The 72,089-nt window shown below is 33.0% G+C and overlaps 1 protein-coding gene, 1 long non-coding RNA gene and 1 pseudogene across 13 annotated transcripts; 2 read left to right on the top strand and 1 right to left on the bottom strand.

Annotated features, from left to right (window-relative positions):
* Window positions 1-3,127: 3,127 nt before the first annotated feature.
* On the bottom strand, window positions 3,128-9,140 carry LOC141678354 (ubiquitin-like modifier-activating enzyme atg7). Of its 3 annotated transcripts, none has more exons than XM_074484648.1 (16): window positions 9,035-9,140; window positions 8,351-8,487; window positions 8,047-8,264; window positions 7,658-7,849; window positions 7,479-7,533; window positions 7,060-7,154; window positions 6,726-6,918; window positions 6,515-6,629; window positions 6,277-6,421; window positions 6,047-6,205; window positions 5,767-5,955; window positions 5,031-5,222; window positions 4,839-4,954; window positions 4,523-4,682; window positions 3,519-3,746; window positions 3,128-3,335 (listed from the first exon to the last, which is right to left on the bottom strand). In XM_074484648.1, exons 2-15 carry the CDS (start codon window positions 8,484-8,486, stop codon window positions 3,582-3,584), a joined length of 2,130 nt encoding a protein of 709 aa, XP_074340749.1. In that variant the 5' UTR covers window position 8,487; window positions 9,035-9,140; the 3' UTR covers window positions 3,128-3,335; window positions 3,519-3,581. The 3 variants fall into 3 exon arrangements, with proteins under 3 accessions (XP_074340749.1, XP_074340751.1, XP_074340750.1); XM_074484650.1 differs by having other exon boundaries at window positions 6,726-6,915; XM_074484649.1 differs by having other exon boundaries at window positions 8,351-8,508; window positions 9,035-9,124.
* Window positions 9,141-34,297: 25,157 nt separating this feature from the next.
* LOC141679035 (CENP-B homolog protein 2-like) lies at window positions 34,298-35,867 on the top strand (annotated as a pseudogene).
* A 326-nt stretch (window positions 35,868-36,193) lies between these two features.
* On the top strand, window positions 36,194-47,014 carry LOC141678879 (uncharacterized). Of its 10 annotated transcripts, none has more exons than XR_012557936.1 (10): window positions 36,194-36,328; window positions 36,447-36,568; window positions 36,732-36,880; window positions 37,460-37,543; window positions 37,949-38,056; window positions 38,523-38,725; window positions 40,896-40,989; window positions 41,219-41,496; window positions 43,951-44,235; window positions 46,234-47,014. It is a non-coding gene; the product is annotated as an uncharacterized LOC141678879 (long non-coding RNA). The 10 variants fall into 10 exon arrangements; XR_012557937.1 differs by having other exon boundaries at window positions 38,346-38,725; XR_012557943.1 differs by having other exon boundaries at window positions 36,845-36,880; window positions 37,949-38,725.
* The last annotated feature ends 25,075 nt before the right edge of the window (window positions 47,015-72,089 follow it).

The following is a 72,089-nucleotide window of genomic DNA, read 5'->3' as shown; positions in this document are numbered from 1 at the left end:
AATAGACTTATCGATATCTCAGAGATCTCTAGTGAAGAAATGGCTTGTCGATATCTCCAATCTTCATGTCTTCAATTTGGTTTGTCGATATCTCTGAGTTCTCTAGTAGCTTTTATTGACTTCTCGATAAGTTATTCTCGAGTTCTCGAATAACTTCTCTATAACACTTAATATGTGACTTGTAGACTTCTTGACTTTGAATGTTTTTCACAAAACAAATTTATTCAACTCCAAGCTTCTTCACACTTTCTCTGAGACATGATCTTCATTATCTTCTTTCAGAGTTTATTCTTAGGTTTGAGACTATTTACATGAAAAATACCTCAGTCTAATCTAATTACACTTTACATACTTAAGGGTTACAAAATACAAACTTAGATTATCATATAACTTACTTAGGGTTGTCAATTTTACTTAGTCTTGTTACAGCACATGCATGTCTTGTACAACAGTCTCTTTTTATTTCAAAGAAGGAAGTATTTGTTTATGTCGTATTATATCGACTTATACAAATTTTACTTCAACTTGGAAATAAAATGGACTAACTTGCAAATATTCTATAAGAAAGCGTTTTGCTTATATATAATTATAACGAGATTTATATAAATATCTTCTAACTCGGAAACAAAAGAAACCGTTTATTTCAGACGAAGAAGAAGTTTATTGTTTATGTGGTTACTTTCGACTTATACAAATCAACTTCAACTCGGAAACAAAAGAAACCTTTTAGTAAATATTCGACAAGGAAGCTTTCATTTATATCTTTATATGAGATTTATACAAAGTGCTTCTAACTCGGAATATGAACTTTTTACTTACTTTAACTCAACAAGGAGGTTATTTGTTTATGTCGTATATCGACTTATACAAAATTGCCTCGACTCGGAATTTAAGTAAATTGGAGTTGTATTTTATTCCGGATAAAGATCTACGAAATATTAACAACTAATTTAGGAGAGAGTAGATGAGGTAGAAACTCTCCTGAATATGTTTATAAATTATGTGTACTAACAAGATTTAACTTAAGGACAATAAAAACAAAATTTTGGGAGGTTATTGGAACACTTAGAGGCTGCAAGAAAGTGGTATTTAAGTTGCCTAAGTAAGTGTTACAAGGTATGAGAGATTTGAGCAAGAAAGGGGCAAAAACAAGTTTTTAAAGGTATGAAACTTAAGAAATAAAAAGGCTTGCTTGCTAGTACTTTGGAGAGGTTTTTGCTACTTCAAAAGAGAGAGTTTAGAATGGAAAAACTCTAAGAATTTTTCTTGCTCAAAATGGCTTAAAGAATGCATGAGAGGAGGAGTGTATAAATAGGCCAAAATGTGGCCAAAAATGGGAGCAAACTTCCTTAAATCAAGGAAAAATGTTATTTGACCTTTTCAAGCATCCAAGAGCTGTTGTACAACATGTTTTATCATAAAAAAAACTTTCCTCACTTGTTCCATATTTAAACATCTCAAAATAAAGTGAATAAATGCAAGAAAGACGGATAAAAATGTATTTTTGTATTAAATTGAAAAATCACTCAAAAATTAGGAAACTTGGGGTATCCTCTAGAAATAATCCCAGTGGATCATAGTAAAAATTTCACCTTGAAATCATTTCACCATCTGTAACTTTTAAGCGACCGATAAATCAGTTACGTACAGATTTAGGGGTTCCGGAAAAAAGTCATGAAAAATTATGAAATTTCTACGAATATTAGAAATAAATATATTAATGTCAAATCCCAAGTTTCAAGTCAAAAAGATATTTTTAAGTATTGTTTTGGATTTTTCGAATGCTAAAACAGCCTTCTGGAACGACCGAAAACGTCATTTATCTTTACCGACAGTTTAGACAAAAGTTTTGAATTAGTATATATCCAAACATAATATTAATTTAATAATAATTACTATGAGTTCGAGAAATAATTACATTTGAATTTATATTAATTTTCTCCGGATAAATAAGCATATCAGGGTTTTTCGGAATAAAATATGTATTTAACCTGTCGGCACTGCTTTTGGCAAGATAATTTGATATTTATATTCAAATGAATATATCAAATATATTTGAGAGAACAACATTTAAGATTAACACGCTTTTAAATAATTTTGACAGTTGGAGCTCGTAAAAGCGGTGTTTTGAAAATTCTCGATTTTCGTGCGTTTAGCCGTTGCCTGTTCTTTCTTTGACAGAAATAACTTAGATTAGAGCATATCATCACGTTGGTATCTCTGTCCCAAATTATGTCATTTAAGTTTTATCGGAAAATGTTTTAGGGATAAAAGTCCGGATAAACCGATATTGACTTGATTCTCGAAAAATGCCACAAATACAAATCTAGGGGAGGATTACTATCTGATTTAGTAAACTTATTAGATTACTAATTTAATTTCCACTTACTTATTTTTAACAAAATAATCAAAACCTACCAAAAAGACTTTATCTCATAATCTTCCCCTTATTGATATTTTTTTAAAACTACTAGTGTAAAATTAAATACGTGTGTGAACAATAAATTCCCCTGTGTACATGCATTTATCTAGATGCAGTTTATAGATTTTAGAAATCTAACTGACACTTCCCCTACAGTGATGAATATATATTCCATTTTTGAAAACATGTGTCTTATTACAAACAAAGAGGGATGTAATTTTGCATAATTTAAAGCATACAAGGTTAAAAAAAATTTACCCATTTTGATAAGGGTACCATACTTATCAATTGACTTTTTGATTGATCCAATATAGAACAAGTGTTTGAAATTTAAGAACTTCAATTTCTTTACCTTGAATATCATTTTCATTCGAATTGAACAATTCGATTTTTCTGCAAAATTTTATACATGTTAGTTTTTTGATAATTGTATAACTTGTTACGAAATGATTCTATTTTACAAGTTATTCTGATTTTTTTAAAAAAAAAATTGACATGTATTCGAAATAAAATTGATTTCCCAGTCAAACAATTTCAACCAATTCTATATAACAATTCTGCAACATTTTACACTAAATCTCTTACCCTTCTTGATAAAATATCAAAAGAAGAATCAATATACAAAACCTGTAAAATGAATATAAGGGGAGGGGGAATCAGTTCGAGAAAATAAAATAAAATGGGGGGTGGGGGGATATTTCGAACTGAACAAATAAAATGGGGGAGGGGGTTTAACATCAAACAACTTAAATTTACACAGTTAAATCAAATGATACATCCTGAAAAAAAATGTTAGTTAATACAAATATAAATCCACACTGATTAAACTAGAGAGATAAACTAAAATTAATCTCTCTGTGAAGGAGATATGATAAAATTGAGTCCATTCCAATTATGCAGCAAGCCTAATTTCCTGAAAAATAATCCAAACAGCTCAAAGTGAGATTTGTTATTTTAATCTTGACAGTTATGCATTTAATCAACCTATGCACTGATTATAATAAGGAAATTTGGAATTAGAAGCCCAGATGCATATATTGCAAAACCAGAATTACATAGAAAACAGACAAGGACTACAATTTGCCAATTAACTTACTTGCAGTATTCCTAACTTGACCGTACGCGACAAGTTGGTTTTTACAGTTGTTAGACAATCATCTTAGATTTCAACACATTCATCATCTGTATCGTCATCCCAATCCAAATCAAAAGAATTTGCAGCCTTCTTAAGCTCTGTCAGGCCAGTGAGGTCCTCCAAGTAGGTAGGGTGATTTATGGCTTGAAGAACAAAATCCATCTTTCGGTTACATAATTCAGTTACCACCTGAACATGAAAATTATCTTAAAGGAGTTAAAAAAACATGGTTGGCAATCCACTAGGTGAATATGTTGCATTGATGTAAATAAAAGATATCAAACAGTTACTTGGACTGACACGTTGGTGACGTCAAATGAATGTTGTAATTTCAATTACATATGAACCGCTAATGGGAACATATAAAATCTCTATTACTTAGACCCAGGTACGAAATGTTGGACACATCCAAGAATCGGACTCCGAGTTTCTGAAAATCGGGGAACAGGGACTTTTTTTGGCTAAATGAAAAGGGGACTTTGTCCTCTTGTCCTATATATGGACATGGGTAAGAGCTAAGACGACACGTCATATCTTATTAATAAGCAAGTATATTTAACATGATTTTGTAGCACATTAAACATGATTTGTAGGGCTATGCTTCTAATAAAAACTTTGTGATCTTAAAAACTTAAATATATAATTTATACAAAACAGGGTATGAATGTAAATTTAATAATTAATAAATTACATTTAATATTAATTAATTGTAATTGATTAGGAAATTTCGTTTATTTTCCTAAATTCTTAGGGATACTCTAAACTATAGTACTACAATAATATAAGAATTTGTTTCCTTATGCCTACGATTTTAAACTATTGTAATACTTCCTACTAATCAGAAATGAGAAATATTTTGAATTGATTATAACTGGTTAATTCTGAGGACTTATTCGTGTTTCTACCAAGGCAAGTTATGTGTTTCTGCTAAATCCATTTGAGATGGTGTGGTAAAGTAAACTTACCGTGCAACAGCAAGCAGTACAACTACTTGACGAATGGCCGACAAGTATCATCTGAGAAAACTGAGAGAGTGAACCTCTGATCTGATGGGGTAAAATTCCAAGAGGTTGCTCTATTGATCCACTATCCATAGAATTGGAAAATTCAGCTTTGGCAAATATCCTGTAAAGTTGCAATTAAACTAGTGTAACTATCAGAAATGCTGATGGGCCAAAGTATCACTTTTATTTAATTGAAGATTCATCTGTTTGCTTAAACATTATCATTATCAAGGAGTCGGGAAATATAAACTCAATATGTAATAAATTTAAAATTTACCTATGCGGATGATGTAAAATTCCAACTAGAAGTTCAACAGCAAGGGCAGATGCTATAGGAGCAAGTCCTGGACGTGTAACTGTGCACTGCTGATCTAAAGTGCGGTTGGAAGTTGACTGCAAGGAGAATACAACCAGCATCATAATACAATTATGGTATTAATATTAAAAAAGTTCATGCAAAATTCCATACATCAATCGGCGCGACGACATCACTGCAGAAGTAACAACCTAATCTCCTCCTTTTATCTATGTCTGCAGGAGAAGAATTTCCCAATTCAGCAGATAAAGCACTCACGGATTCACCTCTGTAATCACTGAGGGGACCAGCACCATGACGCATAACTAGAAAACTATCAAAACCTAAAGCAGCTGTAATAGTAATCTGCAGATTATAAATATATATCATCTGTCAGCACTCAACAGTTAACAATACAACTTTAAAAAAATTGATTTTCAGTATAAGACTTCTGTAAGTACTCTCCAATTTTAAAATTACATATCGAATTCTAAACAGCGACATAAATCTTTCATTCTAGGATTAGAATCAACTTACAAAATCATCATTCTACAAAAACTCCAGGTCCAGCTTTCCAATATTATTACAAGATGAAAAAAATTGTATGCTGTTTAATTTCTTTCTTTATTTAAGTGGGTGATAAATTCGCTATGATAAAATGGATTAATGTATGAAACATCATGGTTCCTCAGTTCCAAACTATATAACTAAATTTTAAAAGCCTAATGACATGTTTATAAATCAGAAAACACTGAAATGCATCTAATATCCTGAAATTCTGTAATAAACAATTAGTTGCAGTGTAATGCTGTTTGAGAATTGCAATAGATTGGCATTTGGTGCAAATTGAGAATTTAACACAAGTATAATTACTCATCAGTAAGCATATATATAAGAGAAGTAGTTCAACCTTGTTGGCATTGGAACATAGAAGGGTTGGTAGCCAGCGACTTTCCCTTGTATCAGTCAAAAGGAAAACTGCATCATGAGAATCAATCAAATCCTGTAATCGTCTGCAATCCTCGAGTACATCATGCTCATCTTGGCTGGGAACCGGATGTCCAGGCATTGGTATAGCCATCACAATTCCATCAGCTTCCTGAGCCAACATATAGAAGATGGAAGGAAAATTCTGAAATTTTAGCTCAAAAAGAATTCATAACGGAGCTTCACATGGGTAACATTATTACCACCGCGGGAAATATCTGTTTAAGACTTTTAACTGCAGCCAGGGCCTTGTATTCACCACCATTAAGGCAGTCCTCCAATGTGTAAAGGGACTGCCGCAATGGATTCGACATTGATACTTTGCCACTGTCAAGTAGTGTAATTTTACGGACACCCCAAGCCTGCAAAACAAGGTTCTTTTAACCTATAACACAACATTCAAACCAAATTTTATGCTGAATCTAATACTCACCATAAGCATGCGAGCCACCTGGCATCCAAGGGTACCTGCACCTAGAAGAAGACACTTGGTAGCAGCCAGCATATTTAGGTCCAATGATGGCAAAGCACGCCATCTCATTAGCTTTAAGTTTAATTCTGCAGCTGTTACTGATAACCTGGCATAAGTGGTCAAGTTGAATGTTTTCAGATATAAATTAGATTTACTTATTTTCACACCGAGCTAATATGTAATAAGAATAAAAACATACTTGGTAGGATCCATGGAATTAGCAAGAGTAATACACCGAAAAACCTTCTTTCCTTGGTTTCCTTCATAGATCTCCCATCCAACAGCATCAGGAATATGTTTGTAATGTTTCCATTCTGAAGAAAAAATGTAACTACATAAGAGAAAACTCAAATCATTGAACAAGATAATAGAATAAGCAGAATAGAGTTGTTACAAAGTCTTATCTCTACCTTGTGAAACTGCTATTAAGGCCTCACCGACGAGGGACAACCCCAAATCAGCAAAACCACGATGTTCACGATAGCAGAAAAAGCGAATTTTTTGAAGATTCCATCTTGAGCATATAAATGCAAGTAGGTTCCGTAGAGGCCACCCAGGATTATTTGGAAAATGACAAGGATCGTAAAAGCCAAAAAGGCACTGCTGCAAACAAATAAAGCTCAGGAACAGGTAGTTGACTTTGATAATCAGAACAGGCCCAGACCAAATTAAATAAACACACGGCATATGTAAATATATAACATTGAGAAGCGGCCCAGGGCTAAAAGACGTATGTGTACAGACCTTATGACCGTCACTTTTGCAAACTTCCCAGTCTTTCAGATGTCTAATGGAAGCATGTGAATTTGAATCAATAGACACCAAAAAGAATGGCACATCTGCAGCATTTTCAATGCTTTAGGTGCCGAGCAAAACAAACTCTATACTACCATATTAACAAAAATTATTTTTACTAGGCAAAAAAAAACTATTCTTTTTTAATTTGAAAATTTGAGTTTAACAAATAAGAAATACTTGTTTTAAATCATATATTCTGAAAACATATTATTTACTTTCGAAGGCGTGTTACAAAATATTCCTGAAAAATCTTTTCCAAGTACACCAAATGCAAGCCTTAAAAATTTATTATAACAGGACCCTCATTCGGAATGAGTTAAATTAGCAAGAGAATATCTCAATCTATATGGAGCTTCTAGTTTTACCTGCAGTTGTGCTTGAATTCCGCCACTCGTTGCAAGCTGCTGTCAGGGATTCAGCCTGCGGCACATAAATGATGTTGAAGAAAAAAAATATAACAAGGTTTTACAGGATCAAACTAAACCAACTACTTAATCTTTATGTATGAGTATAACTGAAAAAATCTTATCCATATATTGAGCACCTCCTCTGGGCTAAAATATTGGGAGGCAGGCTCCAAACTAGCTATTGTTGCAGGTGGATCAAGCTTTAGAGCAGGGAAAGCAAACCGGTAGTAGAACTTCCATTGTTTAAGGTCTGCGAATGATATAAGAAGGAACCTGGAAAGTAAAGAACTTTCCTGCTCTACTCTTCCAGAATGTATATCTTCCCATATCTGATATCAAGTACAGGAAAAAAAATTATGATATGGAAGACAACATTTTGAAGGGATAAACTTCGATAGAGTTTACTCAAATTCTAGATATCAGTAGTAAGCAGTGCAGTATATGAATCCCATGTGGCAAAGGCATTTCTAGTTTCTAGATGTTTGTATTATATTGGTACTTCTAAAGAATAAAATGCACGAATCACCTTCTTAGCTTCAATCTTCAGTAAGCTTTGCTTATCAAGTGCTTTAAAGCTTTCCAACGTATTCGTATTGTAAAGAGTGCCCGGGATAGAGCATCTATTCCTGTTCCCAGAGCTTAAAGGTGTATTTGATGAATGGGCACTTGGTTCAGGCCGCAAAGATTCACCAAGAAGAGTTAAACGATTTGAAACTTCTGAATGTGAGCACGGTGCATAAAAACCTGGAAAAGATAATATCCTATATTGAGCACATGAACAATCCATCCAACATGTTAACTATTTCTTCAAAACGCAAAATTACCGCTACCTGTTATTGGAATTGGGGATTCGTCAAGTCCTAAGTGATTAAGCTTCAAACCAGACAACCTGTGCCAAAAGCCTTCATCTACAGCACTTTGAAACGGTGAAAATTGAAGAACAGGCCCTTTATCTTGTTCAGCCATACTTGTAAATCACCATAACAGTCTAGAGTAAGTTTACAATGTAGCTTAGCATTACAATGTTCCCATAAAAAGTTCTTAATTTACATTAGCATCAACCCGTAAATATCATACATTGAACCCTTATAAAGATTCTAAAAAATATTAAACTCTCGGAACAAAAACCATAAAAAGATGACCCAGAATTAAAAGCATCACTTGAAAGAAAGAACCAAGAAAAGGGTATCATCTAATTGTCAAATACATACATATAAAAAATCAAGATTTTTGAATATATACTAAAAACTAGAGCTCGTGAACTTAAAAAGCCTAGAGATCATGATCAGCTGCAATATACATACACATATACATAATATATGGTAACTGCACTTAGGCATTAGCAGATGAAAACAAAAATTAATATTATATGATTTTCAATTTAAGATAAAACCCACAGAAATCTTGATTATATAAAGAGACTTGAATCAAATTCATAACACAAAGAGAGCAAAACCCATTAAATAAAAATGATCAAACAGGTCAATTATAGTGTAAAGAGGAGAGAAGATTACCCAAAGAAGAAGAGCAAGATATTGGGTCAAATTGTTGATAAGTGTTTGATAAAATTTCAAGTTAACTCAGCCGGGGAAGACAGATGTAATTAATAGATGATTTATTATTATGATTTTCAAGCCGGTAATGGCAAAAATATCATTTTTTAAAAAAAATTGTAACAACAATTAATGGCCAAAAATACCCGTCTAATACACATTTGAGAAATTAGTAAGTTTAATACACATTTGAGAAATGGGTATTACGTAAAAAAAAATAAAAAAGTAAAAAAACACAACACAAGATACACATCTATTATCTATTATATCTTAATGAGTACTAGTGAAAAGAGCCAAAAAATTATACTAAAAATGACATTTTTGTAAATATTTTGATTCATATTTTTGAAATTTGACCAGTGGGTCGACCCATTTTCATAAATCTACTAATCTACTATTCTTAAAACCTGCTAGTGAAGAATTCCATAAAATTACCTTTCTACCCAAAAAATTTAAAAACTTCTACTTAACTTTTTTTAAAATAACGGTATGGATGTAAATGAAACATCTAAAATGGGTTAACGAATCTAAAAGACATATGCCATAGCCTAGTTGTTTATTCGAGGATTTAACTCAACTCAAATAAGAATGTAACAAGTAAATAGTGGATCTACCGTCAAAGAGATCTCACAAAGTAACATATGTCAAAGGATTCAGAAACAATGTTCATTTACAGACTTGAGGAATTACTTCACTGGAAGAAGTTCAAGAAATTGATCAAGCCTCAGTGATATAAATCAAGATTGTGGATTTAATCAAGTGACAGAGATCTTGTCAGGGTATCAGATAATTACAGGGATTTAATCTGAAGAAAATCAAGATTATCAAAGTCAAGACATGAAAAAACGTCACGGAAGTTAGTCACTCATGAACCCTACAGTACATTGAGTGTCAACATTGAAGTGGTGGAATTGATTCATAATTTTCAGTGATTTTCAGAAGATTTTCATAAGAGTGATTGTTGTTGAAGAGTAGTATTAATTCTCTATTAATTAATTAAGTCATATAATTTAATTAAGAAAATAAATTATATATGCAGAGATTAATTTATTTATTAATTGAATTAATTGATTAACTAATTCTGAATTAATATTATGAATTTTCAGAATTGATTTTTAATTTATATTCAATATTAATTCAGCATGACAATCAATTGAACTAGTATGACAATTCATACTGATTGTCACGCTAGTTCAGGAGATTGTCATACCGATTGTCATGCTAGTAAGGAGATAGTCATACCGATTGTCATGGTAGTACAACAGATTGTCTCACCGAAAGTTCTACCAGCTATGGGATTGTCTTGCTAGTTCAATCAATTGTCATGCCGATTGTCTTGCTAGTTCAACGGATTGTCTCTCCGGTTGTCTTGCCAGTTCAACTGATTTGTGTTGATTGATTTATTAAAGACAACAGCAGCAGACATTAAAATCATCTATCAGACATTCAACACTTCAACCAAACAAGAACACAGCAGCCGCATAAGAAATATTTTATCTCTCAACTGCACTTCAAGATTATCAATTTCTAGGAATCAAAGTTAAATCTAAACCACTAGAAATCATTCGCTTGTTCTTGTGTAACTATCTAGCGGATCAAAATCCCTAGAACTTAATCTCAAATTGCTTCTAGCATTTGATCTTTTTTATTGCAAAAATAGAAAAAGTTCATGTCGAATTTATTCTAGATTTGTGATAATCTATTTGAGATTAATCCCTTGTAAACGATACCATTGTTGTAACACCTTTCAAGTTTAATAATAGTTTTATTTAACTTGAATTTTGTTTCACTTTTTTATTCTGCACTAAATTCGATTAAACAGTATAGTTTGTATTCAATCCCCCCCCCCCTTCTACAAACATATTGGGACCTAACAATTGGTATCAGAGCCTTATGATTAATGAACAAATCAAGATCCTAGACTTTTGTGATTTTTCAACTCCTTGAATTTTTATTTATTCAAAAATTCATAATGACTTCACAAAAAGTTGGAACCGTTAAAATTCCACTATTTGATAAAGAAAATTATATTATGTGGAAGAAGAAGATGCCTTTATTTTTACAAGTTGCAAATCTCAAATATCTGAACTTGTTAAAGAAGGGTCCAAAAATTCCGATAGTTATTGAACCAGAAGTTATAGAAGATGATGTTGTAATTACCAAAGCTAAAACCTATGTAAAGGATCCTGAGGATTTTTCTCCTGCTGAAAAAGAAGAAGCCTCCTTGGATGTCAGCCTTCAATTAATTTTAGTTGATTCCCTTGATCCCTTGATGAACAGACATGTGATGAACTGTAAAAATTCCAAACACATCTGGGAAATTATTGAGGTGATTAATGAAGGCACAGAGGAAGTTAGGGAGAACAAGTTAGAGATCCTAACCTCTGAGTATGAACATTTTAAATCCAATCCAGGAGAAGGAATTACTGAAGTGTTTGAGAGGTACAATGCATTGATCAACAACCTGAACATAAATGGAAAATATTATTCATTCAGGGAGGTCAACAAAAAGTTCCTTTTAACACTGCCAACTCATCTTGAACATAGAATCACTGTCATAAGAGAAGCGAGAGATCTGAGTGAGATTTCTTTGGAGAGGCTCTATGGTGTGTTAAAAACCTATGAGTTGGAGCAGATTTAGCAGAAGAAAGTCTACGGGAAAGGTAGAGTGGTCAGCACGTCTACTGCTCTAGTAGCTGAAGGTCAACAACAACAACAACAATCTCAACAGTCAGAGAGAATGGTACAGTCTTCCAAGGCTGAAAAAAATGTGATAGTAGCAGAATATGATCCTCCTACTACAAATCAATCCGGAGATGATTTTTACTCCTTGGAAGAGCTGGAGCAATTGGAAGATGAGTCAATGGCCCAGATTGTCAAGAGATTATCCAATGTCAGATTCAAGAGAAATTCCAAGTTCAAGTACAAGTCCAACTACAACAGATTCCAGAAAGATGGATCTTCATCTTCTAACACCAGCAGTGGTGGATATAAAACAGGTATGGTTGATCGGAGCACCATTCTATGCTTTAACTGCAATGAGTTGGGACACTTTGCCACATAATGCAGGAAGCCAAAGCAAGTAAGGAAGAACTCTTATGATTCAAATCAGAAGAGTAACTCTGAAAGGGCTTATCTGGCAAAGGGAAGAAACTGGGATAATACTGATAGTGAAGATGAAGAAGATGGGAATCTTGCTCTTATGGCTATTGATGGAAATACTTCATCGTCAAGAAAAGAGGTAAAATTTACTGATGTTGAAATAGTTTATCATCTAGGAGGTTCCTTAGATTGTGCTCGTCGTGATAATGAACTGTTAAGTCAACAGATCAAAGACCTTGAGAAAGAGGTCAATGAATTAAGACTTGTGCACATTAATCAAGACAAGTTAAAAGAACAAGTATCTTTTCTAGAGAATAGAGTTAACTGTTATAGACAACTCGAAACTATTCTCAAAGACAAGATCACCGGTCTTGAGACTAAGGTTAAAGCTTACTTTAATTCTTGTTCGAAGGCTAAAGAGTTCTACAGTAAGCAAGTTATTAATCAAACATCTAGAATAGGTTTTGATTACAATGCTGCTATTGGATAATTAGGCATAAACTCCCCTCCTCATGTCTGTGCTAAAGGTAGGGAAGTACCACATGTGCTTAAGGGTGTTGATAAACCCTTTATAAAGGATCAATTGCTGAACCATTTGATGAGACCTCATTTATTATTCAAGAAGAAATACGTGCTAGAGATCTTGCTAATGAGAAGGTTGTTTTCAAGTCAAGTGTGTCGAAAGTTCCAGTCAAAGTTGTGAAAGCAACTGAGACTAACTCAGACACACATGAGTTGGATAACAAAAATGCCATGTCTACCATGCATATTTTGCCTGTTGTTAATCCCTCTCATATAGTATGTGGTGTTCCTAATTGTATGTCTTGTGCTTTTAATTTGATGTATGCTTATTTTAATGGTAAGCATGTTTCTAGTGATAAGACTACTCCTCGTCAGCATGTGAATAATAGGAAGCATGATAGGTCTAAGACTGCTAGTCCTTCTAAGGCTAGAAAGGAGACATTGTGACTAAGCCTAAACAGAAATTTGTTAAGGCTGTTTACAAGGTCAAATGTCCATTCATTGAGAAAGTTGAGAACATAAAAATTAAGAATGTTGTTTTGCCTGCCAAAGGCCAATTCTATAAGTATGCCGGACCCAACCAAGCTTGGGTTTCGAAGAAGGTCTAATCCATTTATAGTGCAGGGCAGTAAACAGGTGGAACCGGTAGTTTAGATTCTTGACAGCGGATCGTCAAGACATATGATCGGAGATAGAGTCCTGCTATCAAATGTGGTTGAGAAAGCTGGCCCAGTGGTTATCTTTGGAGATAACAGCAAAGGTTTAACTGAGGGATATGGCTGTTTGCAAGCTGGTAATGTTATCATTGAACTTGTAAATATTTTCTGTATTTTTGCTATATTTATATAAGTTTTTATTTATATTTTATGTAATTGTAAATATTGTTTGAGGTAGTACAGTTATTGGGAGTTAACAATTGTATGATATATGAATTTGAATGCTGATATCTTTTTTATAGATAATTGGTATTTAATTCATTGATATATTTTTTTAAATTGTATGTAACATAATTATTGGTATTTAAAGTACTTGACAAGTATCAGTCAATGATATATTGTTAATATTTTATTGCAGATAATTGTGAGCTTTTGACATGAATGAGAATTACTTAGACTTTACCCTAAGTGATCATTACTTTAACAAAAGCTCATTCATATTGAAAGACAAAATATTTCCTTCTCTTCTTAATACTGCTAGGTCATCAGTTTGTGTCTTATCAAATCATTTATCTTTTTAGGCATAAAAATAGACTTGTGCACTCGAACAGTTTTAGGAGAAAATCAAACTTCTTTCTACATTAGTGATTTCTTATTTCATTAAAATCTTTTGAAATCACTATTGTACATCATTTCTCTCAAAAGATTAAATGTATAATTTTCATTCATTATAGATCTTAAGTACATTTTATCTCTATATTGCCAAATGTTCTGTGATACAGGTTCAGTCTCCAATGACTTTCTTTCATTGATAGTCATAAGGTTGAAAACCCACAACTTCTATCCCAGAATGTAAAGACAAACACAGAAACAGAACCAACCAACACTCTTTTACCACTAAAATGAAGTATGAATGAGCGTGAGGGAGATAGTGCCTTAGTGCACCATATAAGGAAGGTTCTGAACTCAACCCAGCAGCTCTGTCTCCTACAAAGATGAGTAGTATTTAAACCGAGACAACTGCTAGCTCCTATACTTCTTCTAAAAAGGATGTAATGGCTGAAAAGGCACAAAAACAGTTACTAGATTCATCCTCTCAACAGGGTGCATCTATTGAAATTTGTCTGTCGGCCAGGGTACCCGTTGTAGTGTCACCACCTCAAAATTAAACAATTCTTGATGCACAAGGAAAGGTTACACACACAAAGGAGGAGTTGACGGAAACAAAAGTTTCGACCATTTTAAGGTTAGATTCGATTGTTCAAGGTTCTTTAATGGACCAATTGCCTTTACAGGTGGTAGGAGAGGATACTGATCCAATAGCCATATGTCAGTGGTCAGTGTCTACCTCCCCAGGCTTAAATCCCCTGGATGCATCTGCGGATAGTGGATCTGACATAGGCGCAGATCGGCAACTTGTTGACAATGATTCAGATATTACCTGATGAGTCACAAGGAAATGTCTTTGTTATTCCCAGTGGACTAACAATGAGATTTACAGAAGGGGGGTTGAATATAAATCTCAAAACTTTTTCAAGTTTTGAGCAGTTTGTAAGGCTAAGTGTTTGAGTGATCAAATGTGTGTGAATTGCTTGGAGCTGATGCAGACAGATATATATTCAAACACAAATGTAATGAACACAAAGAACTTAAAAACTTTTCTGGTGGATTTGTTGTTCCACCAGAGATGTGTTATTTCAGAAAATCTGTGATTCAAAATTAAATCACAGCTGCTTCCTAGTACAAACTAGATGATTTTCTCTCTTGATATTTCTAAACAGCTCAGGGAAAATTCACATCTAATTACTAGCTACTACTTGGTTTATATATATCACCAAGTTTACAAGTGAAGACAAAGATAAAGTACAATAAGAAAATAGTTCTCCACTTGTTTCTATTCCATTTTTATCCAGTGTAATATGGAATTATCTGTTGACTTTCCATTTTGAACCAGACTAAAAATGGCTGCTTTTTCTGCTGTTCCTGAAATAGGCCACCACATCTCTGTCAATCCATGTGCCTCTGTCAGCTTTGTTAACTGTCACTATCAACTGCTATGAGACTGAGCATCCGTTGAAGCTTTCATCCGTTGATGGCTTTATCCGTTGATGCTCTAGCAGTTGAAGCTTTATCCGTTGAAGCACTTATCCGTTGATGGATATTTATCCGTTGAAGCATTAGAGACATCCGTTGAAGCTTTGTTTCTTATCCGTTGAAGGTCTTCAATATCCGTTGACACTTCTTCACTTATACAAAATTACAAGGCATGAAATATTTACAATTAGCCCTCCTATTTGTACATCCATTAGTAGTCAACATGACTGATTATTTCCTAACAACATCTAAGAATTACAGCTTGAAACCAGAGAGTGAAATGTGCTACAATACCAAACTTATTGCTAAGTAAGGCTACTCCTTCAATGGATAGCCAAGATGGTCTTATCCGTTGAGGCTACAAACACTAGATTTCTACTTAAGTATTTTGCTTAACTTATCATCAAACTAATACACATATTCCCAACAATCTCCCCCTATTTATGTCTACTAGAACTGTAGGCATAAATTTGGGTTTAGCTTGATGATAACAAAACATTAACAAATATATAAACTGTAACAAAGCAGAAATTCAAAAGTGCTATAAAAGTGTATATGCTGAGATGAAATTGAAGAAATACATTGTTTCCAAGGGTGCTCCTTTAGCCTGAGCAAATTACTTTCTTTTCCTTTGATCCCTGGTTTTCTTTCCTAGCCTCCTGTCATTCTCCTCTATTTGAAGTTGAAGTTGTCTGTATAATTCAGCTTCATCTTCTTCATTGATATCTAACTTAGACTGCATATCCTTGAGAGTTTCATTACTGGCAATCTTTAGCTGATCTTCAATTCTGAAAAATCTTCTGACTCCTTTGTTGTCTCTGAACTCCATCAACCAATGAGGTGATTTGTGAATTGTAATACCTCTCTCTTGAATGAGTAAAGTTCTAGGCAAAACATTGGGCTCCCTCCAAGTTTTCCTTATGTTGGCAATCTTGTTGAGAATCTCAGTCCTGGCAGTCCTGGTAAAGCCAGAATCCTTATGTATGGCTGAGTAGACTCTAATCAAGGTAGAGTAGCCTTCATTCAGAATTCTGTGAAGAGGCCATGTTCTTTCCCCAACTCCTTTGTATTTGAACACTAGTCTTTCTGGTAGCTGTCTATAGGCAGCTATTCCCCTTACATCCTCCAGCTCATCCAGATAGAGTTCAATGTCTGAAAATTCTTTTATGTCACAGATGTGAACATAATCATCTTTAGAGGTTTGAGGTTTAGGCTTAGGCTTCTGTGTGAATTTGATTGAGGCTTTAGAGGGTGTTGATTTGATTCTTCTTTTCTGCTTCTTTGATGGTGTAAAAGAGGTTAGGAAGGTGGGCAATTTGATGGTGTCCCAATCAATTGGTTCCTCCTTAGGAATGATTGGTTCACCATGAATGTTTATGAAGGGGTCAGGCGCAATGGGTTCATAAATAGAGGGTAGTGGTTTGGATATTGATTGGTTTTCTTCAGTCTCATCTACCATCTTTCTATTTGCATTGACCTTCTTTCTATTCCCTTTCTGCCATTCTTCCTTACTTCTTTCCTCCATCTCAGTACCAACCATGTCCTCCATAGCTCTATCTTCACCTTTGTCTTCAATTTCTTTTGGTTCTTCAACCTGACTTAACTTTAGCTGTTTTTCAGGCTTTGCTTGTGCTCTTTTGTTAGCCTTTAGCTGTTTGGCTTCTTCCTTCAACCTCTTGGTTTCTTCCCTCTTGGCTATTGAGAATTTGGGATGTCCTTGCATCACATAGATGCTCTTTCCCTCTCTAAAGATAACAGCCATGTTCCTCCTTACAGCCTCATCCATGTTCTCTTTGAGCTTTATGATACTTCTACCCAAAAGCTTGTCTTCATCAGGCTTTGGAAGAGGAAAATCCACTCCTTTCATTTGAGCAAGGCTTAGAGGGTTCTTTGTAGAGTCCTTGTTGAAGCTGTTGTTGGGCTTGAGAACCATAGGTTGCAGAACTTTGGAAGAAGTTTCTCCATCCTTATGCCTCCCTACTGGCTTGAGTTCCATAATAATTGATTCCACTTTTGTGCTATGCTTCACAGATTGTGATTGAGAAGTTGTAGAACCAAATATTAGTTGCATCTTTTCATCAATCTTCTTCCTTTGCTCTTTGACTTGCAATTCAGCTGCTGCTATCTGGATTAGATCAATTCCATCTAGCTTTCCTTTGACTTGAATTGGTGGAGAAGTTATGATGGCAGGAACTAGCACTTGAGAAATCTGAACTGTTGTAGATGGCTCTCCTTCCCCTTCCCCTTTATTCTCCCCCTTTTTGTTATCATCAAGGGTAGGGGTCAAGCCTTGTGCTTTTGCCAGCTGCATGAGTAGATTTGTTTGAGTTTGTTGATTCTGAAGAATGGTGACCATAGAGTCTTCAATGATTTGAACCCTATCTTCCAATCTGGCCAACCTCTTGTCAGCATCAGATGTTTTCCTCAGTCTCCCCAACAAATCTTGTATAGTACCATAGGGTATAACTGAATCCAATTTCTCAGCATTGTAGGATTTCAGATCTGCAATGTCCTGCTTGAGCTCATCCACACTTAGATTTTGCTGGTAATGCTGCAACTGCAAGAGATGCAGAGATTCCAGATGAGCTTGAAGAATTGCCTTGGTACCAGCATCTTGAGTCTCCTGAAAGGCCTTCTGAATTGTCATGACTTGTCTGACCAAAGTGACACCAAATTCTCCTGGTGTTGGTGATTTGGCCAGTGCCCATTCAGGAAGAGCAGGAGCGGAACTTGGGCCTTCTACTCCCCCTAAGTTCATGCTCTCATTCAAAGAATTAGAGTCATCATCATTAGAATTTACTCCAAATTCTTCAGATGGCTCACCAGCTTGAGAAGGCAGCCTGTTGACAGCAGCTTTGTCTCTGAGAAGAGATTCTGAAGTGTGTACAATGTGTAGTGTCTATTCTGCCTCCACATTGCCCTGAGCAGTCAAGAATTGAAAGGCTGAAACAGGGTGAGTAAAAGTGTCAGCATCCAAGAAAATGTTATCAATGACAGCTTTGTAATGTTGCTGAAATTGTCTTTTCTTATATGCATCATCCACTTTCATTAACTCACTAGCAATGGCTGGATCCACCCTTATAGCTTCTGTACCTTCCTTTCTCTCAATTTCTCTCTGTTCTTGCATCAGGGGCTCCCCCTGGCTCACACACACCCTCACACCCTCACCTTCACCTTCTAAGGTGTCACTCCTCTCACTTACTTTTGCCATGCTGGAAGAAATAGCATGCATTTGGTGACTCTCAACCTCTCCTTTTACCTGGGAGCAACCCAGCCTCTCACTCAAAAATCACTCCCTTCCCTCAAACCTAAAAGTGACTGTACAGTTGTCATGTCCTCTACAGTTGGAATTGTTTCTGTTAAGTGTGCAGAGACTATCAACGGATAGGGAATATCCGTTGAAGTGGAAACTGATGGTATCAACGGATAACTGCTGTTAAGCTTATCCGTTGAAGAACAACCACTTGTCAACGGATGAGAGATATCCGTTGAAGAAGGAAAAGATGTAGATATAGAAAGTGACATAATTGTTGAATCTGTGTGGATTGATTGTAAGTGAGGTGACACAGATTCTGCAACTACATCTGAAAGAATTGGCTGATGATCCAACAAATCATCTAAAAGATGATGATCACCAGGTTTTGAGTGGGGCTCCTCCCTGAGTTTTAATGAGGGAGAATCAGGAATTGATGTGAATATCATATCCACATCCAGAGAGGGTGTTAGAGAGCTTGATGAATGGTGTGTTTCTATATTAAGAGAATGGGGCTGTGATTCCATATTTGATGGAATCACATCAAGCTGAATTTGAGAAGGCACAGATACAGGTGGATGTATCTGTGCTGTGTATGTCCCTTGTGTGGAAACTAGGGTCTTGGCCTTCTTCTTCCTTGAAAAGGCTTTAAATGGTGAATGTGTGGCTTCAGTGTCCCTCCCTCTTTTGTTCTGTGTCCCTGGTTGGGGACTATTTTCAATAGTTACATCCTTTTGGGAGGATGCAACTAGGGATGTGCTGGACTCCTTTTGAACCACCACAGTCTTTTGAGAGACTGTGGCTTGGCTGGTTTGGGTACCACTCACCTCTCCCACCTTATCCTGGGGGGCTTTTTGATGTTCACCCCTCCCCTCACCACTCACTCCATGTTCACTCCCTTCAGGATTTATGGTAGTTGTTACAACTGTTGTCTTTTGAGAAACAACAGAGGTAGGTTTCTTTGACTTGACTTTGGAAACTTTAGATTTGGTGGCTTTGGTAGGAGCCTGTTTGGACAAAGACACAGGTTCCATAGCCACACTAGAAGGCAAAGAAACATTGGGGTTGGAAATAGTAGGAGTTATAGAAATATTTACCTCACTTACCTGTGGTGCATTCATGATTGGCAAGTATATCAATGGCACCTGGCTGTTGAGGTTCATTCTCAAAAGGTCTGCAAGGATCCTTTTCTCTTGTGCCCAGCATTTGAGTTTATTATTCTCATTGGATATAACCAAACCTTCAGCAACATGGTTAGCCAATAACATAAAGAATCTAGCAAAGTAGATGTTATGTGGTCTATTAACTTTGTTGCCTAATCTGGAACCTAATTCTAGCATAACACAGTTGCTAAAATTAAAGTACCTATCAGAAACTAGCATAAAGAGCATATTAACAAGAGATGAAGTGATAGCATCAAAATTGCTAATCTTCCCAGAGAAAACCTTAATAAAGGCATCTCCAAGAAAACTCCATTCTTTCCTAAGGCCTTTCCTTCTAATACTATCTAAACTAGCAGAATCAAAAGCATAGCCTATGGAATCTAGCATTGCAGAGACATCTTTATCAGTATGTGGTGTCATGGCATTATTCTCAGGCAACTTAAAGCAAGATTGTATATCATCACAATTAATGCAATAGTCCTTACCTTTGAGAGAGAAGGCAATAGTCATATCTGTGGAGTTGAACTCTGCAGTTGTCCAAATTTCCTCAATCACTTCACAGTAGATGGTTGGGGCTTCCAGCATTGCATAGCTCAGTTTGCAGTTCTTGATGAAGTCCATCATCTTGTGATAATCAGAATGGGCTTCATTCTTTTCAACCAAGACTATGAAATTATTCTTTTCATAAACAAATCCTGTTTGAGACATAATTTTGACTACTGGTGCCATTGTTGTGAGAAGAGGTTGCAGAGAAAACTTGAGAATTGAGAGAGAAAGAGAATGATAATTGCAAGAAAGCGTAAAGTGAAAATAAGAATTCAATTGGGCTTTTATACTTTCTTGAATTAAAACATAAATAATATAATTAAATGATACTTTTAAGTAAGTGACAGTCGTTCAGGAATAAATAAAACTATAGAAATTCTGAAAACTACCGTAAATACAAATACATACAACACTGTATATCTGTATCAACGGTTGAGTAAAAGAATCAACGGTTGTGACTCACTGACGTGACACATCAACGGATAAGGTAGATAGTTATCCGTTGATGAACAACACCATTTTATCCGTTGAAGGATAAAATTACCAGAAATGTATTTGTCTTTCAACGGATGACGAATATCCGTTGATAGAACAATTTTGGCTTTCAACGGATAGGGAATATCCGTTGACAGGATGAGTCTTGATTAAAGTCAACTTTGTTCTTGCAGCAAATTCATTTCAGGCTACTAGACAGATTACATAGATGACATAGATTATGAATAGTTAAGCATACCTAACTCACTTACTAATCTTGTGAATGTTGATTCATCAAGTGGCTTGGTAAATATGTCTGCAATCTGCTTTTCACTTGGAACAAAATGAAGTTCCACTGTACCTTTCATCACATGTTCCCTAATGAAGTGGTACTTGATATCAATGTGCTTTGTTCTTGAGTGCTGCACTGGATTTTCAGTAATGGCAATGGCACTTGTGTTGTCACAAAATATTGGAATTTTGTCAACAGTTATACCATAGTCAAATAACTGGTTCCTCATCCATAGTATTTGTGCACAGCAACTACCAGCTGCAATGTACTCAGCTTCAGCTGTTGATGTGGAAATAGAATTCTGCTTGTTGCTGAACCATGATACAAGCTTGTTCCCTAGAAATTGACAGGTGCCTGTTGTGCTTTTCCTGTCTATTTTGCAACCTGCATAATCTGTATCTGAGTAGCCAATTAGATCAAAACCAGACTCTCTAGGGTACCAAATTCCTAGATTTGGAGTCCCCTTGAGATATCTGAAAATTCTTTTAATAGCCACTAAGTGAGATTCTTTAGGGTCAGCTTGAAATCTAGCACAGAGACATGTAGAAAACATAATATCAGGTCTACTGGCAGTTAAATATAAAAGTGAGCCAACCATGCCTCTATAACTTGTAATATCCACAGACTTTTCAGCCTTGTTTAATTCAAGCTTGGTGGCAGTGGCCATGGGAGTTTTTGCAGGTGAACAATCCATTAAGTCAAACTTCTTTAAAAGATCATAAATATATTTAGTTTGACTAATGAAAATTCCACCACTAACTTGTTTAACTTGTAAACCAAGAAAGTAAGTTAGATCTCCCATCATGCTCATTTCATATTTACTTTGCATTAAAATAGCAAACTTTTTACAAAGTTTATCATCTGTAGATCCAAATATAATATCATCTACATAAATTTGTACAAGTATCTTAGAGCCATTAACATTTCTAAAGAAGAGAGTTTTGTCAACAGTACCTCTTGTGAAGTGATTATCTAGAAGGAACTTTGATAAAGTCTCATACCAGGCTCTAGGTGCTTGCTTTAGTCCATAGAGTGCTTTCAACAAATAATACACATGGTCTGGAAAATTTGGATCTTCAAAACCTAGAGGTTGGCTTACATAAACTTCTTCCTCCAATTCCCCATTTAGAAATGCACTCTTGACATCCATCTGATAGACTTTGAAATTGGCATTAGCTGCATAGGCTAGAAAGATTCTGATGGCTTCAAGTCTGGCAACTGGAGCAAATGTTTCATCAAAATCTATTCCCTCTTGTTGAGAGTAGCCTTTAGCAACCAATCTGGCTTTATTCCTTATGACAATGCCATTTTCATCCATCTTGTTTCTGAATACCCATTTTGTGTCAATAGAACTCTTGTTCTTTGGCTTGGGTACCAGCTTCCATACTTTGTTCCTCTCAAATTGGTTTAGCTCCTCTTGCATTGCTAAAATCCAATCTGGATCCAAAAGAGCTTCTTCCACTCGCTTAGGTTCCGCCTGTGATAGAAAGCTACTATATAGACATTCATCTTGAGTAGCCCTTCTAGTTTGTACTTTTGATGTAGCATCACCAATGATCAGTTCAAAAGGGTGATTCTTGGTCCATTTCCTTTGAGGTGGTAGATTAGCCCTTGATGAGGTTGCCTCAGTATTGTCATGATGTGAGATAGAATGTTGATTTGTTGAAACTCCCCCTGAGTTGCTGATCCTTTGAAAGGAATTGGGAGTTCTATCAACTGATGAGGTGAATTGATTATCCGTTGACAGACTGTGATCAACAGATGCTTCGTTATGAACTTCAATGGATGATACACTTTGTCTTTCAACGGATGCTGCATTGCTTCTTTCAAAGGAAGCTGAATTATGACTTTCAACGAATGCAGCATTCTGTGCATTATCCAAAGGCAGACTCTGGTTTCTTCTTGAGATGCCTTCTTCATCATTCTCATCTTCACTATCATCACAATATATCTCAATATTGTCAAATTTGAGTCCTTCATGATGTCCCTCATCTGTTAGTCCATCAATCTTTTTATCATCAAACACAACATGTACAGATTCCATGACAATGTTGGTTCTTAGATTGTAGACCCTATATGATTTTCCAGCAGAATAACCAACAAATATTCCTTCATCAGCCTTTGCATCAAACTTTCCTTTGTGATCAGATTGATTCCTTAAAATGTAGCATTTACAACCAAAGACATGTAGAAAGTTTAAAGTTGGTTTTCTTCTCTTGAATAATTGATAGGGAGTCATGCATTTTGCTTGATTGATTAGAGAAATATTTTGAGTGTAACATGCACAGTTAACAGCCTCAGCCCAAAAATAAGTTGGGAGTTTTGACTCCTCAAGCATTGTCCTTGCAGCTTCAATTAGTGATCTGTTCTTTCTTTCCACCACACCATTTTGTTGTGGAGTTCTTGGAGCTGAGAACTCATGCATGATCCCATTTTCTTCACAGAACATCTTCATGGTTGAATTCTTGAACTCAGTTCCATTGTCACTCCTAATATTCCTTACTTTGAAATCCGGATGATTGTTGACTTGCTTGATATGATTGATGATGATTTCACTAGCTTCATCCTTTGATCCAAGAAAATAAACCCATGAAAACTTTGAGAAATCATCTACAATCACTAGGCAGTATCTTTTCCTTGAAATTGACAATACATTGACTGGTCCAAAAAGATCCATGTGTAGAAGTTGCAGTGGTTCATCAATTGCAGATTCAAGCTTCTTACTGAATGATACTTTCTTTTGCTTTCCTTTCTGACAAGCATCACACAGTCCATCCCTTGTGAATTCCACTAGAGGCATTCCTCTAACTAAGTCCTTTTTGACTAGATCATTCATTGTCTTGAAATTCAAATGGGACAGCTTCTTGTGCCATAGCCAACTTTCAACTGGACTTGCTTTGCTGAGAAGACAAGTAATGGATTCTGCATCTGTAGAGTTGAAATCAGCTAAGTACACATTCCCTTTTCTAACTCCAGTTAGAACCACTTTATTGTCCTTTTTACTTGTGACAATACAGGCTTCAGAATTGAAGGAAACAGTATTCCCTCTGTCACATAGTTGACTGATGTTCAATAAATTGTGTTTGAGACCATCAACCAATGCAACTTCATCAATGATGACATTTTCTCTTGAAATCAAACCATATCCCATAGTGAATCCTTTGCTGTCATCTCCAAAGGTTATGCTAGGGCCAGCTCTCTCCTTAAACTCTGTGAGCAGGGTGAAATCTCCTGTCATGTGTCTTGAACAACCACTGTCCAAGTACCATAGATTCCTTCTTTGTCCCTGGTTGCTTGATGAACTAGTTTCATTTTCATCAGAATTAGCCATCAGGGCTAGGTTGACATATTCCACATCATCATCTTTATTTACCCCATCTGCTGCCCAATCATCGTGAGTGAGGAATGCCCTTTTCTTTTGTTTGAGCAAATCAAAATACTTCTTTTTGTAATCAACTTGCTCAAATTTCTTTTTCTCAGAATTTGGCTTCCTACACTCACTTGCAAAGTGTCCACTAATGCCACAGTTGTAACATTTGAACTTTGATTTGTCCACCATGTTTTTGTTTGGCTTAGTGAATTTTGTGTTTTTCCTGAACTTCATCTTTGCAAACCTCCTGGACAGAAAGGCCAAATGTTCTTCAATATCATCAGATTCATCCTGACTGGAATTGTCTTCATCCTCAGCAACTTGCTCTTTACCCTTGCTTGATTCTGATTTGCTTGTGCCAACTTTGAGACTTGGCATTGTCTTCTCCTCATTCCTGGCTTCCATCTTCTCACAGTCAGCTACAAGAGCAACTGTTCCTCCTTTTCTCTTTCCCTTTTCCAACAGCTCATCCTGCTCCATTTCAAGTTCATAAGTCTTCAAAATTCCATATAATCTTTCAAGTGTGAAGTTCTTATAATCTTGAGAGTTTCTCAAGGAGACAGTCATGGGCTTCCATTCCTTTGGCAGAGACCTAAGAAATTTTAAGTTGGAATCCTTGACTTGGTAAACTCTACCATACAGCTTCAATCCATTCAACAGTTTCTGAAACCTGTTGAAGGTATCATTTAATGATTCACCTTCTTCAAAGTGAAAATATTCATACTGTTGAATAAGAAGCTGCATTTTGTTCTCTCTGACCTGCTCAGTACATTCACAGATGATTTGTACAGTGTCCCAAACTTTCTTTGCAGTTTGGCAATTGATGACATTGTCAAACATATCTTGATCTAAGCCATTAAACAAAATGTTCATGGCTCTCTTATCCTTGCGGATTTCTTCCATGTCTTCAATAGTCCATTCTGCTCTTGGCTTGGGAATAGACTGTCCAACATCAACTGTTGCAGTAGCAGCTGTGGCTACCTTGTGAGGGATATGAGGACCATTTTCAATACAGTTGATGTAGCTTTCATCTTGAGAAAGAAGATGTAAATGCATCTTCACTTTCCAGTGATGATAATTATCCTTTTCCAGGACTGGAATCTTTACACCAATATCCTTCTTATTCATGATGGTAACAGGAGAGTTCTTCTGTGCACTCATGATGTTAGCAGAATAGATCTTTAAACTCTTTATATGTTAAGAGCTTGCTCTGATACCAATTGTTATTCCCAGTGGACTAACAATGAGATTTACAGAAGGGGGGTTGAATGTAAATCTCAAAACTTTTTTAAGTTTTTAGCAGTTTGTAAGGCTAAGTGTTTGAGTGATCAAATGTGTGTGAATTGCTTGGAGCTGATGCAGACAGATATATATTCAAACACAAATGTAATGAACACAAAGAACTTAAAAACTTTTCTGGTGGATTTGTTGTTCCACCAGAGATGTGTTATTTCAGAAAATCTGTGATTCAAAATTAAATCACAGCTGCTTCCTAGTACAAACTAGATGATTTTCTCTCTTGATATTTCTAAACAGCTCAGGGAAAATTCACATCTAATTACTAGCTACTACTTGGTTTATATATATCACCAAGTTTACAAGTGAAGACAAAGATAAAGTACAATAAGAAAATAGTTCTCCACTTGTTTCTATTCCATTTTTATCCAATGTAATATGGAATTATCTGTTGACTTTCCATTTTGAACCAGACTAAAAATGGCTGCTTTTTCTGCTGTTCCTAAAATAGGCTACCACATCTCTGTCAATCCATGTGCCTCTGTCAGCTTTGTTAACTGTCACTATCAACTGCTATGAGACTGAGCATCCGTTGAAGCTTTCATCCGTTGATGGCTTTATCCGTTGATGCTCTAGCAGTTGAAGCTTTATCCGTTGAAGCACTTATCCGTTGATGGATATTTATCCGTTGAAGCATTAGAGACATCTGTTGAAGCTTTGTTTCTTATCCGTTGAAGGTCTTCAATATTCGTTGACACTTCTTCACTTATACAAAATTACAAGGCATGAAATATTTACAATTAGCCCTCCTATTTGTACATCCATTAGTAGTCAACATGACTGATTATTTCCTAACAACATCTAAGAATTACAGCTTGAAACCAGAGAGTGAAATGTGCTATAATACCAAACTTATTGCTAAGTAAGGCTACTCCTTCAACGGATAGCCAAGATGGTCTTATCCGTTGAGGCTACAAACACTAGATTTCTACTTAAGTGTTTTGCTTAACTTATCATCAAACTAATACACATATTCCTAACAGTCTTCACAGACATTAGAAGGAAACTTTGATCTTTATGCTAAATTCTTTGGATCATTGTTTACCTTCCCAGAGTTCAAATCTGGAACCCTAAAAGGGAAACTAGCAACTTGTAGATTATGACTCAGATTCATCTGATGAGTTTAACAAGGATGGGGATTTGCGAACTCCCATTGCACCACCTGTGACCTCCTTAAGGATGGCTAAGGTGATTTTCCTTGCAGGTATAGCTGAATTTTGGAGCTATGAGAGGAGTGATACACTTGTGAGAATGAGTGTAAACACGAGTGGAGAGAAGAGTGAAACACATGTGAGGTACACTAAACAGAATCACACACTCACAGTGAGGAAGAAAGAGAAACTACCTGCTATTTCTTTTCCAACCAAGTGAAATATGAGAACTCCTTCAGACAACGACAATACATTCCTTCTCTAAGGGGGAGATAATAGCTTAAGTAATAGTTTGGAGGATTCCTCAACTAAGGGGGAGAAATAGCAGGGAGGAGGAAAAAGGTAAGAAAAAGGTAAAGCACATGTACACTACACTACAGCATTGTTGTTTGTAATTACGGATCATCTTGTACGGGAGAGGTGGTAAACACAAGGTGATTTCCTAGTAAGGGAAGAAGCTGTTTTCCAAAAGGGGACTACCATTGGTTTTTATCTGCGGATTCTATTGTACGGGAGATGTGGTAAACGAAGGTGATCTCCTTTAAGCAGTTGATTCTCATAAGGGGTGAAGCAAGAGAGATATGTGCTTCTCAATAGGAAATGTGGTTGTATAAAAGAAGATAAAACTACTTGAAGATATGTTCAGTCTAGAGGAACATCTATTTGGAATCTGGAAAATGTTAAATATAATCCAGAACTTTTCTGCTATTTACTTTGTATTTCTGTTTACATCTTTTTCTTATTTGTTAGTTGAGTTATCCTCTAGGTATTTGTTGTTATTGTCTAACAAACAAATAGGGGGAGATTGAAAGGCATATGTCATAGCCTAGTTGTTTATTCGAGGATTTAATTCAATTCAAATAAGAATGTAACAAGTAAATAGTGGATCTACCGTCAAAGAGATCTCACAAAGTAACATCTGTCAAAGGATTCAGAAATAATGTTCATCTACAGACTTGAGGAATTACTTCACTGGAAGAAGTTCAAGAAATTGATCAAGCCTCAGTGATATAAATCAAGATTGTGGAATTAATCAAGTGACAGAGATCTTGTCAGGGTATCAGATAATTACAGGGATTTAATCTGAAGAAAATCAAGATTATCAAAGTCAAGACATGAAGAAACGTCACGGAAGTTAGTCACTCATGAACCATATAGTACATCGAGTGTCAACATTGAAGTGGTGGAATTGATTCATAATTTTCAGTGATTTTCAGAAGATTTTCAGAAGAGTGGTTGCTGTTGAAGAGTGGTATTAATTCTCTATTAATTAATTAAGTCATATAATTTAATTAAGAAAATAAATTATATCTGCAGAGATTAATTTATTTATTAATAGAATTAATTGATTAATTAATTCTGAATTAATATTATGAATTTTCAGAATTGATTTTGAATTTATATTCAATATTAATTCAGCATGACAATCAATTGAACTGGTATGACAATCAGATTGTCATACCGATTGTCATGCTAGTTCAGGAGATTGTCATACTGATTGTCATGCTAGTTCAGGAGATAGTCATACTGATTGTCATGGTAGTACAACAGATTGTCTCACCAAAAGTTCTACCAGCTATGGGATTGTCTTGCTAGTTCAATCAATTGTCATGCCGATTGTCTTGCTAGTTCAACGGATTGTCTCACCGATTGTCTTTCCAGTTCAACTGATTTGTGTTGATTGATTTATTAAAGACAACAGCAGCAGACATTAAAATCATCTATCAGACATTCAACACTTCAACCAAACAAGAACACAGCAGCCGCAGAAGAAATATTTTATCTCTCAACTGCACTTCAAGATTATCAATTTCTAGGAATCAAAATTAAATCTAAACCACTAGAAATTATTCTCTTGTTCTTGTGTAACTATCTAGCGGATCAAAATCCCTAAAACTTAATCTCAAATTGCTTCTAGCATTTGATCTTTTTATTGCAAAAATAGAAAAAGTTCATGTCGAATTTATTATAGATTTATGATAATCTATTTGAGATCAATCCCTTGTAAACGATACCGTTGTTGTAACACCTTTCAAGTTTAATAATAGTTTTATTTAACTTGAATTTTGTTTCACTTTTTTATTCCGCACTAAATTTGATTAAACGGTATAGTTTGTATTCAACCCCTCCCCCTTTCTACAAACATATTGGGACCTAACAGGATCGGGTTATGGATTATCTATGTGTAATAATCAAATTCATGGATAAAAATTAAATCTATACCTAACAGATTATAACAAATTTTTCAATTTTCAAAACTGATCCACAATTCAAGCACATGATTTTTGCAGATTGACTCTCTTCTCACCTTCTTGGTTTCATTCACCATTGATGGCTGCCAAAGGACTGCAAAGTTCGTCTTCACTTTGTTTGACTCTATGATTTTCATATAAATCATTCTATAACCTGAAGATTAATGATGAAAGAACCAATGGATGAAGAACCCAAATATCCAACACCAGGAAATCATTCAGGTAAGCAGTTCTTCCTCCTTCATCGGCTATGTAGATTACATGTTCTCATTCCTTTCTTTCATGAATTACAGCTTCTAAACGACCTCCTACGGCCTTACCACTGTCTCTACCTTCATTGGAACCTGGTAATATGAGTATTCTGATGTTTTTATTATACAGTGCATGTTCATCTTAGATTGTACATATCATGTTCATGTTAATAAGTATTCTGTGCTGAGTTTATTGAGTGTCATATTGCAAATAATTGTTTGTTTTACCCATGTACCAGGTTCATCAAGTTATGCAGATGAAAATGCACATATAAATATTAGCCAATCTTCTGACATTACTAAAATTCCTAAGCATGGTAAGGTGTTTGTAATCTACTTTTTTATTGTTTAATTTCACATGATTAAATCATGTTTGTATTCAAATATTGCCAAAAATCCTTGCTTTTTCGTGAACCAGGTTCATCAATTTTTGCAAATGAAAATGCACACGTTAATGATAGGCAATATGTTGTCAATACTGAAACGCCAAAGCATGGTTTGTGTTTGTATTTATTTTTTCTGTGAAATTTAAGATTATTAAATTATTATGATGTGATTAAATGTACGTTCTGTTTAGTGTCCAAAATACTAAACAACCAGACAGACACACAGCTTTTGAAATCAAAACAACAAAGTTCAGTGGTAAAAAACAGAAGATCTGATGCTACATCATATGCAACGAAGCACGGTAGACATCCATAGACAAATTTGTCCTGTTGTGTTCTACGTTTATATTACTAAATGATTCTTAAATTATTTCAGTAAACGAATACCCATGAATCCTATTGATAAATTTGCAACTGCCCATACTACTAAAAAACCGGTAGTGAACAATACTAACAAGGTTTCAACAACAGTGAATTAGTGTACGTGTATTTGAAGCAACATTTTGTTGAATTGTTTATTTTCAATCAAGTGTCATGTACACATGATAAGATTCTTTGAATTTTTCCTGCAGCACAAAATCGAGTTCCACTGTCAACATTGAATATTAATGATTGATGTTTTCGTATTGTGATATTATGACTTCCGAATATTGATGTTTTCGTAAATAATTGCAGATATACCAAAGTCTGCAAATATAGCTAAATCAGTTCCGAAATGCACACAACAGCTGGGACAAGATAGGATTAATTTCCAACTTCCGGCATCTAAAATTATAGCTTCTACATATCCAGGTATATCATCTCATGAAAGCATAATATTTATTAAATATTACATGGAATGCAAATCCAGGTATATCATCTCATGAACGCGTAATGTTATTGTGTCAAAATAAATGGAATGCGGATAACACATGCCCGTCTATGTCAAGATCAAAAAGACCTTTCAAAATTACGCAGAACCTAAAAGATCACAATTATATTGAGTATTTTGATAATGTGGAGGTGGAGGATCATTCTGAAGGTAAACAGCTAACAGATGTGATGCATTGATACCGTTATCAATTTAATTAAATTTCATATATGTGATCATTACCATTAATAAAAAACAGAAATTCCAATGGAATTCGGCGGATATGATTCTGAGGAAGAATTTTATCTTCACACTAACGATATGATGGTAAACTGATTTCAGGCCTGCATTGACTATACTATATTGATATTGATTCCTTTATATTATGTTTTTAATAATCTTTGACAAACCTATGACAAGGATATATGGATCTTGGAAAGCCCGACAAACTTTGTCCATACTGTAAATTAGCCATTATGTGGAATAATGAACGGAATAACAAATCAAACAAGCATGCATCACCAACTTTTTCTCAAAAAATCGTGAGATTTTAAAATCCAGATTTTTGTTTATTGTTGGAATGGGCAGGTCCAGTTACCACCAGAGAAACCTACTCCTCCGTGTTTAGCTAAATTGTTATCTGGTGGAAAGAAAACTCAGTATTATAAAATAAAGATCAGGATATACAACTCACTGTTTGCTTTTACATCAATTGGAGGTAAAATTGACAATAGTATAAACAGAGGAGGAGCTCCTTACATTTTCAAGCTTTGTGGTCAAAGTTATCATTTGATTGGAAGCATATGCCCGACTACTGGTTAATCTCCAAAGTTTTGTCAGTTGTACGTATATGATACTGAGAATGAAATAAAAAATAGAAAGTGAGCGATTTCTGGTAGCGATTCTACAAATTCAGACATTGTAAAAGGTCTTCTTCTGATGCTTGATGTGAATAATCGATTGGTTAATAGCTTTCGTATATCGAATTCTACATACCTCGATGTTTACTATTGCTAAAATTAAATATCAATTTGCTCTGCTTCTCACATTGTGCGGAGACTACTAAAAAATGATAAATCGGACACCGAATATAACAAGTAATGTACAATTGAGGAAGAGTATCCCATATCAAATTCCTTGCCCATGATTTTAAATAAAAGGAAAAACTACAACTGTGAATGCATATATCAAATAGAACATACCTACAGGTTTACTACTCATAAAATGAAACATCAATTTTCTCTGGTTCTCAAATTATGCGGATACTACTATTCATAACCCGATCGGATCAAGTCTTTACATGCATCAATTAAGTTCAATACAACTTGAATTACTTTCTCAAGTATCATACATATCAGACCACATAAGTTAGATAAACTACTACAAACAACCAATAGGGACAATTGAAGCATACAACCGGAACTTCAAATTAAACAAACAGTATTAGAGAATTGAGGGATTAGTACCGTAATGTAGATTATCTGAGGATTGAGCTTGGTATGAGGATTGATAGAGCAACAATCGACCTTCTACGCCGGAGATTTGAGCAGCAATCGAGAGAAACGGCCGGTCCTATATCTACATGCAACCCCTTTTCTACACTAGACAGGAGTAATAAATTCAACTACTTTTGACCTATATCCTTTTTATGAACCAATAAATAATTTTCTATTGTATCACTAAATAATTTAAAACTAATTTAATTTAATTACCTAATAAATCAAATGAGATATGTTGAAAATATTTGAATTTTGCATAATTATTAGAATAAATTTAAAATTATATGAGTTGTGGACGGTATGTTGTGTTAGCGGAGAAAAAAAATATTGATTAACAATTTTGTAATGAAAATATATTACATAATTTTTAAAAATTTTAAAAAATAAGACTTTGGCATTTTTTAAATAAGCAAGACTCTGACATTTTTTAGAATACAATGAAAATTATATGAGCTGTGGACGAATTTCAGTATTTGCGGGAAAAATATATCCTTTTTATGAATCAATAAATTTTTTTTATTGTATCACTAAATAATTTAAAACTAATTTAATTTAATTACGTAATAAATCAAATGAGATATGTTGAAAATATTTGAATTTTACATAATTCTTAGAATAAATTTTAAATTATATGAGTTGTGGACGGAATGTTGTATTAGCGGAGAAAAAATATTGATTAACAATTTTATAATTAAAATATATTACATCATTTTTGAAAATTTAAAAAAATAAGCCTTTGGCATTTTTTATAAGCAAGACTCTGACATTTTTTAGAATACAAGGAAAATTATATGAGCTATGGACAAATTTTAGTGTTTGCGGGAAAAAAAATATTTTTTCAAAATTTTGTAATGATAATATATTACGTAAATGTTTACAATTTTAAAAGTTAAGACTTTAGCATTTTTTAAGTAAGCCTTTGGCATTTTTTAGAATACAGCTAAAATTATAGGAGTTGCGGACGAATTTTTGTGTTAGCGGACAAAAAAAATATTTTCATAATTTTATAATGAAAATATTGTACTACTTCGTTTCACTTTTCATATCTATAAACGATAAACGAGGACAGATGCACGAAAAAGAACAAATGCAGTTAGTTAAATATAATAATATATTTAAATGTTAAACGAGGACAGATGCATAAAAAACGGTAGCAATTTGATAAATTTAACAATATTTTATTTTTCTTTCTTAATTAGGTTCGTAAAATAATTTAATATACTTATATTAATTTAATAAAACTGGAAAAAAATTATCGTGTGTATTGCGCCGACAATTTCAATTGCCGATAACAATACTGATGAGAAAGCTTATGGTCTAATGTTTATGTTATAGAAAAGTTGTGAAAGTTTTATCCGTTTATATTTTGGTTTTAACAGGTCTAAAAATGGATAACAAATCACAAAAACTCTAAATTATGCACATACAGCTATTTCTGATTATGTGTGTATTTCTGTTTGAGTAATATACAGGAGATGCCCATACATCCATTTTGTATTTTACAAATTAATTGATATTTTCTTTTATATTTTGAGGATTCTAATCTCTACACAAGTTGTTTTGTAGACCAACTGTTTGACTAAATTTCTTTAGGAGTTTTAAACTCTTTATACAGTAAAACCTCTATAAATTAATATAGTTGGGACCGGAGAATTCTATTAATTTAGAGAGGTATTAATTAATCGATAAATTAATAATTATTAATTTATAGAGAATTTTCGGTAGCAAACAAAATTAACTTTTGATTAAATTTTTATTCACATAAATTTAAATAAAATGAATTGTACAATTTATATTTTATACTTAATTCAATTAATTCAATGTATATGAATTTAGAAAGTCAATGTAATGTACAATATATTAGATTCAAAGTCCATGTAGTGTATAAGTTAAATTCATTGTATTTTACATAGAAAATATTCAATGTATATTAGGAAAATTCAAAGTACATGAATTAATTTAATTCATTGTATTTTACATAGAAAGTATTCAATGTATGTGTAGTCATAAAATATATTATATATACTGTATATACTAGATTGGGGGAAAAATTATACAAACAAAACAATGGCTTCTCATCTAAAAGGTGTCACAAAATCAACAATGACGGATGAAGCAAGAAAAGCATTATGTGAGTATAAAAGAGAAAATTCATCATGCACTCAAAAAGATCTCCAGTTGTGGCTCGAGAATAAGTTTCATCTAAAAGTTAGTCAAGGTACAATATCAAATACACTGAAAAGGTCAGCAGACTATCTTGCAGCTAATTACTCGGAGAAAAGAAAAGATATTAAGCGACATAAACCATCAAAATATCCAGATATGGAGAAGGTTCTCTATGAATGGTTTCTCCAGTACCAAGATCGTGTTAATATGACAGGAGAGCTAATTTTAGAGAAGGCAAAAGAGACCATGAAAATTTTATACCCTCAACAAGATCAGGAGCACACTTTTTCTCAAGGTTGGCTTGAGAAATTCAAGTTAAGACATGGTATTAAGTCATTTCGTCGCTTTGGAGAAAGTGGTTCTGTTGATGTACAGGACATGGAGAAGAAACTGGAGTTCATAAGGGAAAAAATAAACCAGTTCCCTATGAAAGATGTTTTTAACATGGACGAAACTGGTTTATTTTACAGGTTACAAGCTGATCACTCTCTTGCTACGAAACAACTTGAAGGAAGAAAACAAGACAAAGAAAGGCTCACGGTTGTTATATGTTGCAATGAAGATGGCTCTGAAAAAAATTCCTTTATGGATTATTGGAAAGTATGCAAAGCCACGGTGCTTCAAGAATGTTAACATGGGCAGCTTGAATTGTCATTATCGTGCAAACAAAAGAGCTTGGATGACTAGTGTACTTTTTGATGAATACATTCGTTGGTTTGATAGCCAAATGCAAGGCAGAAGAATTTTGTTTGTGGTAGATAACTGTCCAGCACATCCAAAAAATATTGAAGGACTACAAAATGTTGAGTTGTACTTCTTGCCACCTAACATGACATCAAAAATCCAACCTTGTGATGCAGGAATTATAAGAGCTTTCAAGATGCACTATCGCAGGAGATTTTATCGTGGGTTATTAGAAGGTTATGAGTTGGGACAATCTGATCCAGGAAAGATTAATGTTTTGGATGCTATCAATTATGCAGTCGCGACGTGGACGACAAATGTAAAACAAGAGTCAATAGCAAGGTGCTTTCAACATTGCAAAATTCGTTCCATAGATGAAGTTTCGAGCAATTTAAATGAACATACAACTCCAGAAGAATACATTCATGAACTTGAGGTGATGATTAAGGATCTAGGTTATCGTAATAAAATGGATGTTAATAACTTTTTAGATTATCCGGGTGAAAATGAATCATGTTCCGAGGTCCAGAGTATAGAAGAGATTGCAAACACCATCCTTGAAAATAGTGTTGAAGATGATCTTGAAGACGATACAACACCGTTGGAGCCGGTTACACGTAAAGAAGCACTCAAGACATCAAAAATGCTTAATAACTTTTTGATGCAACATGAAAGCACCACACCCGAGCTTTTGGATGCAATAAGGAAGATTATGGATGAGCTTCATGTTGATTTAAATTATATGAAAAAGCAAACTACAATTGAATCATATTTTACAAAGATATAATAGCTATATTTTTATGAATATAAGGGAATTATTAATTTATAGTTTTATTGGGACCATATTTTTATACAGGGTTTTCAAAAAAATTATTATCTTATTATCTTATCGAAATTGATCATTTTTTGAACTAGCCCAAGTCGGGACCGGACAAAATTATTAATTTAGAGAGATTATTAATTAATCGAGTATTAATTTACAGAGCTTTTACTGTATGTCTTTTTAATCTTACGTTGACGCCTCACCTGATTCTTTAGTCTTTTTTATAATTTTAGGATTGTCATGTTTATTTTATTTATTTTACATATTTTTGCATGTGTCAACTGAATTAATTCAAGGTGGCTTATGTGGTGCGTTGGGCTATTTTTTAACAGGGAGGAATGAGAAGTCTAAAGGGTGGTCCATCAGCGGTTATAGATAATGTTCTAACTAAAAGAAGGGGGATGGATTATAGTTTGAAATTACGGGTAAGATTAAATCACCCGCTAATTATGCAACAAACTGATCTTCTAGACATACAATTATCAAAATCATTGTTCAATGTACAGGATATTGAACTTTGAAGGTTGTATCATTTTCTTACAGATATGGACCTTTACAATAATATTTTAGTTCACGGCGATCGATGGTCTAAATATGAACCAGAGCAACTGTTTTCTCCTTGCTCAAAGCTTGGCATGTATGATATGCTTTCCAGCAACAATATGGTATGCTTATCTATAACACTTCTCTATCTCTTCATGATTGCATAGGGTTTTAACTCATATTTTTGTTTCTGTCGTGATTTTATTTTTTTCTCCTAAAAAATCAAGTTTTTTTGCTGAAAATCAAGAATTTTATGTTTCTTTATTACATATTTTCGCTATGCAGAACTGCAGACTATGCATTTAGTTGAGACTATGCACTTAGTTTCTTTGTGATGAAAGTTCACAATCTGCTTCTATTTGTTTGAGGTACTCATCTTCTACTTATTCAATGATCAGCTGCCTCCTCTTCTCTTTTTTGGGGAACCTAAACAGGTGGATGCACTTTTCTCAAAATTGTTATTTGTAACTTTATTAATTTTATGCAATTTTTAGATCTAATGTTATATTGTATTCTGGGTAATTTGTTAAGTTTTATTATTTTTTATGATATTACATTGGTTGCTACTTTTTATTTGTCAAGTTTATGTATGATTATAGTTATTGCTGGAGTTTTTGTGTGAGCCCTTTCTATCATATATCAGCTCCTTAGAATAATTTGTAATTAATAATGTTATTTGCTGAAAGTAGGGAAAAATGTATGATTTGAAAATGTGTGTTTGTAAAATTGTAGTTGCTCTAAAACTATAGAATATTATATGTCAGGAGTTTTGTTTGTATGTGTATTTAAAGTAGTAGAGTTGTAGAACAACATTCTTATATATTTCAGTGAGTATAAAAAATACGGAGATTAGATGTAAGAGGTGGAGAGATGACTACGTATTATTTAATGTATAAAGTGAGATTGAAGGAACGAGTCGAGTCTCCATAGTAGAATATCACTGGATGACTTCGTAAGCATCTCGACACATTTACTATTGCTCTTAGATTTTACAGTTAATAATCTTTAACCAGATGAACATTCTCAATGGACATTCTCAATGGTACTTTTACGGAATTCTACACTGCATCAATTAGCTGAGACCACATTACATCCGGGTGAGTAGCCAACTGACTGTAACTCTTTTTACTAAAGTGTAGATGGAAAGCATCCTGGCTATGACCAGTCATTTTTTGGGCATAAAAAATTTTCTTTCACATTGGACAATTACATATATCTGTGTTTTCAATCTTTTAATAGTGCATCTGATATGTAAAACACAATCAAAGAAAAGTATCCATTCAAAATTGATATTGGTCCCGTTATAGTGTTGATGATTTTTTTTAAATGCCTTTGCTCAAGCTAGCGATAATGTTTTCACTCCGGTGGATAGGGTGTTAGTTTTCGATAAAATAAGTAGAATAATTATGCATTTACAATACAAATCATGCAATATAATTCATAAAAATTTACAAGTTTACAGTGTATCAACATTAATATATTATTTTGTCTCTTCACAACAGGATATGGGGATTATGATGATTTCAGATATTTGCCAAGGAGCTGATGTTTGCTTGGATTGTTGGCATTTGATGACCTCTGCCATTGAAATCTGGACACTTCCCTCATAGGTGTGTACATAATGCTTCCCTATGTAGGTGAGGTCTTTTATTTAAGTTTGTTTGGGAGGAAGGGAACGACTTAGATATTTCATGACTGTATGTGTAGTATGATATCTATGTCCCTGATTGTCCTTAATGGTTGTAGTCAATGTATAGTTTTCTTTTTTAAATTTTAATTTAGCATATTAATCTGGTAAAGTATCTTCATAATGAAAATATTGAAGTGGTTTGTTTTTTGGTTTACTCCATAAAATGTATTAACATTTGGCGTCTTAAAACTTTTTTGCTTAACCCTTAGTTATGCATTAAGGGTGTACCCATTTGCGGGTCTACCATTGTCTTGGAAATGCAAAAGAGCATAGAGCTCACAAACATGTTAGCTGAGAGGGATTATTCAGAAAGAAACTCTTGAAATATCGTTTAAAGAATTTGATTACATCTTCTCTTGTAATGCTCTTCATGGAGGGTACACCAGATGCCCCAAGGTGTGGTTTTGGCTCCAAAGTAGTCAATGCTCCAAAGGAGGAAGGTGTGGAATTTGAGTCTTTTGATGAGCTCTCTGACGAAGAATTAAGAGGTTAAAGACATTCTTAAACCGGCCAACCTCTCCACAGCTTTACAACAAATGTGAACTGATGGAGGTTGTGTTATGTAAATTGATGGAGCTAAAGGACAATGGTGAGCTTAAATCTACTCTATCTAAATAGGCAATGATATCGATAACATACTGATGGTATTATGCATTATACTACTTCCTATGCAAATACAATTTATATAAAATTTGTGAAGAACCTTACAAATGGTGGAATAGGCATTCGGGAAGAGTCTTGATCACTAAGGTTATTTAGTGTGATGTCCTTAAATAAGTAATCAATGAGGATTGCCAGTGCCAGCTTAGTAAGTTGGTTGTTCAATATTCTTCATTTCTGTAATTATTGCAGAGTTTATTTTCATACTGTAACAGAGTCTATATGCATGATGAATGCTATGATCCTTAAATGTAGTTGGTTTCTATACTTCAACTCGTAGGGGAAGATGTAGTTAAAATATTATGAGTCTGGTCTCAATTTTCTCTATTTTTTATGATTAGAAAGTAGAAACTTATATTGACAAATAAGAGAAAACCTTGCATTCATAAAAAAATATGGAGAGACTACTCATATGCAATAAAATTTATAAGTAGATACAATATATGAAAGGAAGTAGATATATAATATAATTGTAGAGTAATAAAATACGATGCATTCTGGCCATTTCTCAAACAGGTAAAGAAAAGTATATAATAGATTTTGTAATAAGATACGCTAATAAAATTAAGTTAATAGATTTTGTAATATCTTTTTATTTTGCTAATTCAAATTTTATAATTTCATTGTAGATTTTTTTCGTTAATAGATGTTTTAATAATATAATTGTAGATTTTTTTTTTATTAAAGATTTTGTAATAGTTAAGTTAACTAATAAAAGACACTAATCACTACTTAGCTATATAAATAACCAACTTAAAAATTTTCAAATATTCATTTTTGTACAATTGAAAAATATAAGAATCATATTCAAAAAAAAGTTAACAATTGTTGAATATTTTCATTTTATAAAACTGAATGTTTGACTTTATTTTTCTATTATACAATACAATTAATTTTTTACCTTAAAATTTTAGATTGACATATATTAAGACTTTTCATTTATATAATTATATAATAAATAATTTATATTTGTACAATGTTCGTTTTGAGGGTGTTTTAGCTGAATATTCTGAAAAAAATAAGAGGGAGGATTATTAATTTTGAAATAAAGTAAGGACTATTAGTATTTTTGAACTTATTTCGATTATGATTAAAAAAATTTGTAAAATGCATTTTACAGTAAAAGAATTTGCACATTTTTTTCTCAATCTTCTTTTTAAATATTAATTCATGCAATTATGTTAATTTTGATTATATTTATATTTTTTTGTCGGTTAATTTTAATTAAAATATTCTCGGTTAGTAAAAAAAATATTTAATTACCTTTATTTCTCTGTTATAGTCAGACAATTAAAATTTATTCCCTGTTCTTTCAAGTTATACATTCTCTATTATAATCATATATATAAATAATATATCCTATTTTACAAAAATTCAAATTTGAGAATAGTTAAGTTAAATTATAAGAGACACGACTTAACTTATAGATAAATAACAAGCTTCAAAATTTTTCAATATTCATTTTTGTACAATAAAAAAATATAAAAATCATATACAAAAGAAGTTAACAAATTTTGAATATTTTCATTCTATAAAACTGAGTGTTTGCCTTTATATGTCTATTACATGATACAAATATATTTTTACATTAAAAATTTAGATTGACACATAAAAGAAATTGAATATTTTTAAAAGAAAATTATTTAGATAATTAAAATATTTTAGGAATTTTCATTTATATAATTATATAATAAATAATTTAAATTTGTACAGTCATATTAGCACAAATTCATTAAGTTTTTTTTTTAGTTTTGAATCATGTTAAATAATGTTTATTTTTATTTTATCATAATTTAAACTTTAGTTATAACAAGTAATTCAAATTTATGGTAATATGCAGTTTTTGGTAAATGATAAATTATTGATGAACTTGAGATGAATCAAGTGTCTCTGAAGTTATAAACTTTGAGACCTTCAATTAATCTACTGAAATTGTACTTGGTTCTGGACAAATCTAGTGGAGAGGGTGAGACTTCATTCTACTGGTCTAAAGAGGGAAATGTCAACCTCTCAACAAATATAAGATCTTGAGTGTGTGCCTTTCTTTGCTTGACCTCTACAACCTAATTCCTTTTACTCATGATTGTACAATCAAACAGGTAGTTTATGAAGCCGGTCCCTATTGTTTATACATCAGGTATCCTTGCTCTCAATGGATCATCGATCTCCAAAGATCACACTATGGTACCTAATGTAAGTTTGGCCTAAATTAATATTCTTTGAGTTTTATATTATATTTGATAACTATTGAATGGAATGAATACATATTGATTATTAGTGTGGTTGTATATTTTTATAGTAATGTTTCTAATCCTTTCAAGTGTAATAGATAAATTAAAAGACGTGAATTGGTATCTAATTTGATCCTTATCGGCATTTTGATTTTTACTAACTTTTGAAGCAACTGACACGACTGTTGAAGGGATCAATACTACAGGCTCAACTATATAATGTCCACGAAGACCTGAAAAAGCAAATGAGAAGTTGGCTAAGATTAAGAAAGCGAAACAGAAAGCTCTAGAGTAGCTGATCTTTTTGATAAGAAGTTGGCAACAACAAAGGCTACTCTATGTAAAGTAAACATTGATCCGGAGACCACAAAACTGCTCAGTCTTGAGCGAATGGAAAAGTAAAAGAATATGGAGTGTAGGCTAGCAATCAAAAAAATATCACGATGGAGCTTGAATCAGAGGTCGATGTGTAAGTCTACAATTGTCTTTACTATTATGCTCTGTAATTTTCTTTTCTTATAATGTTATCAAGTTTATGTTTCATGGTTTTATATTTATTTTTAAAATGCACCTTTAATTATTGCTGAAAAGAAAATTGTGAAACTGATTGTGTAATAACTTGGCGTGATTATAAAACTGATTGTCGAAAAGATTTAAATTGATTACACCTTTCATTCTCGTTTTTTTTATTCTTATCAATTTTGTATCAATTTCATAAACCAAAAATTAACATAGTGATCTTGAGCCTAAACGATAGGTATTATATTTGATTGCACCTTTTGTTCTCAATTTTGTATTAATTCCAATATCAAACCTGGAACCGAGGATATTAATGCTGCAAAACTACCTTTATCCACGAGTAATGTACTATTTAAATTATTGGATAAGATATAATTTATAATATTCGTGTTATGATATCTTTGTAACTTCATTCGTTTATATTTAGATGTTTTAACTTAATTTATCTAATTTTCTTGAAACGACTATTTTAGCATCATTACTAACATTTTCATGATATATGACTATTTTTAACTGAACATTTATATTTTATCTTTGTATACTATTTTTTTGAAAGATTGGTAAATGACTAAAAGTGATATATGTTATAAGTTCTGATTATTGTTCCATTGTAGTGTCGTGACATTCTTTTAGTAAAGGATTAGAGGCTTATACAGTGATCATTTATTTCTTCTGAAACGTATGGCCTCTGGTATGCCAGTATCTATGCTCTACTAAATGGTTTTATAGTTGAGGTTCCATTGTCTCTAAGCCTACCTAATGCGCAATCAGTCAGAGCTCTTTTCGAAAAACTACAGGCTTCAAGATTTTCCCACATGACATATAATAAAGTTCCTGTTTCTATTCAAATTTTAGGTGATTCTAGATATTATTATCATATTAAAATTATATACAGTTTCTAATTGATAAAATTATGTATGTAAAGCAGAAACAAAGGTGCAGGTTAAATTTCACATATATTCTCCTCTAATGACCAAATAACAACCAATTAAAATTCTCACCTTCTTTAACCCAAGACTTGGATGGATTTATCATTGGGGGGAGTTTCATTACATTGCTTCCTACTGGTAGTTGCTCTCTGCCTCGAAATACCAATTTTAACTGGTCCACTAATTTTACTTATATTCTTCTCTAGACCAAGTAACAACCAAATTAAAGTTCTCATGAAACAAATATTTCATAAATAACAACTGATTTTACATTGAGTACATATTTTATAATATTTCATTATCTTAAATTTTAATTTTACAAGGAGTACATATTTCATAATAGTAAGTATCAACAGTCAGTTTTATGCCTCAGGACAGATATAAACTTAATATTTCATAGTTTATAGTGAAATTCTTCTTATACCATGCTAACCTTTCAAAAAGACTTGGTTATGTGGAATTCAAGACAAAAACTGACACTGAAAAAGCCTGGGCATACATGAATGGGGTATGTTTGGGCTTTAGATAAGATTTATAATGGCAAGAAATGCATCAGCGGTGCAAAGTATTTTCTAAATTAATGTTTTTTATTGGTTTGCCACATGCTCAAATTAACGGTAATTATGTTCAAGTTATGTTAACTGTACATGCAAACAGACAACACATCCAAAGGCTCTTGCGGAATACAAAAAGATGTTAATGCTAAGAAACCATAAGTTGGGGATTATAATTCAGGCAGTTCATCTGAAGTGGGGATCTTAGGCCCCTGGAGTTTTCGGTGATGGACTTGCGGTGCTGTTGTATATACATTTTACCTCCCCAATGAGAATATATGCAAGTCTATGACTATAAGTACTTTAGTATTCATTTATGTATATTTACAACTAAAAAATTGTATGTTGATAAACCATAGACATATTATTGTATTCATCTTCATATATCAAGATTAAAATGATGGCAAAAGAATATTTATGATGAAGAGTTGGTTAAATATAATTCCCTGGCTACATGAGAACTTTTCTTTGCAGATAAAATATAAATATTTTTGAACTCTTTTGGACCATGATCTGTTAATTTGTGGTTGGGGCAATTATCATGTAATTGAGTTAAATTTATCAAAATGATGTAATTGCCTATATCCTATATATTAAGATATTTAAAAAATAGGGAAATTTTAAGAAAGAAGTAGAACATATTTATTTTTGTATAGTTGGTTTAGGTGATTGGTCTCATAAGAAAGATATGTTGTCTGTATTTTTTGTTAGTTGTACATATGATTTATATACATGTTATAATTTATAGGATTTATAAGTTTAACTAAAAAATGACATTGATCATGCTGAGTCCTGACATTGAAGATGTTTCGATAGTACTTCTGAAATCCATAATCACTTCTAAAGTTTAATGTACTTGGTCTGATTGTTCCAATTTATGCTTTTGATTAGTATAAGACTGAGATTAAATATGTCAACCAGGTTTCAAAATGAAGTTAAAGAAATATGCAGTAAGCTGGAAGAGCAAAAAACTGAATCACTATGAGATGTTAAAAGTTAAGAAATTGTGGACTTATTAGGATGTTTAAAGGATCACAGAGAGGCGATTTTGAGGTCTCCGAGCTAAGTATTTACATGGCCACGGAACAAGCTTCTGAATTCATGATGGAGATTGAATCATTAAAGCCTGAGTTTAATACAGTGAAGGATGAGAAGCTTCTAAGAACTCAAGATCTAGAAGGATGGATCAGCGATCTTTAAAAAAATGTAAGTTTACACCCACATATATTGCAATATTTGTTTTTTGTTGTGATTACTAATAAACAGATGAGTGTTTTCTAAAATGTAGATACTTCATTTTTTACTGTGATTACTTTTTTTTGTTCATGAAGTTGGCAACTTTTTTTGCTTTTCTGTGCGGAGTTTGGATCTTTTTGGGAAATGAGGTGTTTTCGGTTTAATACAACCTAGAAATGCAAGTTAATTATACGACTGCATTGAAATGTTGGGTTTTTTTATATGATTATCAAAGAATGTGTGAGTGGTTTTTAGAAATGTTATTGTTTGATTGAGATTCTTATAAGTATCAATTGATTAGACAAAATATTTTTGTGGTATTCCTTTTCATGTTTTGGATCTTTTTAGACAATGAGGTGTTTTAAATTTGTTACAAGCTATAAATATGTAGGTGTTTTATTCCAATGATTCTTTTTTCTAGATGTGATTAGAAGATGGGAAATTTTCCATGTTTCTGTAGGCATAATTAAGAGAAATTACTTTGCAAGAAGAAAATGAAGCACATCTACAAGCTGTATCGAAATAAAAGAAGAAGATATATGATAAAATTATAGGAAGCAGATCTTCTTAACAATAAGTTAAAGGTTCGAGCTTTAGTACCAGGATTTGTATATTATACAGAGCATTGTAGCTTTTTTGGAAATTAGGAAAATTAAATTAGATAAATTATCGCTGAAAGTACGCGATAAAGTGCAAAAAACTGTACATGTAACTAAGCAAGTTTAAAAGCCTACTTGGTTTCCACCACCCTGATACAAAATATTTTTATACTGCCCCACATCGCCCAAATCTCCGTTAAATCTCTTACAGTTTATATGTATGACCTGGTGACGTGTTGGAGAATGGATGATAATGTATGTGTTGCATGTTAGACTTAGTGTGTATATTTTTCAGTTTGATTTGTAAAGTAATCGTGCATAATGTGCATTGGAGGTATGCTTGGATCATCCCTCCATTTTCGTAAGTTATATCCTTTTCTCTAAGACGTCAATGAGGTAATAAAATTTGACTTTCACGCATCAGTCAATTTACCAACTAGAATAGGTATGAATGTTGTGTTTTTTTTTGAGTAGTAGTAGAGCGTCTGTACCGAAATAGGTTAAAAGGACTAATAAGCTAGGGGTGTTCTTTTATTTAAATAATTTCTCCATCACGTCCTTGGGGTTTCTTCATATCTTTGATAGAATATCAGCATGAAGAGAAATGTGAATTTGAACATGTTTGATTGTTATGTTTGTTGCATATAAAATTTGTATGTTTTTTATTTTAAAAAATAAAATGAGATGGTGTGTGAACCAATATTGACTTTTATAAATTTATGTATTTGATATAATATTTAATTCTGAATGGTGATATTTTAGTAAGATGTATGCTTCAACTAATGTATTTGAAAAACTGGGAAGCCTTATATGTTACTCCCTCCGTCCCTTTCAATTGTTTACATTTTTTAGAGAGTGTTCGACATGCATTTTAAGATGCATATAAAGTATAGTTCTGTAATATTTTTTTTACAATTTTATTTTTCTAAATAAAAATTAAAACATTCAACTTTTATTCAGAAAAAGAAAATTATAAAAATAAGTTACATAACTATACTTTTTATGCACCTTAAAATGCGTGCCGGACACTTCATCGGAAATGTAAACTATTCAAAGGGACTGAGGGAGTACAATTTTTATTATTTTGCAAGATGTGCGTCTTCATTTGTAGAGAAAAGTAGTCGGACACGATATTATGAGTAGTCGGAGTATACCCTGGAATAGATCTTTCCTTTTTATCATGTTCATTGCCCTCTTAATTTGGTCTCTCTCAGCCTACTTTGAAATAATTTTGAGAATTTTTTTGACAAAATCAGCATTAAACAGTGGGAAAGAAGTGTATAAATTGATAACTAATGTGACATATGTACATCGATTATTTTACACAATGATATTAATGACTCTGTATATGATACTTTTGGGTATGCAGCATGTGGGAAGTCATGTTGGACAATTCAGCACCAAGGCTAGCTTAATCGGAAACATATGTTTAGCATTTGTTCTTTAATTTGTTTAGAAAAGAACAGCATAATCTCGAAATTAAGGACTTGAAATCCTTATATATTTTGAAGGAAGCAGCATAAAAAACACAAATTTTCTATGAAAGAAACAACAAAGCTGATGGCTGGTGTTCAGGCTGCTGTTTACAGAAGTGAAAAATGTGTGCTTGACCCAAGTCTCTTCCGTGAAGTCATAGATTGTAAAGTTGTATAACTATCAGCAAAGAGAATATGGCAGTGCAAATTGCATCATAGAAACCTTTGCCTTTTGAATCTGAGATCAAGAAGTTTCGTGTTGTTGAGATGGGATGGGGTATTGATGCAAGTCAAAAGAAGGATGAAGATGTGAAAAACCAACAAATGTTTCTGCTCTTCTCTTTTCCAATAGGAACTCATAGCATAGTACGTGGGTGGCTAGCTGGAAAGCAGGTCAAGACATTGTAGAATCTGGAAATTATGACTAAGCACAAGTCATGTTCTGGTCAGAGTCCAAGGAGGAGGATATCTAAAGTGAAGGTTATTCCATTGTGTCAACTCAAGTAGTACTAATTCAGCTGTTTTTGAAGGCGCTTATCACCAGCTTTTCTGATTTTGATTAAATACCTCACTTAAAATTCTTTTATTTGCAGAGTTTTTTAGGATTAAACTTTATTACTGTTCTGGTAAAGTTTTAATCATAATAGATAATTCAAAAAACGTTCTTATTTCCAATGTTGTTTTAATCCTATTTACATTATAAATAAAATAAAAAAGTTTGTATTTTTTGATAGAGTATATTAAATCATACTGTATGAAAAATTGTCATTCTTGAAAATCAAATATTAAAATGTTTTTTTAGATATTTTATTTAAAAGTATTTAATTAGATTTAATTAATATAAATTTTAATACGTACTTTAAATATTATGAAAATTATTAAAAATAAATAAATGTCAAACTATGCATGATTTATTATTTTTACTTGATAAAATATCAGATATATTTTTTTTCTTTTTCTAAAAAAATCAATTTCATAAAATATTTAAGTGGCTTCATCCTCAGATTCCCTTACAACCCAGTCTTCACTAACAAAACTTTAATATAATTATTAAATTTCATATAATGAATTTAATCTCGAATTATTTTGATTACATTGAATAAGTTTTTCAAATTTAAAACAAAATTATTAAAAATATTAAATCATACCTAATGATGAGTAATAAAATTATACTTGAGGATCAGTAATAAAATGAGGATTGACAATGGAGTACATGGAATTTAAAATGAGGATGAGTCACTGCCTTATCCTGCTAAGGTATTGAATTAATATGAAGGTCCTTACTGAACATCTTCAAATTAATATAGGTTGATGTTTAATACATAGATATGGTTCATAAGAACGGATGAAGCAAGCTATTGTGAAATTCGGCATTTTTAGCATTCTTTAAATTGCTCGTAAATGCAAAATTCATAAATTAACTTAATCTTTCTTAGTAGCACCATTGTTGCCAAAACTGACAAAAGTAACATACTGGAAGTCAGGACATAAAGAATTTAATACTGTCTCACTCTTCCTTAAATTTGCACCTTAAGAATATTATGCAGACTAACTACATATTATAATATGATGTATAGTGTGTAAAATTTTAATTAGTAATATTATTGATTTGTAATATAATATTGTCTCATATATCTTTTCATGATAGACTTCATAGCAACCATTCTTTTAGTATGTAGTTAGTAATCTTATTAGGCCTCATGTTCCAAACAAAAGTTCATCAAACAAATAATCTTCAATCTAGCGATAAGATACTGCCAGTTGAATTTTGATGCACCATATGAAGCCAAGTTTTTAATATATTTGTTAAAATATTAAGATTGAAAATTCATTTCGTTAAGCACTAATTCATGATAGTTAATCCTTCATGCTGTATCTTTTCATTAGTCCACTTCATATATAATAGTATCCCTTTAGTAATTCTAAAATTGATAATCAACATTATGTTTGTCATCATTGGATATTTTAAGCATTGGCATTATGCACTATTGGACTTCTTAAGTATTGTCAAGCATTTCCAAACATGTCAATGAACATCAGATTGTGCTTAGTATAAAGAGTATAGAAGAAAGTTGTGACTCGCGCAGATGAACATTTTTGACCACTAATTATACCTGTTATGCATCATAAATGAGGTAATGTACGTGTTATATTAATTAACAAAGCATTCAGATTGTTACTAGGTTCACTTCTTATAATCGTCAATTGCTTAACGCTGAATTCTTTGTGGCAAATATAATCCTGACATTGATGTGAGATTTTAATCAAGTAATAGGTTCATGTATTTTTTTTTTGAAAATGACGATTATGTATTTTAGTGAATCTTTATGCATCTTTATTTGTTCGTTAATATAATTAAGAGTTCATCATCTCGGGATACGATATACCATTTTTTTTCATATTTATAACATTTTACATTTATTAAATTGTCAGATAACAAGCTTGCGTAGCGCGAGTAAAAGTCCCTAGTTTCCCAAATGCGTCTCACCAAAAGTCAAAGGGTGATACATATTTCTGAAATGCGCATCTCCATTATAATTTTTTTATTATTTTTTTTAAACATTTTTTACACAAATTACCCCTTTATTAAATACGTATTAGTGATTCCCAACTTAAAAATACGTATTAGACGGGTATTTTTGGCCAAATTTTTTAAAAGAGGTATTCTTGTCACAAACTCTAAAAAAAGATTTATTTTTGTCATTTTTTCTTTCCAAGTCGATGTGTTTATATTTTATACAATATTCTAAAAATCCTCGATTTAATTGATTAATTCTAATTAATTTTTTACAAGGTGTGCGACGATTTAATTTCAGAATTTGATTAATTTTTATAAGTTTGAGTTAAGTTCTATGGAGTCAATTTATTGGAATTCTCGGAGTTCATATTGTTAATGTTTGTGCCCTAAAGACAACACTATGATGTTTTAGTTTAAGACATTAGGATTATTAATATTTATGTTCTATTGATTATTCTCTTTAAAATTTATTAATTCTTAATTTACTACGATATAAATGTTAGATTAATAAATGTCATTGGAATATAATATGCAATTCTATATCTCTAAGTACGTGACTTAGAAATGAGATTATGAGAATATTATCAATATTCCTAAAGGTCCCTGGTCGAGTATTATTATTAATGGACAATAATAATGCATTAAGACTGGTGTGTTTGTTGACTGATGATCACATCTCATTGATCATAGGTATAGTGATACTAAAGTAAAAAACACAGGCAGATGTATATGTACATGGTGCTGGACAGACCCAATGTCAGATTCTACATGTCTGTTGTGTCATAAATAACTCTCACAGTGATAATGATGTAATGGACCTTAGACCTGAAGTCATTATATTTCTATTCGGAATTAATATACATTGCATTAAAAGTTATCCTTGATCGGGTAATGATAAAAGTGGATAATGGTATATTATGAATCGTATGAGAAATATAAATGATCTAGATGGGATTTAACCCTCCTATTTTAGGAGTGATATAATTGGCCTCTTGTGTGAGCTAGACTATGAAATGCGTGGCCACGCTCAAATGTTGATTTGATATGATAGTCTACTTATTGATCAAGGAAACTTGGATTAAACTATGATGAGGATGACACATTACATGCCTCTAGTTTAATCTATAATATTTGGTTAAAGGGATTATATTATATTGTACATTATTCATGAAAGGTTTAATCGATCACCGATTCAATTATTATTACTTAGGTAGTAATGATGTATTACTAGATGCCGCTCATTGTTTACGATTTTAAATTAGATTTAAAATTCGTTGTCAATGTAATAATAACCTATAGGGTCACACACAAAGACTGCTTGAAGGATTATTCAATTTAAATTGGATTTAAATTAAATTAAAGTAATTTGAATTATTTATAATATTAATTAAGTTTGACTTAATTAATTAGATAAATAAAGATATTCAAATTTACTAATATTAATTATGAAATTTATTTGTTAAATAATTAAGTGAGACTTAATTATAATATAAATAAGAATTTTGAATTAATAATAACTCCAAATTAGTTAAGAGTTATAATTCGTTTTTCTACTCTCTATATAATATCTCTTGTGTGGCTGATTTTTTGGGTGCAAGACTTTTACTAAAACCCTAGCCACCAAGGGAGAAGATGGAGAGAGCAAGAAGAAACGAGTTTGTGCTAGTACACATTCAATCCTTGAGTTCAAGCATTCGTGTGGATACCGATAGAGCGTAGATTGCGAGAGCGGGATGCGTGGTGATTGAACAAGTTTTGGATCTCCATTAGTCAACCAATTGGTAAATCTTTTTAATATAAACAATCTGATCTACGAATTAAATATATGTTTTTCGCATGGATCCTGTGGTGGGTTTCGAAAATTCTGATTTTTTACGTTTTTAATTATTGTTTCCGTTGCGTTTATGTGCTCGAAACCCAACAATGGCATCAGAGCTACTTGCGAAAAGTATTTAATTCGTTTATGTGTTTACTGGTTTTATGATGATAACATGTATACAATATTTCATGACTGTTATGTATGTAATTTTGTATATTTTACATGTTGTTATGTTTATATATACGTATGTATGTATATGTTTTGAATATATGATATTCATGAGAGTTGTATAATCATATGATGATTATATAATATGTATATATACTGATATATACATGTTTTGTGTTTGTTCTTATTATAAGAATCATATTTGATACGATTCTGAATCAGATGCAGCGGATTTGCTGAAATCTGTGTCTGGTGTCCGATTTTGGCGAACGACTGATCTGTAAGGCGTCTGACGTTGTTTAGGCCCTGTAATCTGCGATTTAATGTTATCAAATTTAATTTCGAATTTTCTGATTTTTTTTTCAATATTTGGTTTTTATGATTAGATCATGATGGGTATGATAAGTTAAGATCAGATTATGTGTTTTAACATGTTATTTTGTGTTAATTGAGCATGGTGGATGGTTATGGCTTATGACCTTAGGTTAATGGTTTTGGGTTTTCAAATACGGCTTGCATGTCGTTTAATCTTGTAATTATTAAATCTCGAATGTAACTCGAGTTCTTCTTGTAAGTTCATTAGATTAGTTTTCATATTTCATTCTTGTAATGTACATGAAGACATGAAGATTTGAAGATCAAGGGTAATCCCACACGGAGGCCATCCAAGGAAGCAATACAAGAAAGAAGACATGTAATAGTTAGCCTGTATTTATTTTCCACCTTATATAGACCTAGATCTTTGTCATTAGCTTGATAAAGATCACATAGGATGAAGCCATAACCAACCACGTTTATTTATTGCACTTTACATATATATGCACATATGATGAATGCATGTGTAGAGTAGTTTATAAAGATGCATGCTTAATTAGATTAAGGATGTATGTATTAGATACGACACCCATGCCATGCTTGCTAAACAAGATAAAATCTGTAACGATTCAAGATTTTAAAATGAACAAACGATTATGACATTCTCGTGTTTATGAAACACGAAATAAATACAAATTTTCTTTGTTTCTGATATGGGGCGATTTTGTCAAATGCGAGTTCATTGCACTTGTAAGGTTGTGGGTTTTAAGCGAGACCGTTGTGACTCCCTCACTACCTGAAAATCAAACCATTGATGAATATTGATTTGAAGTATTTTATTCAAAGAAAAATTGGGAATCTCTTTATGATGGGATCATGATCGTTTTAAAATTAACAAAACCCTAAAGTTAATATTAAGTTGATTATATGCCTTCCAATGAGTCCAATGCGTTAACCCCTAGATCGACCAGGAGTGGGTTCGCCAAAGCGAAGTACTCCTATCTATCGTGGGAGATGTGTTGAAGTATATTGATACTTTTTGACTATTGAGTTTGACTTAACTAAGTTATCACAATAGGATTGTGAACTTAGAGGCATAGAGTTTGGCGAGATTTATTAGATAAATATGACCACATGTTGTTCCATCAAGCTATCCAAGAGTTATATATTTGATATAATTGACAAATGTTGTCTACCTAAATAATCATGTTTTTGGAGAAAAGCCAAAGCTGACCTAACGCGTGGTGAAATATGGATCTTGGCTCACTAGAAAGGATATAGAATATATTTTTTTGAATTAATAGTTAGGGCTATTGATTTGATAAAAATAGTGGGAGATATATATTGTGAATATATATGAATAATCACTTGAACATAATTTAATTATCATCTGTAGACTAAGTCATTTTATGCACTTTAATATTGTAGATATCGAATGACAAATAACACAAATAACTTCTCTATGTAATAGTCCTTGAGAAGGACAAGCTGACATGAAATAATTTCCTCGGTTGACATGGGAACTTGAGGATTGTCCTCGGGTTCAAGGATGTCACTCAAACCCCACTCTTATTTCTTCTAGCTGAGAATGAAACATGTGCAGAATAAAATGCTTACCAGAAGAAAATTAATTATACAACTGATGTTTCATGTCTCATGCTTGTAATTATGAGTGATGAGCTTTAGAAGCAACAAGAGCATAATGATGCTTATGATATGATTGAGCACATTCAAAAGATGTTTAAAGGATAGGCTCGTTAGAAAGATTTGACAATAATAAGGCACCATACTTTTGCATTAATAGGAGAATCATATCCGGTTGAACCACATGTTCTAAAGGTGATAAGCATCTGTACCTTGATATTTTGGGTTTCAAGAATGGTCTAGAGACTCAGCTTAATTTGATCAAACGATCTTTTAACAACTTCTATTCTCAATTGTTAAGAACAAAAGGAATGAGATAGACAAAACACTCACTGAGTTGTTAAACATGTTTAGAACTGCTGAAAATAACACGGTAAAGGCATGAATTATGTCCATATTTATGATGTACACATGTAATGCAAATGGGAAAGGAAAGTGGACAGGCAAGGTGAAGATTTGATCTTATTCGGTGCCAAACCAAAGTCCAATCCCAAAGGGCTTTTGAAGCCTAATAGTGGTGTTGCTAAAGGAGATGATTGTCATTTCTGTGGAAATAACTGGATGAATGGAAGTTAAATTATCGAGCTTATTTGGAAGATCTAAAGAAGAAGACTAGCAATGGTCAAGCTTCAGGTATAGGGTTAGAATTGGAGCAAAAGTTGTTGCTCTAGTTGAAGGAAATCGATACCTAATGTTGCCCATAAGGCGAGATTGAGAACTTGATAAATTGTTATTACATGCCTTCCTTTAGCGGATACATTAAGTGAATTTCTTGTCAGGACAAGAAAGGTTTTCATTTTAATTAAATAAACAATAGTTGTTTATTCTATTTCAATGATAAGACTTATAATATTGCACAAGTAGTTAACAATTTATATGTTTTAAGTTGACTCAAATCAAACATTACCTCTAGCATTGTCGTTAAGCCATATTAATGAGAAACGCATTTTTGAGTTACATATAGATGAATACTTGGATAAGTTTGATTTTGAATCATACGGAAGATGTGAACTTTGTCTCATTGGCAAAATGACTAAAGCTTCTTTTACCTGATCAGGTGAAATGGCCACTGAATGATTATGACTTATACATAATGATGTATGTGGTCGAATGCGTATGATGGCAATGGGTGACTTATACTACTTCATAACATTTACTGATGATTTTAGTAGATATGGATATGTGGTTCTTATGAAGAACAAATCCGATTCTTTTGAACTGTTCAAAGAATATAAGGACGAAGTTGAAAAACAAACAAGGGAAAAGTATAAAAGTTTTACGATCAGATCGTGGAGGAGTATACTTAAACCTCAATTTCAAGAGTTTCTTGAATGAGTGTGATAATGTATCATAACTTACTCCTTCTGGAACACCTCAATGGAATAAAGATTCTGAGAGGAGAAATTGTACCTTGTTGGACATAGTGCGATCGATGATGACTCAAGCGGATCTTTCATTCAGTTTCTAGGGTTATGCTCTAGAAACGGCTGCATATACACTTAACCAAGTTCCGACTAAAGCGGTTCAAAATACTCCGTATGAGATTTAGAGTGATGAATGTCATAGCATGTCATTTATGAAAATTTGGGGATGTGAAGCGTTTCTAAAATGTTTAGCCTCTAACAAGCTTGGACCAAAATTAGATAGATGTTATTTTGTGGGATATCCAAGTGAGACTAGGGTATAGTTTTATAATCCTTTCGAGAACAAAGTGTTTGTTGCTCGGGCCGCTGTATTTTTTGAGGGAGAACTACTTTCTAAGAAAATCAGTGGGAGGATAATACATCTCGATGAAGATCGAGAACCACATGATAATATTAAACTAGAGTTGGGATAAGATCAGGATGTACATCAAAATGTTGAAAGTAATCCTATTTAGGAAACATAGGTTATTCGTAGATCTAGTAGGATTCACCATGAGTCAGGGAAAAATTATGAATTTATTTTGACTCAAGATGGTGATGTGATGCCTACGAATAATGATAAGCCTCTCACCTAAAAAGATGCTATGAACAGTTCAGACTCTGAGAGATGGCTGGAGGCCATGAAATCTGTGATGGAATCCATGTATCAAAATAAAGTATTAACTTTAGTTGATCCACTCGAAGGGGTAAAAACTATAGGGTGCAAGTGGGTTTTCAAGAAGAAAACTGACATGGTTGGTAAAGTACAGACCTATAAGATGCGACTAGTGGTAAAAAGTTTCAAACAAATTTATGGTATAGACTATGATGAGACTTTTTCACCGGTTACTATGGTCAAGTCCATCAGGATTTTGTTAGCAATAGTTGTTTACTTTGACTATGAGATTTGGCAAATGGATGTCAAAACTGCTTTATTATATGGGAGCCTTAAAGAGGATGTATAAATGATACAACCCGAGGGTTTCGTCGATCCAAAGTTTGCTAAGATAGTTTGTAAGTTGCTTTTATCTATTTATAGATTGAAGCAAGCCTCAAGGAGAATGAATATTCATTTTGATGAAACGGTCAAAGAGTTTGTCTTTATTCAAAATGAAGATGAACCATTTATTTACAAGAAGGTTAGTGGGAGCCATGTGACATTCCTAGTATTATATGTAGATGACATATAACAAATAAGGAATGACATACCTTCTCTACAGACTGTTAAGACTTGGTTCAGAAATAGTTTCTCGATGAAAGACTTAGGCGATGCTACCTAGATATTAGGGATTAAGATCTATAGAGATAGATTGAGGAGATTAATCGATCTAGTCACAGTACATACATTGATAAATTATTGCATCATTTTAGGATGCATGAGGCAAAGAGTGGATATGTCCCGATGTCTCTTGGGATAGTGATCTCATAGGATAACTGCCCTAAATCATTAGTTGACAAGGGTCATCTTATAAAAGCTCCATATGCTTCGACAATTGGATCTATAACGTATACAATGATATGTACTTGTCCTGATATTTCGTATGCTTTGAGCATGACAAACATATACCAGTCTAATCTAGGTGAGGGTCACTGGATAGTTGTTAAGAATATTCTTAAGTACTTAAAGAGGACTAAAGATTTATTTTTGGTGTAAGGAGAAGATAGGGAACTAGTTGTAAAGGGTTACACTGATACTAGTTTCTTAACCTAATTTATGGATAAACAAGGATAATTATGTGTCTATGCCTGGTTTGTGTTTTGTCTAAATATAATTGATGTTATCTTGAATAGTTCACAGCAAGAACATTGATGATTATATGGAAGCCGAATATATTGATGTTTTCGAAACAGCCAAGGAGACTTTTTAGGCATGTCCTTAAGCGATACCACCTTATTAATGAGATTAATGATCAAGGAGATATAAATGTAAAGTGCATAGTAATGATAGTGTTGCAGACCCACTGACTAAGGCTTTGTCGCAGCATAAGCACGATGGTCATACTAGTTGCATAAGTATTAGATATATGGGTGATTGGCTCTAATGCAAGTGGGAGATTGTTAGTGTTTGGCCCTAGAGACAACACTATGATGTTTTAGTTTAAGACATTAGGATTATTAATGTTTATGTTCTATCGATTATTCTCTTTATAATTTATTAATTATTAATTTATTGTGATATAAATGTTAGATTAATAAATATCCTTGGAATATGATATGCAATTCTATATCTCTAAGTACGTGACTTAGAAATGAGATTATCAGAATAGTATCAATATTCCTAAAGGTCCCTAGTCGAGTATTATTATTAAGGGACAATAATAATGCATTAAGATTGGTGTATTTGTTGACTGATGATCACATCTCATTGATCATAGGTATAGTGATAATAAAGTCAAAAACACAGGCAGATGTATATGTACATGGTGCTGGACAGACCCAATGTGAGATTCTACATGTCTGTTGTATCATAAGTAACTCTCACAGTGATAATGATGTAATGGTCCTTGGACCTGAAGTCATTATATTTCTATACGAGAATTAATGTACATTAATTCCATTAAAAGTTATCCTTGACCGGGTAATGATAAAAGTGGATATTGGGTATATTATGAATCGTATGAGCAATATGAATGATCTAGATGGGATTTAACCCTCCTATTTTAGGAGTGATATTATTGGCCTCTTGTGTGAGCTAGACTATGAAATGCGTGGCCACACTCAAATATTGATTTAATATGATAGTCTACTCATTGATCAAGGAAACTTGAATTAAACTATGATGAGGATGACACATTACATGCCTCTAGTTTAATCTATAATATTTGGTTAAAGGGATTATATTACATTGTACATTATTCACGAAAGGTTTAATCGATCACCGATTCAATTATTATTACTTGGGTAACAATGATGTATTACTAGATGCCCCTCATTGTTTACGATTTTAAATTAGATTTAAAATTCGTTGTCAATGTAATAATAACCTATAGGGTCACACACAAAGACTGTTTGAAGGATTATTTAATTTAAATTGGATTTAAATTAAATTAAAGTAATTTGAATTATTTATAATATTAATTAAGTTTGACTTAATTAATTAGATAAATAATGATATTTAAATTTACTAATATTAACTATGAAATTTATTTGTTAAATAATTAAGTGAGACTTAATTATAATACAAATAAGAATTTCGAATTAATAATAACTCCTAATTAGTTAAGAGTTATAATTCGTTTTTCTACTCTCCATATAATATCTCTTGTGTGGCTGATTTTTTGGGGTGCAAGACTTTTACTAAAACCTAGCCACCCAGGGAGAAGATGGAGAGAGCAAGAAGAAACGAGTTTGTGCTAGTACACATTCAATCCTTAAGTGCAAGCATTCGTGTGGATACCGATAGAGCGTAGATCGCGAGAGCGGGATGCGTGATGATTGAACAAGCTTTGGATCTCCATTAGTCAACCAATTGGTAAAGCTTCTTAAGGTAAACAATCTGATATACGAATTAAATATATGTTTTTCATATGGATCCTGCGGTGGGTTTTGAAAATTCTGATTTTTTACGTTTTAAATTACTGTTTCCGTTGCGTTTATGTGCTCGAAACCCAACACATATATGTTCTGTAAGTAAAATATAGCTTAAAATATTACAAAATATATTATTTTTCGAATGATTTTCTACAAACATCACTATTTAATTGAAAATTTTGTTGATTGTATACCATTTACAAGTAAAGCATTGCAAAATATAATATTCTACAAAATATACTTAATTTGCAGAATATAAATGTTCATGTTGAAGAACAAACATGTTTAGTTGTAGAACATACTATAAATGTATAAAATTTGCATGATTTTATTAAATTAATGATATTTATAAAACATATTTTACAAGATAACACGTTTTACAAGACAATTTATCTGCAAACCATAGATGAACTCTGAGTATTCCAATAAAAAAGTGGACTCCATAGAACTTTATTAAAGTTAAAATACTATATTCATGTGAAAATGAATAATAATATAATGTATAATATTAATAATATAATAAATACAATTAAAACTCTTTAAAGTAATATCCTTGGAACAGAGATAAAATATTATTTTATCGAATTTATTATTTTATTAATATGATAATTTTTTATTACTTTATCGATAAAATAATATGTTATTACTTCACAGAATTTTTGTTTCAACGTATTACAAGAATTTGGTGAAATAAATAAAGGTATCGAAATATTAAATAAAGTTATCGCTAGATTATGATATAAGAATGTGACATATGTTGAGCATCTCTTAAATTATCGAAGCAATAATGATTTGGTTATGGGATCACATACGGATGAAAAAATCATTGAATAAGTAAAGACACAGATGAATGAACTGATCATGAACCAAACGATAACAATGTCATTTCAAAGTTGTCATCAAAGGAATCATTTTAAGCAATCAATAGTTTGAACAATTACTTGTTACAACAAGAGTAAAACATTCGAAGAGTTACTTATGATTTATATAAAGTAAAGTATGAAATTATTTATACTTTGGTGGAAAAAATAAAAAAGCTAATATAAATTCATATTTGTTTTTTAAAAAATTGAATTTTGTAACGCATATACAATATATATATATATATATATATATTATTTTGCTCAATTGAGAACCCTTAATGTGAGATATGCGATCTAATCACAGCCACTCATTTTTACAACTTATAATAATCTCTCATCATACACTATTTTTAATATTTAAATATTTTCTCATCATCTTCTTTCTAATTTCACTACATGTCACCTCCAACCACCGCCGACCTCCATTTCCGGCGAACCCCACCTCCAGCGACCACCAGTATTCACCACCACCAAACAAAAAATCACCGCCGTCAAATCAAAAATACCTTCGGGAAAATCAAAAATCACGACCCGGAAACACAAAATCACCTCGAAAACAAAAATCACCTGATCTAACCACCATCTCCACGCACCAGATCCAACCACTAGCTACGCTCTTTAAATTCGACTACCAACATAAAAATAAATTATTAACAAGTTTAATTATAAACAATATAATTAAACTACAACCATCACACCACCGCCATCACCAACACCACTATGTATAAAATCACCAACTACAGTCCAAATTTACATAAACATGAACACAAATGAATTAAAAATGGAAAAATCACCAGCTTTTCGTCTCCTGGATAACAAATCCGGCTCAATCGTCAAAAAATGTCCACACGATTCAAATGGAGACGGGCTTAAATAGGATTAAAAATGGGATAAATGGTGATGATGTTGAAGTTGACTCAGGAGAATGGACAGGTCGTGACGGGGGCGTGACGAGGCAGATGGTAAGGATGAGGGTTGAGATATATCGAAATTTAAGATGGGTGGAGGGGAGGAATGAGGAAGGATGGGGAAAAGAAAAAGAGATGAGAGATGAAGGGGGAGAGGGAGAGGGAGAGACATGTATGTGTATAGGGAGGCGGCGACGGTGAGGTGGTCTGAAGGAGTGAAGTCGTTGGGAAGAAAGAGTGCTGGGTTGGGATGACTAAAATGTAAAAATGAATTTAAAAGATAAAGTGTATGACTATGATTTAATACTAGAGTTGCACAAAAGGCCCACCGGGCCAGGCTTTGACCGGGCCTTAAAAAGCCTGGGCTTTGACCGGGCCGGGCTTTTCGGGCTTTGACTTTGGCTGGGCCGGGCCGGGCTTTCTGAAAATGTCAAAGCCCGTTTGGGCCCTCGAGGCGGGCCTAACCGGGCTTTTTTTCGGGCCGGATCGGATCGGGTCGGGCTTTTTTCTAATTTAAATCGGATCGAGTATTATTAGAAATTCTAAAGAATACATATGTTAGCAACTACATCATCGTAAAAATGTATTAGTTTACATGGAATATTTTATGAAAATATTACTTCGTTGAAAACATTTAAGTTCAGTAAAAAATAAACATATTTATAGAATAATATATTTTATCATTGTTATGATAACAATGATATCCAAATATATATAGTGTACTTATTATATCTTCTTTCATTATTTATGCAATGAAGTATATAAATAATATCATTAATCATAAATATGTAAATATATATGTGTTTAAAGTATTATTTATATTTATAGTAAATATGAATTTATAAATATATACGAAAATATATTAGAATAATCAGATTATAACCGGGCTTTTTTGGGCTTTTAATTGGGCCGGGCCGGGCTTTGCCTAAAAATATAGGGCCCGTCGAGGCCCGAAGCCCGGGCCGGGCTTGACCGGGCTTTGACCGGATCGGGCCGGGAAAGATTTTCGGGCCCGGACTTTTTGTGCATCTCTATTTAATACTAATAATAAATATGTGGCTGTGATTAGATCTCATATCTCATAATAATTAAGAGTTCTCATTTGAGCAAAATCATATATATATATTATAAAACCTGTTGTGCTTTTACTATATAAAAGACCATTTTACCCATGTGTATATCCCCTTATTTATGCCTGAATGCCACTTGACCGTGCTGACTTATACTACTAAAGAATCACAACCATTCTTTTTCTAACTTTAACAACCACATGTCCGAAATCAGACTACGTAACTTTATGACCTTCACATCCAAACATTACTTTACCAAAACAACTTTCAATTTCAAAATTTTTAATTCAAGAGCGCAACTCAAAAGTGAAGGTGTAAATTTCCCATGTTCTTCTCTTTTTTTATTGCGTTGTTATTCTTTCTTATATATTTGTTATACACCCTTATTCTACATTTGTCTAATTAATTTTGGTAGTGGTGTAGGCTTCCACTTGAAGCTTTGTACTATTGTTCAATCTTAACGTAGGGCACATCTAATTCTCCAATTCGAAATTGTAAGTATTCTACTATCTTCCAAGTTCTATGCAGCAAGATTGTTTATTTGTGTTTTGCTATAGCTTATTCAGACTATATATCTAAGACTGCATGTTACTCTTTTATAATTTCTCAATTATAAACAATGAACTCTGAAGTTTCAAATCCAACATCAGATTTTTTTTGGTAAATAACAAAGTAAGATCTCCGCCAAGGTGCCGTAATGTTTGTGAGTTTCTTCCTCAACAGTTCCTGTTACTACTAACATTTGTGAGTTTGGATATATATGTTTTGCAAATGTTATATCTTACCTTAGTAAAGATAATCAGCCTCTAAAGAGGAGAAACAAAAGTAAAGAATCGGTACCTGTGCTGTTTGACATTTGCGAGTTTATTTACCAATGATTTTGATTAACTGTACATGAACTTATAAGTCATCCAAATTATTTTATTTACTTTTTTATAGTTAATTATGATTAAAGACTGATGTTGGAGAAGTTGAACACAACAAACACCAAGAGAAATGCAGACTCGGTCCAAGATAATATTGAAAATATTCCGCCAGGTACCTTATTGTTGCCTTTTTAAAACCGGCCATTCATTTCAATTAGATATACCTTATTGTTGCCTTTTTAAAATCGGCCATTCATTTCAATTAGATGCCCATTTCAATTTTTTAATTCAATCTTTTGCATGTTAATTTCTCAAAGAAGCAGAGGCTGCTTTCCCCGCTACATATCCGCCGCGATGCCATAATGTTTGTGAGTATATTGTTGTATACGTTTAAAGTTGTGTCTTATTTTGAACACATCCTTCCTGTAACATATTTTTTTAAAGATGATCAGCCTGTAAAGAGAAGAAATATCGGTACAGTAACGGAACCTCTATTTTTAATGTTTGTGAGTTTATTTACCACTAAAATTGAGTTATTGAATTTGAATATTACAATTAACCCATCCTAATGGAATAGTTTACTTTATAATAGTTAATTATGATCAAGGGATGATGTTGTCCAAAATCGGTCAACAAACAAATATGGAACTCATATTACTGGGCAGACATCTTCTGGCTGTGGTGAGACTCCTCTATGTACTGATGGTGATACATGTTAACATTGAACCATTGATTTACCATTCAGAAAGTCATGGAAGTTTTATTGTTTAATTTTTACTATGATGCAGCTCCTTCTAATGTGGATACCTTCTTAGAGGAGGTTACTGGAAGTTTTGCAGCTTCTCATTTCAACAAACCACCATTACATATTAATGTACTAAAAAGAAGAATGTCTATCACACCAACACCAAAAGAACCTCATACTGGAAGAAGTCCTTTATCAAATTTGACTAGTGTTTGTAAGTACTATGTACTGTACAGTTGATAGATTTTCATGATTGTGTTGGTAACAAGAATTTTTTGTAGTTAATTCCTCCACCGACATATGATCTCCTTTGAAGAAGAATGAAAATATCATAAAAAGCACCATTACCACTACCAATATAGACACATTTTACAGAGTCTCTTAAATCTTCAACTGCTAATAGTTGCAACAAAGGTAAAAAATTTATTTCCGGCATAATAAAACTCTAAATCCAATTAGTTTGGCCTGTGTTTAAAAATAATTGCTTCTCAATTGTTGCTAATATTTTCTTTCTGTGATTTACGCATAAACAACACGATTTGGACCAACAGTTGGACTGCACGAGTAAAAAATTAAATTTTGAAATGGTTGATGACCCGCAAACTGTGAAATTAATTTTGACAGTATATGTATGAATTGACAGAAAATGCCATTGCCACTTTGAAATTGGATAATCTTTGATGAAAATGTTTTTTTTGTAGAGTACTCTACTATGCCATTGACATAAAATGTTCTTTGATTGTTATTCAGACGATGGTATAATTTAGTTTCTAAGATTATTGTGTAGTCCATATAATTGCTACCTTTTTTCTGATTCTCACTTTTATTTCATATTGCTTAGAGAATGAGGATAATGTTCAGTGGGAATATGATGCAAATAATACCGCAGAAAATAGAGGTATATAACCTTTTTGAGACAATTATTATTTTATTCATATTTGTCTGTCAAAATTCCTATCATGTAATAAATTAATTAGGCTCAGTATATTCCAAATTTTAACATTGTAAATTTGTGTTGATAACCTTATTTTGCAGTGATATCGGAATATGCGTCTTTAGGTCTTCCAAATGTTAAGTGTTCTAAATGTGAAGTTTGGATGTGGAAGGAAGAACGTGTTAACAAATATTGCAGTAAAGGTATTCCAGAATTTCCATATGTTGCGGTTATAAGGGTGAAATTCAACTACCAAAGGAAAAACCTACTCCAAGCTACATATGGCAGCTGTTGAATGATAAAAGAACAGAAGCACATTTTCAAGATTGCATTCATATGTATAACAACTTATTTGCCTTTACTTCATGTGGAGATAGGATTGATCATTCCATCAACTGTGGTGGGGCACCATATATATATATATATATCGTTTAAACGGTCAAAATCACCACCTTTTTGGTTCACTTATCCCAAATAAAGGTCAACCTCCCAAATTTTGTCAACTCTACATTTATGATACTGCCAATGAGACAAATAATCGTCTAAGATGGATCAATGTGCATGATGGGAAAATGGTTGAAACTGAAATTATTAAAGGATTAATGAAGATGTTGGATGAGACTAATGAACTGGTGCATGAATTAGGACTCAAAGAGATCGTTTTGAGAAAGACAAAGTCACTAAACTTGAAATTACTCTCAAGATATCACATTCTGACAGCGGTTGCGAGAATTACATTGTACCAGCTGATGATCTTGCTGGAATAATGGTTGGTGACCATGATGAAAACTGTGGTACTAGGGATATTGTTATTCATTCTCATCAACATGGCTTGCAACGAATATCCGACATTCATCCAAAATTAATGGCATTACAGTACCCACTTTTGTTCCCCCATGATGACGATGTTGGATTTTATGTCCAACTAAAGTACGGTCATTCAGGCAAGAAGAAATCACGAAAGAGACAACTCATATCAATGAAAGAATACTATTCATATAAGTTTCAAGTTGAAGGTATAAATTTTTTTATTAATTATTTTATAGTATATGTGTGGATTAATTATTTTCATTTGAATATTTGGAAATTTAGTCGGGTAACCCAATGTTATTAATAAAGGTATGACTCCCCATCTAGGTGGACGTCTTTACCAACAATATGTTGTAGATGCTTTTTCAACAATTGAACAGGCGCGACTTTGGTGGTTTCGAGAATATCAAACCACTCTACGTAACGAGTTATATAGGCAAATAAGTGATTTTGTGAGGAGTGGAGAGGTAGATTCATGCAATATTAGAAAATGCATTATACTTCCAGCTGGATTTGTTGGGTCCAGACGATACATGCAAAAAAACTTTCAGGATGCACTTGCTTTTTGTCAATATATTGGTCATCCAGACATTTTTCTGACAATGACAATAAATCCTCTATGGGATGAAATAATTCAGATGATGAAGCTTACACCACATTGTGTGCCTGAAAATTCTCCTGATATCATTGCAAGAGTATTCAAATTAAAACTTGATCAATTATTGGATGATATTAGGAAGTATAATGTATTCGGAAAGTGCTTTGGTGGTATTATCTTCATCCAAATTATACATTCTGCTAAATATCTTTCAAGATAAAATAATTTAACTTCTTATTCTTTCCTGCAGTGATGTATGTGGTGGAATTTCATAAACGTGGCCTTCCCCATGTCCACATGTTGATTTGGTTAAGTGCTGATTCAAAGAGGAATCTAATAAATAATGTAGACAGTTTTGTTTCAGCTGAAATTCCTGATCCGAACGAAGATAAAGCCGGACATGAAGCTGTTAAATCTTTCATGATTCATGGACCATGTGGACCTTAATTTCCCAAATCTTCATGTATGAAAGATTACCAATGTATACGTCATTTCCCTAAAAAGTGAGTTCTCCCAAAACACTTATGTAGAATTTTCAATTTTCATTTATATAAACGTACTTATAGTTTCTTATTTCCTATGCAGATATTCACCCAGCACCACGTTTGACGAGTCTGGATTTCCTATTTATAGACGTCGTAAGACTGATGTTCACGGTTAATGTTCGAAAAGAAGATCTGGATAATAAGTGGGTTATTTCCTATAACCACAATCTATTGGTTAAATACCAATGCCACATGAACGTAGAGATTTGATGTCATGCGAGGAGCATTAAATAGCTATTTAAGTACTGTTTGAAAGGACATATAGAGCCACAGTGGAGATCAAAGGCCAGAAAAAAAAGATGAGCAATTGAACAAAAGTGTTCCGGTAGACGATATAATTGAATATTTTGATGGTAGATATATCTGTGCAGCTAAATCTTCATATCGTATCTTTGGCTACAATATTCATTATAGGACGACATCAGTTCAACGACTTTCTTTTCATTTTTCGAGAGACAAATCTTGCACTTTCAAATCCAATGAACCACTGCCGAAAGTTCTTAACAGGGAGAAATTACGACATAGTCAATTAGAAGCGTTTTTCATGTTAAACAAAAATGATCCAGGATCAAGGGTATACACATATGATGAGATCCCACAATATTACGTGTGGAATGAATCTGATACCATCTGGAATATACGTAAAAGAGGGAAGCACATTGGAAGATTATATTATACTCATCACAACACTGGGGAATTATGGTACCTACGTTTATTTTATTAGTGTTTGTGCCCTAGAGACAACACTATGATATTTTAGTTTAAGACATTTGAATTATTAATATTTACTAGCTTAAAACCCGTGCGATGCACGCATCGCGTCGAATTTTTTTAAGATTATATTATTTTTTATTTTTTTTTTTGAATTCAATTCTTAATTTCTTTCATTTAAAACTTTAAATGATATGGCTTCATAATAATTATATTAATAGATGTATATGTTCATAACTTTTTAGAACATTTAAGCTTATTTAAAGTGATAAAATTGGTAAGGGAGGAATGTTATTATAACGAAATTATGATTTTATTGAGGGTAAAAATTAATGTCTCTATTATATTGAGACCGTAAAAAATATTATTTTAGCATGGTAAGTAAATACTTAATCGATTAACTATAATTTCATAAAAGATATTTGAAAAGGACAATATTACTGATTGAACGATATAGTTTTATTGATAATTTTATGTGTATTTTAAAAAACATAGTATTTATGTTTTAATTAAAATTTGATTTTTTAGTTCACATCAATAGGATACGAATTATACTTAGTATAAATTAATTTGATTTATCTCGGATCAGTGATTTACATTATTTTAATTTAGCCCGATGTTAAATACACCGACCAAATCAAACTAATTATTTTTAGTTTATTTTTAATTTTTTTAGAGTCTGGATCAATAAGATAATTTTGTTTTAGATTGAATAATTAGTATATATGATTTTATTTTTATTGATCGAATTGTATTTTATTTTAGTTTTGTGTTAGTCTGAATCAATTGTATAATGTATTTTTTATTCTGGATAAATAAAATATATTATTTTGTTTATCCAAGTTCATTGGTATAATTTTTTAGGTAGATGGATAATATTATTATTTTATCTTAGCCCGATTCACATGATATATCAACTAAATCTTAATAATTATATTTAGTTTGCTTAAATTTAATTTAGCCCGAAGTAAAAAATTAGAATAATATAGAACTTGGTATGAATTAAAATATAAATTGGTAGAAGTTGAATTCAATATAAATTATAATGATACAGAGTTCGATATATAATAGAATTGAATTTGGTGAAGCAATAGAGTAAGTTTGTTAGGTCCCAATTTGTTTGTAGAAGGGGGGGTTGAATGCAAACAATACCGTTTAGTCGAATAAAATGCGGAATAAAATTGTGAAACAAAATTCAAGTTAAATAAAACTTTTATTAAACTTGAAAGGTGTTACAACTACGGTATCGGTTACAAGGGATTAATCTCAAATCAATTATTACAAATCTAGAATAAATTCGACATGAACTTTTTCTATTTTTGTAATTAAAAGATCAAATGCTAAATGCGATTTGAGATTAAGTTCTAGGGATTTTAATCCGCTAGATAGATACACAAGAACAAGATAAGTATTTCTAGTTGATTGGCTTTAACTTTACAATCTAGAAATTAATCTTGAAGTTGCAGATGAGATGTAATATTTGTCTGCTGCTTTTTCTTTTTGTTCTTGTATATTGTGATCTGTTTGATTGATGATGAATGAACTTGTCTTCTGCTTCTTTTTAAACAACACACCAAAAAATGAATTGGAATGACAATCATTTAAGCTAGTGAGACTTTCGGTAGGACAATGTTTACAACTAGCAAGACAATTAAAAATGATCTAGCAAGACTTTCGGTATGACTATTGATTGTCATACCGATTGTCATAGTAGTACAAATGAAATTGTCTTACTGAATTAATAAGTGATTTTAATCTAAATAATAATTCTATCAAGACAATCAACTGAATTAGCATGACTTTCGGTATGACTATCAATTGTCATACCGATTGTCATACTAGTACAATCAGTTGTCTTTTTAGAATTAAAACAGATTTTAATCAATTAAAATTATGTAAATCCTTAATATTAATTCTAAATTAATTAATCAATTTAATTCAATTAATCAATAAATTAATCTTTGCAGATATAAATTATTTTCTTAATTAAATTATATGACTTAATTAATTAATAGAGAATTAATACTAACGCTGAGCAGCATCCATTCTTCTGACAATCTTCTGAAAGTCACTGAGACTTATGAATCAATTCCGCCACTTCAATGCTGACACTCGATGTACTGTCTGGTTCATGAGTGACTAACTTCCGTGACGTTTCTTCATGTCTTGACTTTGATATTCTGATTGAATCCTTGTAATAAATTGATACCTTGACGAGATCTCTGTCACTTGATTAAATCCACGATCTTGATTTACATCACTGAGGCATGATCAAATTCTTGAACTTCTTCCAGTGAATCTTCAAGTCTGCAGATGAACAATGTTTCTTTGATCTTTGACATATGTTACTTTTTGAGATCTCTCTGATGATTGATCCACTATTTACTTATTACATTCTTATTTGAGTTGAGTTAAATACTCGAATAAACGAGTAGGCTATGACATATGCCTTTCAATCTCCCCCTATTTGCTTGTTAGACAATAACAACAAATACCTAGAGGATAACTCAACTAACAAATAAGAAAAAGATATAAACAGTAATGTAAAGTAAATAGCAGAAAAGTTCTGGATTATATTTAACATTTTCCAGATTCGAAATGAAATTTACAAGTGAATACAAGATAGATGTTCCTCTAGCCTGAACATATAACTACATTAGTCTATCTTGATTCATAAAGCTCTAATCATATTACATTGAGTTTTGAGCTAATTGACTTCAGTTGTCTTCTCTTCTGACTTCACCTTCTTCTAAATCTTGAAGCAATTCCTTGTCAAAGACACGATCCTTTTCTGAAGTGAAGCTTGATGGTCTGACTGGTTGAACTCCAACTGACTTCAGCTTATTCTTGAGTTGATTGTACCTTTTAACATTCTTTTCACAATAAGCTTGAATCAAGTCAGCAGCTTGAGTCTTCAACATGGATGAATATCCAGCAGTTCTCAAATGATGTTCCATCCAGACCAGATGCTTAGCTGAGTAGTCTTTAAGAGATTGTACATCTAGCTGACAGATTTGAAGACAATCAGACTTAAAGAATCTCACTTGATGAGGATTGTTGACCACTTGAGGACTAGCCCTGCTGGCAAACTCTTTAAGCCTTTCTCGAAGAACTTCATTCAATTCTGAGCTTCTCTTGACTTTGTTTAAAAGAACCCAAATCTCTGACAAAGAACGATTCTCAAATAGATGAAGTGACACCTTGAAAGATCCTTCACTCTGACAATATACAAAAATGCTCATCTCATTTAGGGATCTATCAAAGGCAGCTGTGATCCTTGAGACTTCAGTCTTGATAGCATTCATGTACATGTCATTGTTAGGATTTAAGATTTCCAGCTTGTCAAGAAGATGTAAGAACTGCCTATCATTGTTAGTGCTCAGCTGAGGCATATCGAGTACTCTCCTAGCTTCATCCCATTTTTCACCAATCTTTAGTCTGACATCTCTTCTCCTTTCTTGAGCCTTAATGTCATGAAGACGTTGCTTTTGAAGAGTTTCTGTTCTTTGTATGTCTTTCCTCCTGTCAATGATCTGAGAGACCTTCTTGAGTTCAGCTTCTTTTCTTTTCATTTCTGACTGCTCTTTCTGAAATTCTTTCTCAAACATAGGATCCACTGTATCTTCCTCTTCCCAATCTTCAAAATCACTTTCCTCTTCAGCTTCAAATAACCCATCTTTATCTTCCTGAACTGGTTCAGTGGGAATGTCAAAAATATCAAAGTCATCCTGTTCTCCACTGTAGTAGACATCATCAGCCTTTCCTTTATCTCCAGCAGAGGTATCTTTTTCCTTCCCTTTGGCACTGCTCCCTTTCTTCTCCCCCTTAGTTGAGGGATCCTCTACTGACTTTCCTTTGGAACCTCTATCACCTCCAGAGCCTGATCCTCCACCAGACGGTCCTTCAAAATAAGCTCTTTGTTCTTCATTAGGGCAATGAGAATTCTTGATCATGTAATATAGGTGCTTCATCCCTTCATTGAGATGTTCCATGCCCGTCTCTATCTTTAGAAATCTTGAGGAGTCCAGTGAATGATTCATCTCAACGAGGTCTTCAAGAGAAGTCATTCTTGTGTGTAGAGAGCAGAAGTTGGATATGTCATCAGCTGATAAAGTTGGAGTGTCCTGAATCGAATTGAGCTTTGGTATTACAGTGGTCTTTAGATCTGAGATGTCATTCCTTATGATTGCAAGCTGATTGTTGACAGAGGTGGAAGAAGAAGACCGTTCAACCACTTGTGCTTTGAATGCTTGAGCTTCAGCTTGGCTTTTTGCAAGTTCTTCTTTTAGGGCAGCAATCTGAGCTAACAGGTTCACAGTATCAGTGTCTGTGTGTGCTCTCACCTGCATTTCACTCGTGTTTGGTTCACTCACCTCACGTGCATGTGTTTCTCTCATTATAATTGCTCGTGAGGAGTCTTCCTTTTGCTGTTCTTCTGTACCTGCAAGTAAGATCACCCTAGCCTCTTCAAGAGAGGTCAGTGGTGGTGCAATGGGAATTCGCGAGTCCCGATCCTCAGTCAATGCTATCAAATCTTTTGGAATAGATGTCTGAATTGCTTCAGGGATAGATTGACCGAGTTGCCCTCCACTTTCTCCAGATAAATCTGCGAGTGGAGAATCCCATAAGGGAGCCAGAGGTGTTGGATCTGGGAGGGGAGAAAATGACTTTATTAAAGATGGCGGAGAGTCAGATTTTCCCTCTGAAGCATGTGACTGCTCTTCTGCCGTAACTATGGCAGGCACTGTAACCGACTCTACGTGCACTCCTCGCTGTGTGTCCTGAGTATGATCTGGGGAAGTGTATGGTTCCATTGTGAGTAATGGAATTGTGCTTGACTCAGTACAAGATGCCATGGCCCTATGGCGAATTTCAATAGATTCATCCTGTTGAGAGAATGAATCTAGTAACTGTTCATTGGCCATTTCAAAGTCCATGTCCTGTTGGGAGGACAAGGATGGGCTTTCAGATGCCTCAGAATATGTTCTTCTTTTCTTAGGAGGAGGCAGAGCTGAGGGTTCACTCATATTTAACAATGTACTACTTCCTAGTAATCTCCTGGGTAACATTTTAGACAGTGGGGGAGAGGTTGATATAGAATGTGACTCTGTGTTTGGCTCTATGACCTGGGATTGAAGCTGTGGTTCTACAACTTCATGGTCAGCCCTATCAACCACTGGGGGTCTTTCAACAGAAGTAGGAAGAGAGTGAGAGTGAGGAATTACTACCTGTAATGGAAGAGTCTGGGTGGCTTGAACCACTGGAGGTTGAGGTTGCTGTTCATGGCCGGGAAGATTGAAAATAGGTAAAGGAATATAAGTGGCCATGAAAGCAGATACAAGTACTGGAACTTGCATGAATTTGAAGGTTGTGTCTTGGCGAGTGTAAATCTTTTTGCTAACTGGAGGGGGTTCAGTTACTGCAGAGTTAGCAAAAAGGGCTTTGTGTTCAGGTGTGAGTAGATGATCTGCTATAAGCATGAGAAAACGAGCATAGTAACATGATACCCTACGATTTGTAGAATGATCACGTAAAGCAGAAGTTAGACGTCTCAAGAGAATGAGAAAAAGTAGTTTGCCAAAATTGATCCTTTGATTGAAAACAACCGCAAGACCAATATACTGCAGAGTGGAAGTGATGTTATGAAAATTGGATTTTGTGCAGTTGGCAAACACTTTGGAAAGTGTATCGAAGAAAATATCCCATTCAGACACCAAATTTGATTTAGAAAGTTTGGTTAAATTGATCACCCCCTGATAGTGAATAGCATTGAAAAAATTTGTGATATCATTTTCAGAGGGTAAATTACAGAAATTGTCTAGTGGAAAATTTAATGCACGATTGACGACTGTTTCATCAACTACATACTGTGTGTTTGCGACGGTGAATGAAAAAGATTTTGAATCATCGGCCACAGTAGAGGTTGTGCAAATCAGTCTAAGTAGATCGACGTTTAAAATCACATTTGATTTAATAGCAGAGCTAACAATCGAATGGTCATTTAAAAATCTAATCCAAGGCTTAAATTTTTCAACATCACATTTTTCCGGATTAAAATAACCAACCTGATTATGCGCGACAATTTGGAAATTGAGAGCCATTTAAAATAATAATAAGACACACGCTTTTCAGAATTTTAAGAATAATATTAAGAAAATTCGAATTAATTAAATTAATTTAATAATTCGAATTAAATTAATTATAATCGAAAAATTTAGACAGAAATGTATCTCGTTAGAATTCTTAACTCACAAACGCAGTTTTGACAAACCAAAAGACACAAATCAGAAATTGAAATAAAA

Source organism: Apium graveolens, chromosome 8 (genome assembly GCF_009905375.1).
Source record: "Apium graveolens cultivar Ventura chromosome 8, ASM990537v1, whole genome shotgun sequence".
Taxonomy (NCBI): domain Eukaryota; kingdom Viridiplantae; phylum Streptophyta; class Magnoliopsida; order Apiales; family Apiaceae; genus Apium; species Apium graveolens.
Note: the sequence above shows the minus strand (reverse complement) of the source record. Positions and strands in the feature narration are given on the sequence as shown.

Coding starts and splice junctions, on each gene's coding strand:
- LOC141678354 (XM_074484648.1), bottom strand. CDS start 8,486: ATGGCTGAACAAGATAAAGGGCCTGTTCTTCAATTTTCACCGTTTCAA. Junction 6,919..7,059: donor GCAAAAGTGACGGTCATAAG/GTCTGTACACAT, acceptor ATTTGTTTGCAG/CAGTGCCTTTTTGGCTTTTA. Junction 5,956..6,046: donor AACAGATATTTCCCGCGGTG/GTAATAATGTTA, acceptor ATGTTGGCTCAG/GAAGCTGATGGAATTGTGAT.